The following is a 72,089-nucleotide window of genomic DNA, read 5'->3' as shown; positions in this document are numbered from 1 at the left end:
GCAAACTTATCATGAGAGACTGCTTACTGATTTAAAGAAGAGTAGAATGCAGTAACCGTACTGCAGCAGGTCAGTGAGACTGTCCAGTAGCAACGACAAGATGATATTACTCAAGAGCGCTTATACAAGATGACACGAGTCTTTAAATTTAACTATGGTCTTGGTTTCGAATCCAGTCTTATGCATGCAACAATGTTAAGATTCCGGGGAGAGTTTGTCTCCCATTTGGATGTCACATGGCTTAAGGGATTAGTCTCCACATTGACTACATAAAAGGATATAACCTTAAACTGCAAGTGGAGAGGACACCCGATTTATACTAAAAAAAATTAAAGGAAAGATTAATATTAATATTTTAAAAATAATATTAATATTTATTTTAATATCACTATTATTGTCGGTATATAATTTTTAAAAAAATATACTTTATCTCTTAAGAATTATTTTAACCGCTTTTGCGCTTTTTTTGGGGTCAAATGCTGAATTTTCTCTTGAAAACTCAAGGCTAACGGCGTCCCATACTCATACAGGGGCGGTTCTAAGGCCCGGCGAGCCCGGGCACTCGCCCGGGCTCCGGCCTAAATTTTTTGCAATTTTTTATGTAAATCCCCTTGAATTTCTTATATAAACCCCTATAAATTAGGCAATTTCTTTAAATTTTTTATTATTTGCTTGCAATTTCTTATGTAAACCCCTATAAATGTATTGCAAATTTTTTTTTGCCCGGGCTTTATAAAAATCCTGGCTCCGCCACTGTACTCATATGTGTGCCTCCCAAAGCAATCAGCAGAAAAATTCCAAACACAATGAAGCCTACTCAAAACAAAACATTGACAATTTCTATATCCTCAACAGAAACAACAAAACACACGGAACACCACAGACCTCTAAACAGAAACTTCACAATTCACTTTTCTTTCTCTCACTACATCTGAAACCTCCACCCGCAAAATCTCCTTCTCCACCGCCATGGATCTTTGTCTCCAATAGTCAGAATTTGTGACAAGCTGTTCAAAAACTCGGAATACATCAGATACTGTCGAATCCAATTGACATTCATTGAAAATCTCATCGTCCTTCTGATGCGATTTTTATCAATGAACCACCATCGTCCACCTTTGGCTACATTGTGAAGAAGCTCTGCATGAATTGAAGTCCCATTTCAGGTTTGCTCTTGATTCTCGATCGCCGATCACCCTTCGTCGCCACGGTTTGTCTCACCGTTTTCCCATCTTCGTCCAAAATTTTTGCCAAAGGTAATCTCGTTGTTCAATGACTTGATTTCTTTCTTTCAATTTGGCTTTTCATGTTGAAAAATTGGTTTGAGTTGAAGTAATTTTGCATATTGTGTTGCTTTTTTGTTTTGTTTTGGGTTTGATTTTACTGATCATAAGTAATGTGATTCTCTTGCACTATCTTGCACTATGCCTGTGAAAGGTGTTTGGATTCCGAATAACGAATGGAATTTGTTCCTTTGGATTGCGATTAGGTGCGAATTCTAGATTCGATCTTAAGAAAATTGTTGGAAACTTTGGATTGAAGAAATGGATATTGATTCCTCGATTGTGCAGAAGCTGATCACGTTTCCATTAAGCAGAACCAAACTGTTGTTGCTCTAGTGCCGGTAGTGGTGGCTGTTGGAGAGGAAAGGGCTCTTGTGTACATTGCTCGGATGCTGGTTTTGTTTTGTGTTGCCTCTGCACTTGAAAGCATATACACTCTTGTGTGGTAAGGATGCAATTGTTGACCATTTATGTTTGCATGAATTATAATTTCAAGCTTGCATCATATAGTTATTACTCGAAACTGAACTATTTCGCAGCTTGTGCTTACCGTCATGTCTCATGTTCAATACATGCCAACTTTCACTGATTCCAATGTCTGATAAGTTATTACTTATGATGTATGTAAGGAGAGGAATAAAAAAAGAGCAAAATTTACAAGTAAGCTACAGACCACTGGAGCAAAATTTAACAAGGTAAGACTATTGTTTTGTGTTCTGCACTTTGTGTGTTGCAGTCTAGGTTTGGACTATTTTAAAAATTTGTGTTTGAGGCATTTACGAAACTTCACTCTAGCATACTGTCAAAGTGCCTTCATGGGAGGATAAAGCAGTAAAAAAGAATGGCAATATATTCCAAGTTCCATGAGAAGCTCTCAGTTTTCTTTTTTCAAGCCGATTCAAAACTTTAATATGTAACTTCAATGTTACCGTGTTTTATGGTGTTTTTTGAGGGAACTCAAATTTGATAAGGATTAAATTATGGTAGAACTTTAAATTAATTCAGAGAAGTGAAACTCTTGCTTGGTAGTTCAATAGGGAAAACAAAAGGTAATTTACTTTCTGATCTATGTGCATGATTACGGAATTGAATATATATTATGGAATTGAATATACAATGCAATATTGATTTGAATAGTCTGAGGTTATTGATATCAGACTAGGTAGTCTCTGGGATGTCTTTTCGTTTGTTCTTATAATGGTTGAAGAATTCTTAAATTTTGGAGTGTTCTGTTGCTCAGTTTTGAGTATTGTTTTGATTTTTTGGTTCAATAATATTTTGTTTTGCTATTGTATGTTGGTCTGAGGTTATTGATATCAGTGCAAGTTTGTCCATGTTGCTGTTTGTTTATTGATAGTTAGTACTTAGTAGCAGGGTCTGATCTAGGCTCATCAAAAGTATCATTTTCTGGTTATAGGCTTAGGAGGATTTCTGGTTGTTATCTTGTCTCTTTTACTAGTTTTATTGGGTTTTGGCTTAATAAGCTGAAATCTATGGTTTTGTCTATAGCTTCTACATGATATATCCATGGAGCTGAATTCTATAGTTTTTCAAACTTGGCTTGAGGATATTGCTATTGCAAACATTAGTGGGGCTATAGATGTGCACTACTCAGTGCGAAAATGAAAACATAATAAGAATGAACAAAATTAGTGGGGATATAGATGCGCACTACTTAGTATGTAATTGAAGTAGTGTTGCATAGTTTGTTTCCATTATGAAATCAAATTTCAAACGTTTATAACATATTTGGAATTGAATATTTCAACGAAGTATGATCTAAAATTGGTTGAATCAAATATGAATGAAGTGTAAGGAAAGACAAATTTGGTAGATTCACAATTTTTTAGTGTAGACAATTTGGCGACACTTTTTTACAACTTCTCAAAAATGATAATTGTAACATTTTTTTATCGTTACTAGTGATACTAAGATTTTGCGATACTTTTTGAATATTGCAGATAATACTCTTAAATGTAACTAAAGCTCTTTAGTAACAAGGGCTTTCCCTAACAATTGTCCAAATGTTACTAAATTTAATTAGTAACATTTTTCTTGATTTAGTAATAATTTTCAAGTGGTACTAAATCTCAATTATGTTGTAGTGACAACTCACCGTCGTAAGCTATTGATGCAGCTTTCATCAGCTGGTGGAAGTAAAGAAAATTGAAGGGAAAAGTGAAAGGGAGGTAGGCAAAAAGATAGTAAGTTGAATGGAGCAGATTTTTGACTTTAAATTAATAGACTATGACAGGTTAGTAACAACTTCTTCGTTTTTCAAATTTTTTTATGCTACATTTGTTAGGGGAAGTTGGAATTTGAGATGAGTTCAAAGTATTTTTTAAAAGAGTATCAATGTTATTGAATTTTATTTGAAAACATAACAAATATTGGGATGTATGAAATGTTGGATTGATACTTGAAATCGATTGTTTTTATTATTATTATATACTAATATTCGGTTGGTTTCATGGTTTGTGATGCTGACCTAATTGCTTAAACAAGTGTGTATAACCTGATTGTTGAAATGGAATGAATGTTATAGGTAAACCCCTTTTTATTTATGGGTAGTGTTAACTTGTGCCCTTAGGGCACATGTTAAGAAATCCAAAAAAAGAAATATTTCCTTAAACTTTGTGCATTCAATTTATTAAAACATTAAAGATTAAAATTAATGCACGCATTCCAATACATTATTTCTACATTTGGTTTCTAAACTTGTGCCTTAAGGGCACAAGTTAACATTTCCCTTTATTTATTTATTTAGTTATTTTGGGTACAAAATAAACCTTTTTAAACACATACATATTGTTGATTGTGGATTAGTCAAATATAAAAACCTTTTTAAACACATACATATTGTTGATTGTGGATTAGTCAAATATAAAGAGCCTTGCTGACGCTAATTCAATTGCTCGTGCTAGAATATAATAGTCTTAGTTAGATGTAATCTAATTTTCTACTTAGTAATTGACATTCTATCATTAAAAGGAAACCACTTCGGTTACAAACAAATCCTAGTGCGTCCCCCCCCCCCCCTACACACACACACAAAAAAAAAAAAAAAAGAATCCAACCCTTTGCTTGTGGTGGTGCAAGGAGCGGCACTGGCCCTCCGCACCACCTTCATTGGTGGTGGGTTTGTGTTGTGGATCTAGGTTTGCTCTGTGGTCCTCAACAATGATTATGTTTGTTTCCTTTTTGGTGGCGGTGGTTCTGTTATGTGGATTCCTCGTTTAGATCTTCTTTTTCAGTTTTGGATCCAGAGTTTTCTGGATGGTTGATGGGGTTTTGTCGCGCGATATGTTGCGTCTGCATTTCGTGATATGGTTCTGTTATGTTTATTTTCCTTGACATTTCATTGCTAATGAAACTTGTTATATTACTACTATATTATAAAGGCAAACAAAATGTTCTTAGCCATCTGGATTGTTCTTCAACATATGGCCCTCTAATACAAACTGATGTGTAAGGTGGTGATACAATTTACCAAGTCCAAGGTAATAAGAGGGTAAATTAATGCATTGGGTGATTAGTAAAAGAGAAGAGTTTCTAGTTACAAGACCAACACCACTTCCCATATTAATCATAGTTAGCTCCACATAATTAGGAAAAGGGGTGTTGAGTATCCAGGGGCGGATCCAGACTTTAGATACATGTGGAGCTAAAATTTAAAAAAAAAACAATAATGCAAAATTTATTCACGTCGAGTTATACTAAAACCGTACCACTCGCGGATAAAACAAAAAGGAACAAAAATCCGGTGCCGTATATAGGCGGAACACCGTAAATAATCAAAAGGCTAAATTAATTCAATGGTCCCTCAACTAATTTCCAGTTTTCATTTTAGTCCCATAAGTCTTAAAATCATCAATTTGGTCCCCCAACTTTTGCTCCGTTATTCAATTTGGTCCCGGAAGAGCAAAATTCCAAACCAAAACAACCCACCTCTCCCAACTAGACCTGAAGCTAAATTATATTTGGTGGTTAAAATACAGCAGCAACCAAAAAAGCTTTGGCAGTACACTAAAACCCAACCAATTATGATGCAAGGATATAAAAAGGCAGTCTGTTAGATTAAAACAAAAGCTTAACAGCTGATCCCTTAGAAACTAAAACCATGCATACCCCTGCCTCACAAAAATGCACCAACGCAATTCCTAAAAACACCAACAGAGCTGCCACACACACAACATATCAGCTCTGCTAAAAAACCAGGAACTCCACCAAAGTAGCAACAGCCTTGTAACAGTACCGAACCATCATTATGGGGAAAAGCATGTGGAGCTATAGTCCCACATAGCTCCCACATACATCCGACCCTGTGAGTATCACTCCTAAATAGAAACTACTCGTTTTCTCTCTCTAATATTCCATTCCCCAGTTTACTTATTACTTATTACTTATATATAGTATACATTCAGGAGAAAAATATAGAGAAAAACCTAGAGAAAGGAAAGGAAGAACAAAATAGGAGAAGGAAACTCAAGAAGAATTTAGGAGCAATCATAGGTATTCATCATCACAAGTAAGAATACAACCCCTTATCTTAGGAATTCGACCTCTCTCTTTCTCTCGTCCTCTCTCTCGTGCTAGTTTCTCTGAACACCCCTATCTCCGCCCTTCTCTTTTTTTTAACACACCAATGGCTCCAACAAAAATCATACCTTCTTTTTCTATCGGTCATGTCTTTCGAACCTACATGTTGTCCCTCCATTCTACCAAATGACTGTGTCACCCTTGAATTCAGCCTTTGACCCAAAAAAGTTGAAAAACAGTGATAAATTAGCATCCCCCATATATATATATATATGTGTGTGTGTGTGTGTGTGTGTGTGTGTGTGTGTGTGTGTGTGACAAACTATATTAGAAACTAAAGGCATCTCTTTCAAGTGCTATTATAATGAATGGAAATATTGTGCAACTCCACAAGTTCCAGCATGTGCATCTGTGTATTCATTCTAAGGAAGCTAATTACAAGTACAATATCAAGAGAAAATATTCTAAAGGCTTATATAATTCATGTAAATGTGAGAGAAAATGGGTCGTAATTAACTAATTTTCATCTATAATAATCATCATTTCATTCTCACACGTGTTACACATACAAATTACCAAAGAAATGAAGTATTTTCAAAATGCAAAAGAGAATATTTTAATATGAATTAAAGAGGCTCTATGAGATTGGTTGTTAGCAGAATTCATGGAATGCTGAATTAGTCTTCTATTTTTAGGCAATTAGTATTCATCCTCTCTCTCTTTCTCTCATCCTTGTTTCTCTGAACACCCGCCCCTATATCCGCCCTTCTCTTTTGTTAACACACAAATGTGGCTCGAACAAAAATCATATACCTTCTTTTTCTATCGGTCCTGTCTTTCGAACCTGTATGTTGTCCCTCCGTTCTACTAAATGACTGTGCCACCCTTGAAAAAATAAATAAAAAAGTCTTCGCAATATGCGAGGATTTACAAAATATAAACAACACTTTTCAGCATGATTATAATGCTAAAAACTCCACATTGAAGAGAAGGGTCAATGTGGAGTTTTTAGCATTATAATCATATCGAAAAGTGTTGTTTATATTTTGTAATTCCACGCATATTGCATTTACTTTTTTATTATTTTTTTCAAGGATGGCACAATCAATTGAAAGAATGGAGGGACAACATGCAGGTTTGAAAGACAGGACCGATAGATAAAGAAGGTATATGATTTTTGTTCGAGCCATTGGTGTGTTAACAAAAGAAAAGGGCGGGAGATAGGGGCGGGTGTTCAAAGAAACAAGGACGAGAGAAAGAGAAAGAGAGAGGACGAATACTAATTGCCTAAAAATAGAAGACTAATTCAGCATTCGATGAATTCTGCTAATAACCAATCTCATAGATCCTCTTTAATTATTATTCAAATATTATCTTTTGCATTTTGAAAATACTTCATTTCTTTGGCAATTTGTATGTCTAACACGTGTGAGAATTAAAAGATGATTTTTATAGATGAAAATTTGTTAATTACGACCCATTTTCTCTCACATTTACATGGCAATTTGTTAATTAAATGATGACTTTCTCTCACAAAAACTCTTTTGTCATCTTCCTGTATACAAATTTTTTTTGCCAGTCAAGTTCTCCAAAAACTCTTGTCCACCCTCATTCTGGATGAATTTTTGGAATGACCGATATTGTTGATAAATCAAGTATGCCACATTTTAAGATAAATAGCCTTTATGGTTACGATGTCAAAATGTGGCATCCCTTGAATTATCAACAAGTTCGGCTAATCCACCAAAAATCCATCCAAAGTGAGCTTGGACAAGAGTTGTATACAAGTGGGACCCACTTATATACTAAAATATTGAATTCACCATGCATGTGGTTGAATTTGTTTGATTGATATGTACCACCCTGCGGACATATTTAATATTTTGCTTTACATTTTTTGGTGCATTTTTCATACAAGTAATTTTGATTACCCTCACTTGTATATTTTGAGATTGTCGTTTTGTTTATTACGGTTATTATCTTCGTGGTGTTATGTTTGGGATGACTTATCATTTACGTTAGTTCATGAGAAATGGGAAGATAGCGGAAATATTAAAATCTTACATACCATTGCTTCATTGACAATTTGCCATTGTATCTTTAAATTTGATGTAAGCGTTCTTCCTGAAACTTTGCCGTTGTATCTTTATATATTATACAATCAAGAATCTACTATCACCTCAATGTGATTTGAAATTTGTGTATGACTATGTTCATTTATATGCATTTACAGGAAGAAGTTGTTATAAAAATGGAATTTGTTTGAGAAAACGAAACTAGAATCTGAGAAGTGCCAGAGTTAGAGAATAGCCAATCAGAGGTTGGAATTTGAAATATATTCAAAGGTAACTTTCTTACTTTTCATTACTTTTACTATACTAATGTTACAAATCTTGCATTTTTTTTCTTCTACATTCGCGTTTCCGACTGAATCTTCTATGTGTTATTCTTTTGTAGTTTCCGGGGAGTCCTAAATTCAAAGAAAGCAAAACTGAGAGAGCTTCGAGATCAGCTGTCAAAACAAGATATTGCTGACAAATCATCTCAAAATAAAGACAGAAAAAAATGAGAGTTTTGATGAAAAAAGTGATTATATGATGATACTCAAAAGCATGTTACAAAATCCTCATGGATTTATCTGTACTAGGCTGATAATTCCTCAAAAATTTGACATAAAATTACTTAACCAAGATGACCACAAGCTCCTTGTGATATCTATGCCTCATAATCCATATAGAACATGGTAAATATTTCTGCTTGTTACAAGAACAATGGATTCAATTTTGAACTTCTGTAAAAAAGGTGATAGAATTACAGCAATGTCGATACAAGCATCTATAATACATGTGGACACCTTTTGAAAAAATAAATATGTAAATTGGTAAACTATCTTTCCTATATTATTATTAATTTATCTGTCACAAAGTTATTATACACTTATGAATCGTATTTATTTATTAGGGAAATGCTAGCTAATAGCAAGTATTTATTTATTTTTTGGTTACTATAGCAAGTATTTATTGAGAAAAATTAATTTTCAACTTTTGAGGGTACATGTCATGACCCTTTATTTATTTTATAATAACTGAAGCAATCCTATATGTTGTAACTGGAGGAATCATGTGCATTGTCTCAACTGGAAAATGTCATCCAAATACTAACTATTTGTACCTTCTGAAAACAACAATAACAGCTTCGATTTCTAACGCCATATATGAGTCTGTGTTCCGCTCTAAGCCCCTTGTATACCTAGGTACCTTCCAAATATATACCTACCTTAGATCACAAGAGACATGCTTCATGGAACTTTAGAGATAATGATCAATCCCTACAAAAGCTTATGATAAAATTTACATATAGTCTATCATCGAAATTTACTACTCTGCGTTCGCCTCGCTAAATATATATTTTTAGGGTACAAACCTCTATTTTAATATACACACATGGTGTAAACAATTAACAACTCTGTTTTAACCATTATCTACTATGTTCACAAATGACAATACAAAACATATTGACAAGATCAAGTAAATGGTTAGTATCTTCTTTAATCTTCATTTGTGTTCGTTATATTAACGTTCAAAAATAGAAAGAGATATTCCTAATGGTGGATTTCTATTATGAACAAAAAGAGATATCCCCTTAGGATGGGCAGAGAGAAAGAATAGTAGATGGAAAAAAAGAGTAATTTAGATTTGTAAAGATGGACCTAGTTTCTTGCAAAATATGTGAAAAATATATAAATAAAATAGATGAACATGCTTTATTAAAAAAAAAAAAATAGATGAACATGCTAAAATACATAAGAATCAATATAAAGTTGAGAGTGGGAAATTTTTGGAGATAGATTTTACAATAGCATGTAGATATAAAACTAATTTTCTGGACAATTTTCATGAAAAAAAACTCCGAGAAACTAAACAAAATATCTCCTCATTCTAATATCAATGCTAGGGAGGTTTGGAAGCTTAAAGTAGCCGAACTAAATAAATGTTTTATTTGGAAAACTTATCATGAGAGACTGCTTACTGATTTAAAGAAGAGTAGAATGCAGTAACCATTCTGCAGCAGGTGCAGCGAGATTGTCCAGTAGTAATGATAATTTGTCTCTATATTGTACCTAACAATCTTAAAAATCTATCTTTGATGAAAATCTGCATAATTGGATTTTTAATAACCTGGTTTATCGAGCAGATATCAGTTCTGATGTGACTTGGAATGCTCTGTGGGCGACGGCGTGTCATTGGCTATGGAGGTGGAGAAATAACATTTACATTCGGATGATTTCAACGACCCTTTTAATCGGTGGCAGTATATTATTGCAGCTGAAAAGTGGTATGACCAGGCAATGAATAATTTGAATAACCTACATGCTAGTCCTAAAATGCAGGTTTTTGTTCAATGGCATCCCCCTCAATTGGGATGGATTAAATTGAAGACGTATGGAACTAACAGACATTGAATGCATTCCAGTTGTGATGCTTAACTTTAGGATAATCACGGAATTGGATCGGTTGCGTTTCAAAATGTTTAACTTAGGTTGTTGATTGGGGTTTGTGGCAGAATTGTGGGGAGTTTTAGAAGGGCTGCGGCTTGCAAAGAGTAGGGGTTTTACAGCAGTGGAGTTACGCATGGAATCTGAGAGAGACTGTTGTTAATTGTGTTAAGCAGAGTATTGTAGGAACGTTGTTGGATGGAGACTTATCCAGCGTATTGGAAGACTCGTAGAAATAGATTGAGAGGTGAAGATTTGCCACTCGTATCATGAAGCAAGGCATATAATGATGCTTTGGCAGACATCAGTTGTGAGGCTAGTGATGCTTTGACTGTTTTAGTCGTGTCCGACTCAGTTGGTCCAGTTTCTCAATTCTGATATTCGACAAGTTCCTACTCCTCTATTAGTTTCAATGTAATTTTTCTTTTTGTTTGGACTTATACCCTCTTTGTATTGCAAAAATCGTGCATTGTACAAACATTTTAGCACGATCGTTTGTCATGCACTTCACAAGGATTAAACCAAACATAATTCTAATGAATCACAACTATAATAAGCTGCACATCTAACTAGCTAAAAAATTTCAGGTCATGCCAAGAAATCATAATGCTGCTAGAGAAAGCAATATTTGGAACCTAAGGTAGCATTATTTCTTCCAATATAAGCACTAACTATGATCATCCTTCAGATAATCAAATTCACAAAATATAGGACGACAAGACAAGGTGTAGTCTTATTGCTGCAAGGAATAAAGCAATTGAATGGATTAAAAAGACAAGTCTTATTTGGAAGATGAACATTACTCTTAATAGAGGAAAAATGTTCAAGTGCTCCTTCTAGAAAAGCGAACTGAATGAACAAAACGAAGGAATAGAGAAGATAGCTTGACTGTCCAAACAGAAAATACTAAGACATGAAATAACTGAAAGATAGCAAAAATGGAAGGAAATTATGTAGATGATCCATTCAGAATTATTAAGCAACAAAGTGTTAGTTCAAGTAGATGTTTATTTGGCGGTTGGGATGGTGCATTGTTCAGGTGGATTAAGCCACGAGGTTCGTGGTTTCGTGTTATTGACTTGTTTCATCTGCCAGTTATAATTATAATAATATACTACTAACAGACAAACAAACTCATGGCATTGAAACATTATCGAACACTTATAAGAATAACCAATAGATAATCCTTTAACAGTATAATAACATAAGTCAACATCAGAAAATACTATTATGTAATGACAAGGATTTCAAAACAAAATGCAGTAAAAAAAAGGGCAACCCGGTGCACTAGAGCTCCCGCATATGCAGGGTCCGGGAAGGGGTCCCACCATTTGGTGTATTGTACGCAACCTTACCCTTATGCAAGGTCCGGGAAGGGGTCCCACCATTTGGTGTATTGTACGCAGCCTTACCCTGTTTTACACAAGAGGCTGTTTCCAGGACTTGAACCCGTGACCTTTCAGTCACATGACAACAACTTTACCAGTTGCGCCAAGGTTACCTTGTTTTACTCATGACAACAACTTTCAGTCACAAGGATTTCAAAACAAAATGCAGTAATTCAAATAAATTCAAACAAGTAAATCATAAGAAAGGAACAACTTTCAGCCAATTGGAACCAAACTTTCAACATAATTTTTGGAAAGAAACCATTGGATGTGATTGGTAATTCTAGTTAGCTCCACTCTATTGTCTTGTATATTGCAGATAATTTCTTGGTCTTCATGACTATTGGCCAATATCAGTGTATATATCACCATTCTCAGAAAGACACAATGGGAACAATAATGATGGGTGATAAATCATTTTATCATTAAACCTAATGTCTATTTGAAGATCCTGATAGCTGATTTTGAGGAATAGACTCCGGGATTTTTCAACTCCAAATTGTGTCATCTTCCATATAACATAATGGGTTCTGAAGTGATGAGCAAAACAAAGGCAGTCCCTCAACACTGCAATAATTGGCTCAATGACAAATGGGACTTGATCACAATCCGGAGGGGGCATCATCTTTTTATAAGTCTCCATACCAAGATCAAGCGAGATAATCACAAATCGCATAATAGAAATATCGTCACAATATTTATCACATTGTAAGCTATTTTGAATAGCCAACCAGTTAATTGTGCCACTTAAATACTCACCTTTATTGACATTGTTCCAGCAAACTATGCCCGCATTGTCCGGAACACATGGAAGATTTCTCCAGACATTATCAGCCAAACTGAAAACTTTCACCTCTCTAGTACCGAACCTCACCACCTTATAAGCGCCCGTTGAAATGTCAAAACCAAATGTGTATCTGAGCATGCTAGATCCACACTTGCGAGATTTGTTTAAAGATCCTAATTTTTCAGATATCATCCCTGTGGCTGGGTTCCAAACACGAAACCAGATGGTTCCATGCTTAGTTATCGACTGTCCAAGCAAACATATCAATTAATCCATTGCAAGAACCAACTACTTGGCTACAATCAGTGTAATTGAATCTATGGCAGGCAAGAGTGATTGATGTGTTACTCAGTAAAGGACATATGGATAAGGGTAGGAAACAACGATTCTCATCATATGAGAGTACATATGTTAGTAGTAGTTGCCTTTTTCGTTGTGATCTCTGAAGGTGTAATTTGACGAAGGTAGGACTGGAGATGAGGGTGTTCCAAGACTTGCAAACACACTTTAATTGCATAAGAGATTTAATAGGAAGCAATAATAAGACCTGGGTGAAAACTTAATAACTTTCAAATTAAATTTCTTCAAAAACAAAAGTTTAAAATTAACATGAAAAGTTACAATAATACCCATTTACCAATAATAATGCATGCATTACTTGTGAAATTGTGTTTTTTTATTCTTTGTTTCCGGCAGAATAATTGTGTTTGGTTTTTTTTTTTTTTATCAATTGTATTTTTTCTATGGTGTCTGGGGTTCAAACCCCTCACCTTACATTTATTTTGTATTGTCTTGCTGACTCAGTTAAGTTCGAACTTTTATCAATTGTATTTGGTTTAACAAAGTAATGTAAATTAGAAAAGTGGGTTTAAATAATATAATAAAATTTACAAAACTAGCCTCTAACTTACTACTTTTAATCTACTAAAAAAAAAATTATTACTACCTTTAAAAAATAATATAGATGAATGGTTTTTTGTTCTAATACTAAAAGTGCACACTTCCTAATTTAAATGTTTATATATAGAAATTAAACTTAATACATATATTTTTATTAACGTAAATCAATATTACAGAAAATATTATTCAAGAGCGCTGATCGTACCTGATCAGAAGGTGACTGTCGGTGTTGTCGGTGCTCTTTAATGCAGTGGTTGCTGATGGTGGAAATGCGTTAGTAAATACTGAAACGGCTGGGGGTGTGTACCTGCAAACACTCCGACACTCAAGTCAGTAGAGGTCAGAAATAGGGGGTTAAGAGATGAGAGAGATTCTACCCTGAGGACTGCGAGGAGTCCCCTTTATATAGAGGTGGGTGAATGCAGAGCCGTTGTAATGACACACGTGTGTTCGGCGATTACGAAATCGGGGGAAGTGTAACCGCCGGAGAGAGATTCACGGGAACGTGGAGAGAGACGTTACAGTTCGTTTAAATTGGTCTCAGTTTCGCTGTGCACCCCCCTCGTGGGGAAGGGGTGTGTTGCGAGTAAATTGCCAAATGTGGTATTTGGGCTGGATATGTTATTGGGCCTAAGCAATTGGGCCTTAGGTCTTTGACTGGTCCAGAACAAACGCTTATACATGATGACACGAGTCTTCTAATTTAATTATGGTCTTGGTTTCGAATCCAGTCTTATGCATGTGTTATACCCTAATTTTGGACCTAAAAATACTTGCTCAAAATGTTTTTCCATCTTTGATATGTGTCTATTACTCTTGAAAGATTGCCAATTTGCTATTATTTTACACTGATATTTTACCCTGCTTTATCTCCCAATTCAGCTCTAGAAATCTTTTCAATTGTGTATTTGTCTATGTTTTCTTGCATTTCAAGTCATCCAAAAATATTTTTCTTGCATTTCAAGTCATTTGAGTTTGTCTCTGATCAATTGCATATTTCTCTGCATTTTATTTCAATATTATTTGCAAAATTCATGAAAGAGGGTATTTTAGTCATTTCCTGCATTCAAACTCATTTTAGTCCTTGAAAACTGTCTCTGAGACCTTTTCAATTGGTTTGAATAAATTCTTGTTTAATTCCATGTCAAAATCCATTCCAAAAATTGCATCTGAGTCATTTTGAGTCAGTTTAGCCCCTAGGGGCATTTTAGTCATTTCCAGTGTTAAAACCTCTTTAATCCCTGAAAATTGTCTCTGAGTGTTTTTCAATTGGTTGTAAGAGTCTTTGCTTCAATCCCATGTGAAAATCCATTTCAAAAAATTATATTTGAGTCATTTTGAGTCAGTTTAGTCCCCAGGGGTATTTTGGTCATTTCACATGAAATTTTGGCAGAGAGAGGTTACTTTAAAGTACCTCATTTGTGTAGTTGGTTCATTTTAGTCCTTTTTGTGTTTTTTTTAATTGTTTCACTTTACGTTTTTTCCATTTTACTAATTTTATTCAAATTTTATTACTATTTTAATTTTAGTCCTTCAAAGTTTTAAAAATTGCATTTAAGTCCCTTTGGTTAAAAAATTGTTTGTTAGTCCTTTTTTTTAATTGCAGTCCAGCCCCTTATTGTTTCAAAGTGTGTTTTTTAGTCCTTTTACTAAAATTGCAGATTGGTCCCAAAGTTCCAAAATTTGCAGGGAGGTCCTTAATTCCCAAATTTAGTCCAAGTTCGAATCAAACAAGTCCAGTACAGGTGTCACAAGCTCATCGATTCAGATATCACACTTGGCCTATAAATATAGGCCAACTCATCAATGCACAGTAACAACACCATTCATTCAGTGCCAAATCATCACAAACAGAATCACACTTTCTCTCTCCATTCAGTTACGATCAAAACCCAAAAATTCCAAGAACACAAAGAACATTCATCAAACCCTAATTTTTTCCAGAATCACAAATTGAACCAAATTGAAGTGGATTGCGTACTAGTTCTCAGTGATTTTCTGCAAAAATCATCATCATCGAACTGTATTTCTTCCTCTTCTTGCAATTCAAGCTCAAGGCGATCACAAGAAGAAGATTGAAGAAGAGAAGAAGAAGAATCGAAGCAAGTTTTGAACCAGTGAAGAAGAAGAAGAGAAGAACACCGATTTATTTTCGGTTCAAACTTACCAGAAGAATCTGAAGCTTTCTTGAGATTCTTTTCGTCGAATCTCCAATTAAAACCAGGTAATCACCAAAAACTTCTTCGTTTTCATCACAATAGCTCATCGAAGATTCATAAGAACAGATAAACGGTGAATCAAGGTAGATAAATAGGTTTCAAGACTTGTTCCTTCGAAAACTTTACAAGAAAATGAAAACCGAACCCTAAAAATGTAAATCTACGAAGATTCACCGTTTATTTTGTAAATCCAAACTCATGTTCATGATCAGTGTAGAAAATAGTTTAGATTAGGGTTTCGTTTCAAGAAGTTCTGAAAAGATTTGAAAACGTTGAAGCCGTAAGATTCAAGTGTAGATCTGCTCATATCTAGGCTTTATTTCGAAAAACTAGTTCCAGAATCATAAAGAGGAGACTCAGACGAACACAACGATGTGAAAATTTCCAGAAAAAGTATTCAGGTACGGCGGCGCCACCGGCGAGCCACCGTACCTCCGCCGTTGTGTTCGTCGGAGAAGATGATCGGAGAAGAAGAGAGTTGCAGAGATTCTCTCACTAGAAGAGAGCTTAGAGAGAGAAAGAGAAGTGAGAAGTGAGCTGAACCGGTCCCTTAGCCATTATATAGACCTCTGAACCAGACCGGTTCAACCTTGGTTCACCTCTGCTTCGTTTTCAACCACTAGATCTAGGGTTTGATGGAGCTGGATCAATCCAACGCTCCTGATGCGTTTGGATAGTCCAGATCCATCCAGGATCTTGGGCCTGGGCCTGTTTCTTGCAGATTTTCGTTCTTCACTTGTTTTCTTGCTATTTTGTATACTGCTTTTGCTAATTACACCTCTTTTGACTTTAAAATCTTTTATAAAAATTCCTAAAAAATTCTTATGTGTTTTTAATGTGTTTCTTGATATTTTTGTGAACGTTTTACATGTTAAAAAATTGATAAAAAGTATATGATATCTCTTGTGATTTGTTTGTTTTTTTGTTAAATTCTTGTGAATTCTTGCTATGTTTTGCTATGATGTTTTGTCAAATTGATATTGATACTTGATGTGCAATTTTGTGATATGTTTGTCTCTGATTTGTGTCCTTTTTTTTTACTGTTTGTGAATGCAATTTGTTAATTTCTTGTGTTGCAAGTTATGTGGATATTGTTTGTGAAAGTAAAGTGCCAAATATGTCTAAAGTATATCATGATTCTTGACTTGAATGTGTTCTTATAATTCTCATATTATTGATTGTGATAAAACCTTTGAAAATGGTCATGATATGGGAATTATAGGTCATATACTTGTCTTGATATTATGATAAATTTTAGGTATATTCTGCTAAGAGTTTTGTCACCTTTTGTGTTAAGTTTTTGCTACTTTGTTTAATGTTCCTGTTGTTTATAATTTCTATTCTATTATGCCATATTATGTTACTAACCCTCTCCACCATAGTTCATTCATAGAATTCTCATCCCATCTCTCTAGATTTAACTTTCTTGCAATTTACATTTCTTGCAAAGAATTAAGATGTAAAGACCTAGGAATTTTGTAATTTTCTTTATGTTTTTAATTTCTTGCAAGACCATAGCATGTAAACTAGGGCATATGTAAAGGACAATGGACTCTAATGATGTACACCGACACAAGCACCGACACATGCACACGCATCACATGGATACTTTAGATGAATGTTTAGGGAATGTATGCTTTAGATGTATGCTTAGGAATCACGATACTTAGAAAAATTCTCCTTTCAAAAAACATGAACAACTTCACTCAAATATTTTTCCCAAAGAAACCTTGGGATCAAAATCCCATTGAATTTTCCCTTTATTTTCTTAAATGAAAACCTTAATGAACTTTAATCATACTTAGACTTTTTTTTGCAAAATAACTAATTCCACCTCACATTTTCCAAATCTTATGCCCTTGAGGCCTCTCTCTCTTATTCTTCAAAATTCCATTTTCAAAATTAAAATCAACCAACAAAAACAAAAAACATTTTTTGGAAGAGAACTACATGGAGTTTGATCCCTTAAAAGGGTATGTAGGCAAGAAGTCAAAACTTCTCCAAGTCCAATAAAACAAAAATTCAAACACCTTCTTCTCCCTCCAATTCTTGACTTAGTAAACTCTTAGATGTAAATATCATTTTTTAAAATAGCATTTTAAAAATAAAGCGCGCGCGTAGAAAGTAAAGACGGTTCCTATAGGATACTATAGTCGTTATGGGTGCCTAACACCTTCCCGTAACGAAAACAACTCCCGGACCTCGATTCTCAAGGGTTTTTCTTATTTTTCCCTTCCCAAGAAAAAATGAGATATCAAAGGTTAAAAAGGTTCAAACTTAATCAATGTTTGACACCCGAAAAACCAAGATAAAACAGCATGCAACAACGTTAAGATTTTTGGGAGAGTTTGTCTTCCATTTGAATCTCATATGGCTTAAGGGATTAGTCTACACATTGACTACATAAAAAAATATTACCTTTTTTGGTGGTGGCCGAGGTTTAAACCTCAAACCTTACATATATTATGCATTGTCCTTGCCAACTGAGCTAAGCTCACGAGGACATAAAAATATATTACCTTAAACTGCACGCAGGGAGGACACCCAATTTACACTAAAATAATTCAAGGAAATATTAATATTTTAAAAATTATTAATATTTTGTTTAAAAAAATATTAATATTTGTTTTAATTTCACTATTATATTCGTTTCCTTAAAAAAATTATCATTATAGTCGGTATATAATTTTTAAAAAAATATACTTTATCTCTTAAGAATTATTTTAACCGCTTTCACACTTTTTTTGGGGTCAAATGCTGAATTTTCTCTTGACAACTCAATGCTAACGTCCCGTTTTTCTCATCTTGAAACAGTCATACTCATATGTGTGCCTCCCAAAGCAATCAGCAGAAAAATTCCAAACACAATGAAGCCTACTCAAAACAAAACATTGACAATTTCTATATCCTCAACAGAAACAACAAAACACACGGAACACCACAGACCTCTAAACAGAAACTTCACAATTCACTTTTCTTTCTCTCACTACATCTAAAACCTCCACCGGCAAAAATCTCCTTCGCCACTGCCATGGATCTTTGTCTCCAATCGTCAGAATTTGTGACAAGCTGCTCAAAAACTCGGAATACATCAGATACTGTCGAATCCAATCGATATTCATTGAAAATCTCATCGTCCTTCTGATGCGATTTTAATCAATGAACCACCATCGTCCACCTTTGGCTACATTGTGAAGAAGCTCTGCATGAATTGAAGTCCAATTTCAGGTTTGCTCTTGATTCTCGATCACCCTGTCTCACTGCTTTCGCATCTTCGTCCAACATTTTTATTAGAGTATAGTGAATAAACCATAGTTAGGTTATATGTAAACTATGGTTAGTTAGTTAATTAGGAAGTTAGGAGTTAGTTAGACTAACTCACCTCTATGACTTCCTTTCTTTCTTTCTTTCAATTTGGCTTTTCATGTTGAAAAATTGGTTTGAGTTGAAGTGATTTTGCATAGTGTGTTGCTTTTTTGTTTTGTTTTGGTTTTGATTTTACTGATCATAAATGAAATGAAGTAAGATTGATATTGCGTTTTCATAAGAAATGTGATTCTCTTGCACTGTCTTGCACTATGCATGTGAAAGGTGTTTTGATTCTGAATAACGAATGGAATTTGTTCCTTTGGATTGCGATTAGGTGCGAATTCTAGATTCGATCTTAAGAAAATTGTTGGAAAATTTGGATTGAAGAAATGGATATTGATTCCTCCATTGTGCAGAAGCTGATCACGTTTCCATCACGCAGAACCAAACTGTTGTTGCTCTAGTGCCGGAAGTGGTGGATGCTGATTTTGTTTTGTGTTGCCTCTGCACTTGAACGCATATACATTCTTGTGTGGTAAGCTTGCAATTGTTGACTATTTATGTTTGCATGAATTATAATTTCAAGCTTGCATCATATAGTTATTACTCGAAACTGAACTATTTCGCAGGTTGTTCTTACCATCATGTCTCTTGTTCAATACATGCCAACTTTTGGTTATTGGCTCACAAGGTATTGTTTTCACATGCATTTTTTCACATTTATGTCTTTTGTTCTTTAAGGTGAACATTTGTTAAATTTAGGGGGCTAAATCTACTGCCACTACTACATATATGATATTTAGTAACAATGACATGTAACAAAGAAAAAAAGCGTTATTATTTAACAATTTTTGAAGCATTTTTTAAAAAGTGTTACCAGAGCTATAGCAGAATCTCTGGATTGTGTCTGTCACGCTGAAAACAGTTAATACACACTTTTATATAGCAGAATCTGGATTGTGTCCTTTTCTTAATCAATAAAACATGGTTAAGAGAAAGAATTAGGTGTTCTTCAATTGCAGCCTTCTCAACTATTTCAAATTTAGAAAATTCAATTGAGTGTTTGGAAATTTTGTTTATACACCGTGTGGCAATGCTATGGAAATTCAATTGACTTGTACATTAATTTATTTAGATTTGTCAACATAGATTGATGCACAAGATGTCGAAGATGGAGATAATTACACTGATTCCAATGTCTGATAAGTTATTACTTCTGTGGTATGTGATGAGAGGAATAAAAAAGAGCAAAATTTGCAGAACGAATTCCATTTGAAAAGATTTCGCGTTCATGTGTGTTTTTGGTGCTAATTCCATCTTTGAACTCAAATAGCTTTCATATCATTAAACAAACATTCACATATCTGCTTTGTAGGTAAAATTTGTGTTTGAGGTATTTACGAAACTTCACCCTAGCATACTGTCAAGGTGCCTAAATGGGAGGATGAAGCAGTAAAAAAGAATGGCAATATATTCCAAGTTCCATGAGAAGCTCTCAGCTCTCAGTTTTCTTTTTCAAGCCGATATCCAAATCTTTAATATGTAACTTCAATGTTATGGTGTTTTATGCAGGAACTCAAATTTGACAAGGATTCAATTATGGTAGAAATTTAAAATAATTCAGAGAAGTGAAACTCTTGCTTGGTGGTTCAATAGGGAAAACAAAAGGTAATTTACTTTCTGATCTATGTGCATGATTATGGAATTGAATATATATTATGGAATTGAATATACAATGCAATATGGATTTGAATAGTCTGAGGTTATTGATATCAGACTAGGTAGTCTCTGGGATGTCTTTTCGTTTGTTCTTATAATGGTTGAAGAATTCTTAAGTTTTGGAGTGTTCTGTTCTGTTGCTCAATTTTGAGTATTGTTTTGATTTTTTGGTTCAATAATATTTTGTTTTGCTATTGTATGTTGGTCTGAGGTTATTGATATCCGTTCAAGTTTGCCTATGTTGCTGCCTGTTTATTGATAGTAAGTAGCAGGGTCTGATCTGGGCTCATATCAAAAGCATCATTTTCTGGTTATAGGCTTAGGAGGATTTCTGGTTGATATCTTGTCTCTTTTACTAGTTTTATTGGGTTTTGGCTTAATAAGCTGAAATCTAGGTTTTGTCTATAGTTATATCCATGGAGCTGAATTCTATAGTTTTTCAAATTTGGCTTGAGGATATTGCTTTTGCAAACATTAGTGGGGCTATATATAGATGTGCTACTTAGTATGTGATTGAAGTTGTGTTGCATAGTTTGTTTCCATTATGAAATCAAATTTTAAACGTTTGTAACATATTTGGAGTTGCGAATTTGAACGAAGTATGATCTTCTAAAATTGGTTTAATGAAATATGAATGAAGTCTAAGGAAAGACAAATTTGGTAGATTCACAATTTTTTAGTGTAGACAATTTTGCGACACTTTTTACAACTTCTCAAAAATGATAATTGTAACACATTTTTATCGTTACCGGTGATGCAAAAAGTGTTTATAATAATGTAACATTTTGTGACACTTTTTGAATGTTACAGATAATACTCTAAAATGTAACTAAAGCTCTTTAGTAACAAGGGCTTTACGTAACAATTGTCGTAATGTTACTAAATTTGATTAGTAATATTTTTCTTGATTTAGTAATAGTTTTCATGTGTTACTAAATCTCAATTATGTTGTAGGGACAACTCACCGTCGTAAGCTATTGATGCTGCTTTTATCCGCTGGTAGAAGTAGAGAAAATTGAAGGGAAAAGAGAAAGGGAGCTAGGCAAAAAGATAGTAAGTTGAATGGAGCAGACTTTTGAATTTAAATAAACTATGGCAGGTTAGTAACAACTTCTTTGTTTTTCAGATTTTCTTATGCTCCATTTGTTAGGGGAAGTTGGAATTTGAGATGAGTTTAAAGTGTTTTTTAAAAGAGTATCGATGTTATCAAAATTTATTCGAAAACATAACAAATATTGTGGATTATGAAATGTTGGATTGAATCTTGAAATTGATTGTTTTTATTATTATTATATACTAATATTCGGTTGGTTTCATGGTTTGTGATGCTGACCTAATTGGTTAAACAAGTGTGTATAACCTGATTGTTGAAATGGAATGAATGTTATACGTAAACCTTTTTATTTATTTATTTTGGGTACAAAATAGACCATTTTAAACACATACCTATTGTTGATTGTGGATTATTCAAATAGGGTCTTGTTAATGAGTGCCCTCGGGGCACTCTTTAAGCATGCTAAATTAAGAAATTATTCTATAAAAATGTTAAAGTTTTCAATTTTCAATGCACTGATTACACAAACTTTCATAAAATGTTACCTTTTAAAGACCTTAACAAGTGCCCCGGGGGCACTAGTTAACATTTCCCATTCAAATATAAAGAGCATTGTTGACGCTAATTCAATTGCTCGTTCTAGAATATAATAGTCTTAGTTAGATATAATCCAATTTTCTACTTAGTAATTGACATTCTATCATTAAAAGGAAACCCCTTCGGTTACAAAAAACCCTACTGCCGCCTCCTCCTCCTCCACGCCCCCCCCCCCCCCCCCCCCAAAAAAAATAAAAAAACCTAACCATTTCTCTATTATGTTGACTCAACTTGTGGTGGTGCAAGGAGCGGCACTCCCCTCCGCACCACCTTCATTTATGGTGGGTTTGCGTTGTAGATCTAGGTTTTCTTTGTGGTCCTCAACAACGATTATGTTTGTTTCCTTTTTGGTGGTGGTGGTTCTGTTATGTGGAATCCTCGTTTAGATCTTGTATTTCAGTTTTGGATCCAGAGTTTTCTAGATGATTGATGGGGTTTTGTCGTGCGATATGTTGGGTCTGCATTTCGTGAGATGGTTATGTTATGTTTATTTTTCCTTGACATTTCATTGCTAATGAAACTTGTAATATTACTACTATATCATAAAGGCAAACAAAATGTTCTTAGCCATCTAGATTGCCCTCTAATACAAACAAACTGATGTGTAAGGTGGTGATACAAAAACTGATGTGTAAGGTGGTGATACTGCGTTGTAGATCTAGGTTTTCTTTGTGGTCCTCAACAACGATTATTTTTGTTTCCTTTTTGGTGGTGGTGGTTCTGTTATGTGGAATCCTCGTTTAGATCTTGTATTTCAGTTTTGGATCCATAGTTTTCTAGATGATTGATGGGGTTTTGTCGTGCGATATGTTGGGTCTGCATTTCGTGAGATGGTTATGTTATGTTTATTTTTCCTTGACATTTCATTGCTAATGAAACTTGTAATATTACTACTATATCATAAAGGCAAACAAAATGTTCTTAGCCATCTAGATTGCCCTCTAATACAAACAAACTGATGTGTAAGGTGGTGATACAAAAACTGATGTGTAAGGTGGTGATACAACATACCAAGTCCAAGGGAATAAGAGGGTACATTAATGCATTTTGTGATTAATAAAAGAGATGAGTTTCTATTTACAAGACCAACACTGTAACGAATATCGAGACCTAACTTATCCCTACAAAACCGGCTTGTATGGTGAGGAGTGTCTCCTCTTTATAAACTCTTCTCAAGATTCCTATCTATCCGATGTGGGACTAAATCCCACTCGAGAGTTGGCCTCTAACAAACACCACTTCCCATAATAATCCTAGTTAGCTCCACATAATTAGAAAAAGAGGTGATGAGTAACACTCCTAAATCGAAACTACTCGGTTTTCTCTCTCTAATATTTCATTCCTCCACTTTTATTATTACTTATATATAGTATGCATTCAGGAGAAAAATATAGAGAAAAACCTAAAGGAAGGAAAGGAAGAACAAAATAGGAGAAGGAAACTCAAGAAGAATTTAGGAGCAATGTATTAATTCATCATCACAAGTAAGAATACAACCCCTTATCTTAGGTGTTCGACCTCTCTCTCTTTCTCTCGTCCTCTCTCTAGTCCTCGTTTCTCTGTGCACCCCTATCTCTGCCCTTCTCTTTTGTTAACACACCAATGGCTCCAACAAAAATCATATACCTTCTTTTTCTATCGGTCCTGTCTTTTGAACTTGCATGTTGCCACCCTTGAAAAAAATAATAAAATAGTCTACGCAAATATGCGTGGATTTACAAAATATAAACAACACTTTTCAGTATGATTATAATGCTAAAAACTCTACGTTGACACTGCTCTTCATAGCCACTCCAAAATCCAAAAGGGAGGATTTCGTGGGGGATAAACCCCAATAGCATGGGGCAGCAAGGAGCAGGTGATTGCGGCCTATAAGCAATACAAAGTTATGGTTACAAGAAGTTATCACCTCAAATCTTATACCTTTTTTGTTCCTGATAAAATATAGGTAGAGATGTTGGGCGTGAGGGTTGAGGAGGAGATTGGTTTAAACTATACGCTTCTATCAAACTACCGGTTAACGTGGAAGTTGTTAACATGGTTTGGCAGAGGGGACCCTCTGTAACAGAGGATGTCATGTTGGTAGATGCGTCAAGCAAAGAAAATTTGGAGGTCAAAGGCGCTGCTTATTGAAAGATTTAGTGATTCTGTTAATCAGTGGCGAAAGGTGAGTTTCTTAGGCTAATTTCCTTTCCATTAAATTTCTCTTGTTTTATTTTATTTTTGAAATCATTATTTTTTTTGTTTTTCTAATGCTAACTGAGAAATATATTAAACTACTACTAAGTTAATTGATGAAATTATTATTCGCATTTGTAATGTATTGTCTCGTCTACGATTCTTGTGTCATTAGCAAATTTTACATAGCTACATATTAACTATTGATAGAAATGATTAGTAAATTCACCACCATAGTTATGAATTGTCTGTGGATTTCATAATTGTGGTCGTGAATTTACTAATCATTTCGACAAATAGTTAATATGTAGCTATGTACAATTTGCTAATGACACAAGAGTCATAGACAGGACAATACATTATAAATGCGAAGAATAATTTCATCAATTAACCTAGTTGCAGTTTAATCTATTTCTCAGTTAACATTAGAAAAACAAAAAAATAATGATTTCAAAAATAAAATAAAACAACAGAAATTTAGTGGAAAGAAAATTAGCTTACGAAACCCACCTTTCGCCACTGACTAAAAGTATCGCTAAATATTTCAACAAGCCTAAGAGCGTATTCGGCCTCCAAATATTATTTGCTCGAGGCATCTTGAACCAACATGTCATCGTCTGTTACATAGGGTCCTCTCTGCCAAACCATGTTAAGAACTTCCACGTTAACCGACAGTTTGATAGAAACGTATAGTTTCATTCAACCAAACTCTTCCTCAGCCATCACGCCCAACACCTCTATCGATATCTTATCAGGAACATAAAAGATATAAGGTTTGAGGTCAAAATTTCTTGTAACCATAACATTGTTTTGCTTGTAGGCCACAATCACCTGCGCTCCTTGCAGCCCCATGCTATTGGGATATATCCCCCACGAAATCCTCCCTTTAGGATTTGGGGGGTGACTATGAAGATCAGTGTCAACATGGAGTTTTTAACATTATAATCATACTAAAAAGTGTTGTTTATATTTTGTAAATCCACGCATATTGCGTTGACTTTTTTATTATTTTTTTCAAGGGTGGCACAGTCATTTGGTAGAATGGAGGGACAACATGCAGGTTAGAAAGACAAGACTGATAGAAAAAGAAGGTATATGATTTTTGTTGGAGCCATTGGTGTGTTAACAAGAGAGAAGGGCGGAGATAGGGGTGTTTAGAGAAACGAGGACGAGAGAGAGGACGAATATTAATTGCCTAAAAATAGAAGACTAACTCAACACTCCATGAATTCAGCTAACAACCCATCTCATAGATCCTCTTTAATTCATATTCAAATATTCTCTTTTGCATTTTGAAAATACATTGATTTCTTTGGCAATATGTATGTGTAACATGTGTGAGAATTAAATGATGATTATTATAGATGAAAATTTGTTTATTACGACCCATTTTCTCTCACATTTACATGAATTATATAAGCCTTTAGAATATTTTCCCTTGTTATTGTACTTGTAATTAGCTTCCTTAGAATGAATGCACAGATGCACATGTTGGATCTTGTGGAGTAGCACAATATTTCCATTCAATATAATAGCACTTGAAAGAGATGCCTTTATATTCTAAGTATAGTTTGTCACCTATTCCATTAATATATATATATGTTGGATCTTGTGGAGTAGCACAATATTTCCATTCAATATAATAGCACTTGAAAGGGATGCCTTTAGTTTCTACAACCTAGATCTACAACCTTCCACCTCCATTTTCGGCCACCTGCATCGCCGCTAAATCGCCTGACTTTCTTGGTTGAGATCTTGCATTTGATTTCAATTCCAATTTCGTTCATCTTTTTTTATGGCTACTCGCTGATTCTGAGTTTATTGTTACTGCTAGTGGAATGTAACAAGGAACAAATTCTTCTGGTCTATCATCGCACAAGTCCATCATTATGTATTTCTTTTATTATTTTTTGTTATATCTCAGTTTCTGATTTCTTCAATGATTCAAAGTCGCTTAAAGAATTCTAAAAATTAGCATAATAATAAGTCTAAAATTAGCAATTTAGAAAGGTAAGTGATATTATTAAGATGGATATTGAATCTGGGAAGGCGAGGAGGAAGTCCAATGGTTTACACGAAGAAAGGGGCAACATGGAACGGTGTGTGTGTGTGACTCATTCATTTAATGGTAGTTTTTAATCTGAACCACTTATTTTTAATCAAAGTGCTGAAAATCATTCCTTTCATTCTCACATAAATATATCATTCTCACATGATATGCACCCTATATATATATATATATATATATATATATATATATATATATATATATATATATATATATATATATATATATATGGGGCTGCTAATTTTTCACTGTTTTTCAACTTTTTTGGGTCAAAGGCTGAATTTTCTCATTAAAATTACTCATCTCTAATGTACGTCCCTCATTTTTCTCTTCTTGAAAGAATCATATATGTGTGGCTCTTTTTTATTTTAGTAGCTTTTCACTATTTTCATTACATAAAAATGACACTTAAAAGAAGTTCCATACACCATACTCTCTCACAAATACTTTTTTGTCATCTTCCTGTATACAAATTATTCTTGCCAGTCAAGTTCTTCAAAAACTCTTGTCCAACCTCATTCTGGATGGATTTTTGGAATGACCGAGTTTGTTGATAAATCAAGGATGCCACATTTTAAGATAAATAGCCCTTATGGAATTACGATGTTAAAATGTGGCATCCCTTGAATTATCAACAAGTTCGGCTAATCCACCAAAAATCCATCCGGAGTTAGCTTGGACAAGAAGTGTATACAAATGGGACCCACTTATATACTAAAATATTGAATTCACCATGCATGTGGTTGCATTTGTTTGATCGATAAGTACCACCCTGCGGACATATTTAAAACTTTGCCCATTCTTTTTGTTTTCGTTCAATGTGAGACTTTCCTCTGGATAGATAAACCATGGTAAAGAAATCTACTCAATTACTATATGATAGTTTTATTTATTATGATTCAAAAAAGATAGTTTTATTTATTATATTATGTGTCACACAACTATAAGTATGCAGTCACAGAGGTGCTCCTGTCAGGCAGTAACTAATCACTATTAGTGTTAGTGTGAGTTTTACCGTTGTTGTGGACGTTTAGGAATGATGCTGCATTGGAGATGGAAGTGCAGAAATATTGGACTTTCTCTTGGATACAAACATAAGGCTTAGTGTAAGTTAATATTTTGCTTGACATTTTTTTGTGCATTTTTTTTACAAGTAATTTTGATTACCCTCACTTGTATGTTTCGAGTTTGTCGGTTTGTTCATTACGGTTATTATCTTCGAGGTGTCATGTTTGGGATGACTTATCATTTTTGTTCACACTTAATTCATGAGAAATGGGGATATTGGGGAAATATTAAGATCTTACATACCATTGCTTCATTGACAATTTGCCATTGTATATTTAAATTTGATGCAAGTCGTTCTTCCTGAAAATTGAAATTCGCCGTTGTATCTTTATATATTATACAATCAATTAAGGATCTACTATCACCTCAATATGATTTGAAATTTGCTGTTGTATCTTTCCGAAATTTGAAATTTGTGTGTGGCTATGTTCATTTATATGCATTTAGAGGAAGAAGTTGTTGTAAAAACAGAATTGTTTGAGAAAACGAAACTAAATTTCTTAATTTCATTTCTTAGTTGTTTTTTGTCATCTCTCTGTCCATTGAAATTGTTGACCTGCATTATTTACTGGCATAGCATGGCTTAGCTATGTGTCCCTTAAGAATTCCACTGCTCCTACTCATGCATTCTTTTCATTACTTATAACATGCTAATATTACAAATCTTGCATTTTTTTCTCTGCTTTCATGTTTCCGACTGAATCTTCTGTGTTATTCTGTTGTAGTTTCTGGGGGTTTTAAATTCAAAGAAAGCAAAACTGAGAGATCTTCAAGATCTGTTGTCAAAACAAGATAATGCAGACGAATCACCCCAAGAGTTTTGATGAAAAAAAGTGATTTATGACAAAAGTGATGTTACAAGTTCCTCATGGATTTATATGTACTAGTTTAATAATTCCTCATGGATTTCACATAAAATTAAAGCTCCTTGTGATATCTATACCTCATAACCCATATATAACAAGGTAAATCTTTTTTCTTTGTTACAAGAACAATGGATTCAATTCAGAAATTATGTAAAAAAGCTTCTTCAAAAAAAAAAAGAAATTATGTAAAAAAGATTTTGGGAACCGTGAAAAAAAATGTGGGAAAGAAGAAAAATGGGGGGAAATGAAATTTTGTCAAAATAAATAAAGAAAAAAGAAATTGAAAAAAATGTGTAAATTTTTTTACATCAATATTTGTGGATTCTATTTTTAAAATTAAAAATTACAAAAATTTAGTCATAAAAAATCATGGACGCTAATTCAATAATAAAATTTTAAAAATATTAGCGTCTAGAATACATATTGTAGAGTCCATAATACTGAAGCTAAATTTCATAATAAAAAACCATTGAAAAAATTGCATTTGCATCAGTATTTTTGGACGCTAAACACACAATATTAGCATCAGCAATGACCCGAAACTAAAATTTCTGAAGCTAAATGGCTATTTTTCTTGTGGTGTCAATAAGTACTTATCAAGCCAGTCCAATTCATTAATTAAAAATCATACATTGCATAGTCATAGCTATTGAACAATTTAGAACTGTCAATTAGTTCGAATTGTACCTGTCTTAATATATTTCAGAATAATTATGTTACCATGTCTTAAATAAAATAGTTTCCTTGTTCAATGCGCACTATGGTCCACGGCACAACACTTCATCAATTCTTATTTAAACTTTCTATCCGTACACTAGTTCTTACAACTATCATTGTCTTAATATTTTATCAAATAATGTCAACCAAAGTAACAACAAATAACTATATACTTGGACATCTCTCTCATGGTCGTTCCTACATTTTATGCGTGTTAAGTCAAGTTTGAGAAAAAGACCCCTTAAGTAATACTTTCTAATTTTTTTGATTCTGATAAACGAAGAATATGACATGTGTTAATTATGACGGTTGGCTTCTTAACTATTTTTATTTTTTTGACAAAGGCTTCATAACTATGTTGGCACCCCTAGTTACAATGATTAAATTTTTTGAAATCCAGCTATGGTGACATCCCAAAATATCGTGTGTCAAATGCACATCATCTTATGTATTATTAATAAAAAAGATTAACAAAACAAACAAGTTGCTTTTTCTTTTGGTGGCGGAAGGGCTAGGTGACTTAATGAAGAAAGCGGTGACAATGGGTTTTTCCAAAAAGTTCAAGGTGGGAAGACAATTATTGGAAGTATCACGGGTGCAGATCCTCTCCATTTCCACTAGAAATGGAGATCTCAATTTCTTTCTATTTCCATTGGACACGTGGCTTTAAAATGTTTGAAGGGTGGAGATTCAATTGTTATTAATTTTTATTAAAAAAAATGAAAATGGTTCAGATTCTGTAACATTCCATCCCTGTTGTCTCGCGACGTCAGTCTTCGATCGCCGGCTTGCTCATCCATCAGCGAATCTGTTTTGTAGAAGACGGCGCTGGTCCATCGCGTCGTTAACGTTTGTCTCCCTATCTGTTTCCTCATCATACCACTGCCTAGTCACGGTCGTTCTTTGTTAAAGGCCAGTCTCAGAATGGCGATTCTCAATAACATCAAGGGAAGGAAGAACATACTGGTGGTCATCACCCCATTCGCCCTCCGTTATCATTGAACTCATTAGATTTTTCTTCAATTGTTTTCCTTGCTGCAACCGTTGACAGGATGAGACGGTGCTGTGACGGAAGGACGATGTGTGTTGGAGACAAAAGGCACGAGGACGCAGTCGGCGACGGCGTTTGGTAATTGAAAATGGCGGTGTTTTGTAATTGAAAGACGGCGGCGTTCCATGGGAATGTTGCAGAATCTGAACTGTTTTCAGTTTTCTCATCAAAAAAATAATAAAATTAGTAACAATTGAATCTCCACCCTTCAAACAATTTAAAGCCACGTGTCCAATGGAAATAGAAAGAAATTGAGATCTCCATTTCTAGTGGAAATGGAGAGGATCTGCACCCAAGTATCACATCTACAATATGCAGATAATATACTCTTCTAATTGGAAAACTGGTTGTGGAAATTTTTTGGACAATGAAAGTAATTCTTAGGTGGTTTGAATTGACTTTGGGGTTGAATGTCAAATTTTTTAAGAGTTGATTGTTTGGTGTAAATGTCAATGATAACTTGTATCCATAGCGGAGTCTTTCCTTAATTGTAAGACGAAAGTTCTCCTTTCGTGTATCTCGGCTTACCCGTGGGTGCAATTCCTAGAAAGGCTTCTACTTGGCTAGCAGTATTAGACGTGGTTGAATGAAAACTTCACTCTCTATGGAATAGATATGATAGTTTGGGTGGTCGTGTTGTACTAATCAACTCGGTTTTGGGTTCAATTCCATTGTTCTACCACTCTTTTATTGGTACAGCTATTCTACCACTCTTTTAAAAATATCAAATTGTATTTCGTAATCCATTGTTAGTCCCTATATTATAATGACTTTATTACGAACTAGCTTGTCCTCTGTATAAAAATATTAGGAACTAATTTGGGTATTCTTTTTGCAAGAAAATTTACAAATCAAAGTAAATTGTACACATAATATTTATGAATTTGTCTAATGCACAAACAAAAAGAATACAGGTGCCACAAATTAGATCACAAACAGAAATGTAACAAAAAAACATCTCTTGATTAATTTAGATTTTGTTCTTTCAAACAGCAAAAGTTTAGTAACACATGTTTTCCATAAGGCCGGTCAAAGAAAGAATACAAAAGCGCTATATATAGACGGAACACAAAACAAAAAACCTCAAAAACAGCTTGGCTACCTCCAAAGAAATGTACAGTCGGAACCAGCTGGTGGGATCAAAACCGAAAACAATGTTAAACTAAAACTTGTCCAATTTGGGAAGGAGCAATGCCGGATCATCCAAAAAATGTATTGAAGATCCAAATCAGAAAAAACAGAAAAGCATTACCAAAATATCTTTGTAACCGTGTTCGCATACGAACATGAAATATAAAATGGCTCATTCTTTCACTTTGTTATTCTCATTTAAACCCTAAAAAACCAACACTTTGTGACACAAACAATGGGACAAAGTGTTTCTTCTTCCATTTGCCCACCTTGTTCCAATTCTGTTTCTCCAATTTATGGGGATTATGAACAATTGAAATCAGAAGCAGATAGTTACCCATGGAAATCCCCATGGAAATCACAAGAAGAAGATACTTCTTGCTATATTAGGACACGTCATCAAGACTTTAGGGTTCCATGTAATCTTTACTCTTAGCTTTGAAAAAAAAAAAAAGATTACTTTTTTTATACAAATTTCGTTTTTTTTCTTCTAATTTCTTATTCTTTGATTTTTGTGAAACAGTTGAATTGGGAAGGAACATTTCATGCACTTTCAGTTCAGATGATTTTCTTGGTATCACGGTACTCATTATTTCATTCTTCAATCATGTTTTCACTTTCTTTCAGTTTGTAAATTTCTGTGTTTTTTTTTGTTGTTTATATATTTGTTGTTGTTGCAGATTAGTTCCCAGAAGTTTTGTGGTATTCGAGGTTTGTACTCTCTCTCTCTCTCTCTCTCTCTCTCTCTCTCTCTCTCTCTCTCTCTCTCTCTCTCTCTGTATATATATCTCATAGGTTCATTTTCACATTGCAGTTTCATGTCCAGCCAAAGACACTCATCTCATTCAACGCATATTTCCAAGGCGTATAAACACCATGAAAGATTTGATTCGATCGAGAACTGGTAACCACAAATAACAAATTGTTTCTTGATATAGTTTAGAGAATCACATTACTGTATTCGTGAAATGACGTATTGAGTGTATTCTACCCACCTTGCATAATTTAGTCGTTTTCTTTTCTCGTTGCATTTAGTTTGAAGACGACGATGGCTGTGAAGTTCAAGAGTGCAGAGTGACAATTGTTAATGTTGATCCTCCTAAACCACCATCCCAAATTCAAGAGGTAGCTGATGAAGATTTGTCTCCTCAAGAATCTGCCTTTCCTGGTAAGTTATTTTTTAACTTAATTTTTTTAAAGCAGATCAGATATAATTTATATGCAACATTTGACACATAAAATATCCCGATGAATAAAACAAAAATGATTCTCCTTGGAAACATTTCATCTATACTTATTTCGGTTCTTCTCCAGTCATGGGCGCTTTAGAATCTACTTTCTCAAACGTACAGGTAAATTTCTTTCGATTCCTCATTTTTCTTTCACTCTCGATTCCATAACTCACCCAATTCTCTGTGGCTGTAGACGAAGGATGATAAAATCGCCACCGACGTAAAAGAACTATTGGAAACTTTAGATCCAATTTTAGAGCACCTTAAATCCCTCAAAATTGTATGTTTTCTTTTTCTACTTTCATTCTTATTTATGATAAGAAAATGAATGTTGTTGTTGATTATTAGTTTTGTGATGATTTTGTTGATTGTTGTAACTGTAGACGCTGCCGGAATTTACTAATCTTCCCACAGAGGGTAGTTTGACTGATATTTTAGTGAGGAGGCCATCGTCGTCGCAGACTTCAGGTGATTATTGATTATGGCTTAATGATTTGGATTCATAGTAGATTGGAATGTAGGGTTTAAAGCAGTTCAATTGTAATGACCTAGACCTATAAAATATCTTGATGAATTTAGTTTAAAGAAGTCGTAATCACATTTCAAAGGTATTTGAAAAACTAAATACCCAAACTTTCAAGTTTTATGAGCTTATGTACCTATTTATATTGCTAAACAGGTATTTGATAATGATAATGATAATGATAATGATCTTTATACATTGATTTTCTTCTCAATTTAAGCACGTTCTATGAAAATGTCCCCCCATATAATCGTTTTGAAGTTGATTGCTTTATGTCATTTATTTACCCTGATATCGAAAAACAAATATGCTAATATACTTCAATGTTCAGTAGACTGTATTTATGTTTGGATTGCTCTTAGTAAGATTAGAATTCGGAAAATTTGGTGCTCATTTTGAATTTCTTATTATGGCAGGTAACATTTTCAAAGTTACCGATTGAGAACTAATTCCATTATTGAGCAAAATAAATGACTTCAGCAAGAATTGTCATTGCATTTTATTCTCCCGGACATGTTGCTGAATTTTATATCATGGTCGTTAGGCGTAACACATTGAAACTGCCAACTAGCTACAAATCAGATTTTCAAGATTGATGAAATCTATATCATGGGATCTGTTACCTGACCCCTCATTTGTTGTTGTTGTCTCAATGTCTAGTTATTGATACCATGAAAATGGCTTTATATCAATGGATAATCTATACGCTATGCAATTTATTTGTAGTAACATTAAGTACTTTCATGAGAATGATAAAGATGGATCTTACATTTAAGAAATAAAATGAGTTAAATACTTTCATGAGAATTGGAACTTTAACATAAGAATTTAAAAATAGTTTGGAAAATTTGGATTACTTTTTATCATTTTAATAGTTGTCTTGAAATGGAAAAGAAGTTTCTTTATTTTTACCAATATTAACACTCACTTTGTAAATATAAATTATCTAGTCCCGAAGGTTTTCTTCAGTCAAGACTCAAGAAACAGATGACATAAAATGTTTATGATGAGTTCTAAAATTATAGGACGAGGTTTGGATTTCTTCTAAAAATAAAACTGATCATTTTTTCACCGATGCGTCGACCACACTTTGATTTTAAAACTTGAATCCGTTTTAATTCTATGAACTCCTTCAATTAGTTTTACTTAAAAAATAAAGAAGTGGTGATCAAGAACAAGAAATAGGGAGTAGATAACTTAATAGTCTACATTTCAATTTTATTTTTCATCTACAATAATGTCCTGCCTCCAATATCTCATTCTAAATCCCCTGTATTTTATCGTGTACTCCACCCAGTGAATTATAATAGAAAACTGCCAAATCCAATGTGGCACATGTTTGTATAATAGGAGACATATTGATATGCATGACCTTTTCAACTCTATATAGAAGGTCAAACACCAATGATATAAAAGAATGTTGGTTGTTCGACCACGTTGTCTCATGTTTCATCATTTTGCTTGATACAACTTTGATGAATATATGTCCCACGGTAAAAGCTCGACCCCCAATTCCACAAGTGGGTAAACCCCATTATAATCCACACATGCATGTTTTCCTCCTACCACCCATACACCATAACACCTGTTGGCCTAAGTGTTGATCTTCCATCTAATGGATCAGACAAGAAGCTTATAGGAGCATCCTTCTTTAGAGATATCGATGCCCCCCTGTATATAACAAAAATGACATCTCTAACAAAGTCGAGCATGTATTTGAAGTCGGAAACTTTTTACAATAAACTGCATGTTCTTCAAAGGTATCTAGACACACCTTATGACAAACGCACACCTTGTCGATAAGATCATGCGTCGATATACTAGGAAAATGATTACATCCCTCTGCGTAGGGATGTAATCATGTCATGTAAATTGTTGAACTGTCATGTTAAGCTCTATATAACTCTGACGTTCATTTTGAAAAGGAACCTTTATTTTATTTTGTTAATAAAATTATATAAACTTGTGATTAAAAAGGTTTAACTACTTTATTCTTTCGTTAAAAAAAACAGACACAATTTTTGGTGCTTGAAAAACGGGGCGTTACAAAAATGCAGTATACGATTGGTGACATATGCTAACATAACCCATCAATAAGGATAGCTAGCATAAAATCCTTAACATATATTGCTTGTAAACACACAAACTGTTTTTGTCTAGTGATCATGTCAAACGTCACCCAAAATTTCGCTAAAACATGGCGTGCTTTAGGATAAACAATATTCTTGCTAGTAAAACATCTACAAGGAAAATCTAAAACAGTACCACGAAGATCATCCAAAACAATGTCTAAATCAGAGTCTTTACCACTTATCCCACTTCATCTCAACCAAATCCTTAAATATACATAAAAAATATCATTTTTAAAAATGCTTCAATTCTGAACAATAATTCTTAATTTTTACATCACTCAATTAAACTATAGTTTTGGACAAAAACATCATCACATCATGAAGGTTTTTGAAACAACCACTAAGAAAAAAGACATGGCATCCTCGGTTTTGCACCAACACTACGACTCTATGTTCCCCTCCAAACCCTTTGCATACCTACCAAAGATATTTCTGCCTATATGCAACTCTGTAGATCAATCTCAATTTATGATAGCATTTACATATTAGAGTCTTTCCCAAAAAAACTTGGATTTTAAACAAAACTCGTAGCAAATACAAACCAAATATGTTGTATTTTTTATCTTTGAATTTATTTTAAAGTTAATTATAATTATTTATTTATGTAAAAGTTAATTACTATATTTAATTAAATTTTTGACTTGGTCATATTAACAAACTAATAGCTTAATATTACTCCTATCTTTTAGTTTTGAACGTTTCTTTAGTGACTTAGTTGGTCCATCCTAAGTTCTAGGAATTATAGCTCTGCAAGGTCACAATTTTGTCTTATAAAAAGTAGTAACAGAACGTATAGGGGAGAGACTGACACAAGTTCCTCTCCTTCCTCTGGTAGATCCTCTTCCTAGAACAATTCTTAGCCAAGGAGTTATACTTAAATTCAGCTATAGAAAACACCCTCACACACCAAACATAATCGAACCATTTGTTTTTCACAACATCAACCTTCACCTCAAAAAATAACCTCAGGTATTTAGATTCTGAACTATTGCAAATGTTCCAGTCTCCTGTTAAAATCGAAGTTATGCTGAAATTAGAACATACTTCGATTTTAACAGGTGATTGAAACATTTGCTTTTGTGTTCATGTTTTATATTCACATCTTCTCATTCATACCTACGATACCTATGCCCAGCTACGAGCAACCGACAGCATGCACATTTGTTTGTAAGTGCACCACTATCTCCTAATAAATGACTTTTGTGTGAAAGCGCCTATGTATAAGTTGTTGCTTTTACCTTATGTATAAGCCCACACAAGTTATTTTTTATAGCAAAAGATAAAATAGTGTTACATTGTTTTTCTATATGCTTTAAGTAGTTTTCATAAGCTATATTGCAAAACTTGTTAGAATAAGTTGTTTTCATATGACAGTGACCATATTCACGCTTGTAACTATGTTTTTTGAAATCTTGGAAATCTTGATTGTAAAAAGTCTTTTAAAATCCCACAAAATCAATACAATCCAACAAAGTCTCTTAAAATCTTTAATACTTTTATTTTTTTCCAATGTAGTTTTTAAAAATCTCAATCCAATACACCCTACTAATTTTCATCTAAATAAGTTTTTTTTTTCTGACACTAGAATGAATTTATTGAATTTATTAATTAAAAAATCATTTGTATGAAATTTAAATAAAAAATTTGAAATATCAAAATCCTAAGTAACATAGGCAAATATATTCTCTTAAGGTTTATAGGTCGAGTCGAAGTGAAAAAAAAGGTTGATAATAAGAATGAGTATTCGTCTCCGTTGATAATAAGGCGTATCGATTCTAAAGCATTTGGTACTGCTAGCTATACGCTGCAACTCCACCCTAATCACTAAAAGAACAACAGACCAATTCTAAAACATTTCTTTGTTGCTATCTCTTATCAAAGCTACGTCAAGTCCGGCTGACATTCACGGCTCCACCATTTGTCCATTTACGTTGGTTGTTCACTAATTTGTTGTAGAGTCGGCTTCGTTGATGGTGATGGTCACTGCTTATCCATCCATTGTACTGCTAGTTGTTCATCCATCTGTCGTAGAGTCGGCTCAGGTGATGGCGATGATTACTGAGGCTCAATATGTAGAGTCTTCTCTTTATGCTTTTATTTCATAGCTTAACGTTTGTGGATCCGATTTTATTATATTTTTTCTGCATTTAGGTTGCCCACGTCAATAATAAAGGCTAAATGGATGGAGAAGTTATCCATCCATTTAGCTTTTATTATTAACTTGGACGATCTAAATGCAAGGAAAATGTAATATTATTAGATCGAAAACCGTTAAACTGAGAAACAAGAATGGAGGGAAAAAAACAAAAATGCATAAACAAACCCTTCAGGTGCGACATATGGAGCCTTGGTAGCCGTCATTGGAGTTAACTTTACGACAAATGCATAGACAACTAGCACTATGATGGATGGTGGAGTGGTGACCTTTTCGTCAACGGTGTCAACTCTAAACATTTAGACAGATGGTGGAAGCATATCGACATCAATTTTCCTCCAAGAGATAGTGCTTCGGCTATATATCTCCCAGAACAAAACTGATGGGACATCAAGGTCATGTGGTGTACATATTGCGAACTGAACCGCCTTATAGTCACATTTAACTTGGTCATAACCAAATAGGATATGATCGTAGGCCAAAGAAATAACCAAATAGGTCCAGGTTCAACAGAGCAAGGAATGACCATGAATTCTTTTGCAGTTGGCAAACATTTACAAAAAATATTTGCCATAACTTGCAAATAATAAAGAAACATGTTTTACTACCTGAGTGATCCTCGTATTAAACTCATTTTGAACATCCTTAGACTTCTGCATCGTTGCTTTAGGAATTGAAGCATTTTGACATGTTTTCCAGCCATAAAGATTGTTAACCTGCAATGCTTTTAGGTGTTATATTTGTAACTCTTTAAACACTTGGACAAAATACTTGATAAATTTCCATCATTGTACAAATTCTCCAACAAAAAAAAAAAATCCAAACAATGCAGTTTACGTATAGATTTCAAATTCCCTTACAAAATTACATTACCTCAAAATATTCAATCATCCAAACACGCTTTTATAATTAACCTCCAGGGCTAATTTTTAAACTAGCATTCACCAACAATGGTTCTCTAAAGTACAATAATCATACAGAAAGGACACGACAATAACAAAATATTCCACAAGTTTATAGAACACACTACAAGCACCTATCAATGCAACCAGAAAATTAACTTAACTCAATGTTACTATTGTGAGTTATTTCCCCGAATCAAGTGCTATTATTTCCAGTTCCACTACCCCCATATATATTGCACAACCTAAAGACACAGTCTCTATGGACTAAGTACCTGGTGAGTCTCATGGGATGGAGCCATTATTTATGAAGTGAATAAAAGAGTATATTTCCATTAATCGAATAAGAGAATACATATATTTAGATATTATTGATATTGCACTACCATCTACCATAAAAAGGATCCTTCCAACTCCATATGAGGTTATAAAGGCGTTGTCCATGTTGGTATCTAGAATTTGTCAAGAGTTAATAAGTTGAAGATGACGGTCCGTTTATTTGGGATTTTTTTGAAAGAAAAAAAAAACAAATATTTTTTAATCAAAAATCCATTTTTTGCCTGTCTCTTGAGAAGTCATTTGATTGAGAGTTTCTTTCATCAACCTTGAGAAACTTGGTTCATGACCGACACCGAGAGAAGAGAAGAAGAGGGAAAGAAGAATTGTCAAATCAATAAATCCAAATGTATGAAGTTACTTGTAACTTAAGTTTCTTAGCTTTTATAGAAGGAACAAAAATGATATTTGAAGTTTCTTCAAATCAATAAATCCAAATGTTTGAAGTTACTTGTAAATTAAGTTTCTTAGCTTTTATAGAAGGAACAAAAATGATATTTGAAGTTTCTTAAGAAAGGAATATTTTATAACCAAAAAACTCACCAAATAAAACATATGGAAAAATATTTAAAAGTTCCTTCTCAATTAAGGTTTTGTTTTGTTACTTCTCAGTTAAGTTATGAACAATTAAGTGAGTTATAATAAAGTCTTGAAGTACCTTCACCAAATGTTATTTTCTTATAAATTCAAGCAGCAACAATACTTAAACATCACCGAAACAATACTTTTACATCAATCTCATATCCAGTCGCTTGGTTGCTGCTTCAAATTCAGATTCCAATTTGTATTTGAAATGGAGAGATGTGTTATTGCGTTCTCGAAAAATGATGAGAAGGTCAAGGTAAGAAAACAATCACATATTCCTAATGACCTTTTCTTCTTTATTCTCTCTAAATTACCTATCAAATCTTTGAAACGATTCGGTTGTGTACGTAAATCATGGTCCCTCATATTTGATAACCCTTATTTTATGACTTTGTATCGCAACAATTTCTTAACAAATGATCATTCTCATTTTGATGATGATACATCTGTCCTCCTACATCTAAGATTTTCACCTTGGGGCGGTTACCCTGGTGATGATACATTTGAGTTGTATTCTGTTTCTGGTGAGACCTTTGAGAATAAGGTCAAATTAGATTGGCCGAGTATCAAGTTAGATTCGGTATATCAGCACAAACCATATGATTCTGGTTTTAATACTGTAGGTTCTGGTAGTGTCAATGGAATTCTTTGTCTCCTTTGTACATTTAAAAGGAATATTATATTATGGAATCCAACCACTAAGGAGTTTAAGCTCATTCCTCCTAGCCCTTTTGATTTTGGACCTAATTGGGGTGTTTGGCGTGACCACTGGGAATTTGGTTATGATTCTGTCAACAACGACTATAAAGTAATGTGCCATGGAATATTTGTTGACGGAACTAATTACGGCCCCTATATGTGGGAGATATATAGTCTAAGAAGTAACTCTTGGAAAAAACTTGATGTCGATATGGATAACAAGCCTGTGCGTCATGAACAATTATACATCGATGGACTCTCTCATTGGATGTGTAATGGTGAAACACTTGGCGAATCATATTTGTTGTCATTTGACTGGAGAAATGAGGTTTTCCTTACAACACCCATACCTTCATACTTAGATGATAATTTTAAACATTTTTCGACGTGGAGACACTTGGTTCTATTAAATGGATCTATTGCTTTTATCTTAAATCTCATAGATACAGGTACATTTCACATTTCAATTTTGGGTGAGCTAGGTGTAATGAAATCATGGATTAAGATCTTCATAGTTGGGCCCTTACATTGCCTTGAGTTTCCTATCGGAGCTGTAAAGAAGGGTGTTATGCTGTTCAGAAAAAAAGATGGTGGACTAGTTTGGTTAGATTTAAGTACCCTTATGATTGAGGAACTTGGCATTACTATAGAGAGATATTGTTGTAAGATACTAATTCATAAAGAAAGCCTTCTTCCAATTGAAGGAGATATATAATTGTGGTTATTACGATTTCACATTGTACCAGAAGTGGCTTGTCAATTGTATCAATAATGTTCTTGCTTGATTTGAATGTTAACTCTAGTTTTCTGTACCCTTAATTCTGTGGTAGAATATTTGTTATGTATTCCAATTAATTTTTTTTGTCTTGTTTGAATTGAACCTTTACTTTCTGTATGGTTGCTTTCAAAACCATTTTGAGATATCAAAACACTAGCAAGTGTTGTTATATTAGTTACAAACCTGTAGCTAAGACCATAGTATACCGATCCATATATATTTCAATACAAGGATTAGCCTAGGTGTAGTAGCAATTAAGGACATTGATATTTCACAGGAATTTTGAAATTCTTCAGCTTTAATGCATTTGAAAAACTTGGAAACTTATGAAAAACTTTCTGTTTATAAATTATGCCAATCCTATTATCAAGAACAAGTACAAATGAGTAAGAACTAGGAGTTGTGGTTCCTCTGCATCAAATCTCTCAATTTCCATTGAACAACTTCTTCACATTATTACATTTTCAATAGTAATGTCAATGCCTGCAGTAAAAATATTGTCCACAGATCACTAGTGGTGTTGGCAAACAGCTTAGAATGTTTTGATCCCACGGAATTACTAGGAATGTTCATCTCTGGAACTATAGGGCATACATTTTTATTTTATGTAGCATAAGAAGTACTTGCTATGTTATCTGGTTTACGTTGTTGAACCTCGTCGAAACTGGTGATGCTCTTACCATTTGCTATCTCGGCAATATTTGTTGAGTCTCTAACAACATTAGGTGATTCTTCAGCCTGCTTCCCTCTCTCTCCTGCTCTTACCATTAATGTCTGAAATTTGAACTCTTTGTATGTTTTCCTCAGGAGAAGATTGAAAAGGAACAAAAACATCTTTTGTATGTTTTCCCCAACATTGTCCCTATCATTCTACCAGGTGCCTTTCCAGTCAAGTCGTTCAAATTGGACTCATCGTTATTATGATTCGTTAACAATAATGTAAATGTCAACAGTAACACTTTTGATCATCAATAATGTCAATGCAAATAGGTGTGATGATGTTTCATCATCATCAATGGCTTCCTCTGATCAATTTTCACTAATGTAATCTATTGATCAACGGCTATGATGGAACTAATTGGCAGGACTTAGAAAGTTTACAATATCCTATATATGATTGTGAGATTATGTTAAGTGCTTCTTTCATGGCAATGATATGTATGAAGAAAGTGACATTTGCTGATGAAACTCAACTTTGGTAGTTTCCTTGTGGCTTACAAGATGTTTCATGAATGAACAGTAAAATAGTTGACCAAGTCCTTTATTTAATCGTTGATTCCACATAGCTTATTTTTGTGTCACTGAATTAAACTATTTTGTAATATTAAACTTTAGTTACAAGGGCCTAGATTGGCTGCAGTCGTGAATTCACACATATTTGAATCTCGGCAGTTCATTTCATATTGGACAGTCCAGATCTGTTATTCCCAAATCCTTTAACTAAGGTAAGGGTAATAGCTGACAAGATTGTTGATTATAAGCTTCCTCCGTGTTTTTATAAAATTAGTTATATTACTACTATATCACAGTCCTCATACAAGAGAAGTAGAGAACTATGACAAATTAAATATGCCAGAGCCTGCTATATCAGTTATTTGGCTTCTCAGTTTTTAGAATTCACAATCTACCAAAGCCTCCTACCTCACAAAGAAATGTTATCAGTAAGTCAGTTAGTTACATGAATCTTGCATGACAACATCATTATCGTTGCGACCCTTCATTGTTACCATTTCAGAGTCACGCCGATGTTACCGTTGGTACAGCCGATGCTAAATCGGGGCTGACGCCAAAATCCAATTTTCTAATAGTGTTCCAAGCAATCATCTTGACCTGCTAATGCAATGGAAAATTAGATACAACTTTTCAACAAACTTCATTACTGTGCAAACCTAATTAAAAGGGTGATCATAATTCTCAACATGAGCCTCTTAATGTGTACAAGTGGACAATGAATGGGACATTTTACCCTATACCCCAACATCTATACCTTCACCCCTACATTCCACTTGAAGTGCCTATTTTACCCTTCTAAATAAAATTAAAACAATTTTTTTCTAAATTTTCTCCTAAATTTGCCTGTTCACCCTATCCCAACTACAACGCTGCCGGAAAACACGTTCAAAATTTTCCAGAAAACACTCTGTCTCCAGTTCTTGTTCAGATCATCCATAACCCGTGAGTATTCGTGTGCAGAATCATCACGGTAACCGATCGCCGTAACCAATTAATACTCTGATTTAGATCTGGTTAATTTTTCTCTTGCCTTTTGATTTGTATCCATTTCTACAATTTTGATTTATAACCATGTTTCCGGATTTCGGTTTCGAAACATGCATTCTTAGAGAAACGGTTTACTGGTGTGACAATGTTTTACAGAAATGATAAACCATATGTTCCAGTTTATGAAGTCCACCGCCAATGTTCTTTCAATTTGATGTTATATTTTAAATTTTTTATTTATAGTGCTACGATGCATTATTGTTGGTGAAGGATTGTAAAATCAACTATAGTTTGATGGCATTAAGAGTCAAAGATTGGGTTCAATGATATGAAGGATTTAAAATAATGAATTAACAAATTTTCAGAATCGTTCTTCATTTAATATAATAATTTTACAAATTTCTGGAAAACAAAGTTAGATACCGAAAATGATTGAAAAAGGTTTTTGGTAAATACATATTAGATTGTCATGTAGGGGTGAACTCATCTAGTTTGGAAAATAGTGAAAGTGATGGTGAAAAAAAAAATGTAAATGTTAAATGACAAAAGGGTTATAATGGAATTTTTTATAATTTGTAGGGGTGAAGGTATAATTGTCAGGGTATAGGGTAAAACTTCCCAATGAATGGCAAGCGCAGTGGCCCAAATATCACGCCAATTAAACAAATAACTAGATATAAGTCCGTGCGTAGCGCGGATATCTTGAATATTTAGTTTGTAGAGTGATGTTCTTGATAATATATGAAATCGAAGATAAGTAAGAATAAGAAATAGGGATAATTACACTAACCTCCCCTGAGGTTTAACTAAATGTATTCCACCTTCCCTCTTTTTTCCATTAAGCAATAACATCCCCTACTGTTAAACAATAAACACCATCCATCATCCGTTAATTTATTTATTTTTATAAACGGTTTTTTTTTTTTTGTGGGCTGCGTCTACAATTCGCAAGATGTTATTGTGAACTGTCTGCACCATTCATCTTTACCCTCTCACATAGGCAAACAGACACCCATTTACAAAACCAAATTCAACGAAAATTGACTGTGTCAGATGTGACGATCGGGCTGACGAAATTTGGCTCTCTCACCTTATTAAAAGAACTCACATGCTATCTTACACGTAAACTATTGGATGAAGTACTTTGCATAGTTGCGTTGAATGTCATCGTTTTTTTATTTTCAGGAAGTGAAAAGAAGCATGTGTATATACTAATTGTTTGTTTCGACACTTTTCTTTCTTGTGTTCAATTTCTCTTGTAAAAATAACTTAATTGTGTATACCAGGTTAGAGCAGGTTTGTGCAAATGTGAATTTCCTCAGTATTGCAACTCTCAAAGATGACATTTTACCGAAATAGCATGAAGGTTCAAAATGTAGTGCATTTAAATATCTGATTCTGAGAGTTGCAATGAGAACAATTTGAGGTATGTTCAGCATTCTTTTGTTATAATGTGAAATATATTCTTGCGAAATATTATGAGTGTCATCATATGATCATATGAGTTTCTGCAGACCTTCAATGTTTAAAAAAATGAGAATTATAGGAGTAAGATACTAGTTGACTGTATCATAAAAAAAAGTTATAGGACAATTTAACGGTGTTAGCCAAGAAGGGAGGTGTTTGTCTATTTGTTGAAAACTTAAGGGAGGTTAATATTGATTTTAAAATTGGAGGGGATGTTAGAGCTATTTTAAGAAACCCTTAGGGGTTTGTCAAAAAAAAAAACCCTTAGGGGAAGTGAGTGCAATTTCCTCTGAGAAATATATGTTGACAATAGTTAATAAACATGCAAGTAAATTGTTGCGGTTGAGTGTAATCAATTGGTTGTGTCTACTTTCTAACCTTATAACCGAAAAAAAGACAATTTTAGGTTGTTTAAAACTAGGATTGATTGTGAACATGTTTTGTGTTAGCTAATTTCTTGAAAAAAGGGAAACAAAATTCAAATTCTGAATAAAGGTATATAGCTGATTGAGCTTAGAGTGTTTTAATTTGTAACTCTTGATCTCTAAACAAAATTGAACAAAATAGTAAATAAGAGTTCAATTTTGTGGGGTGTTCAATTTATTACTCTTGATCTCTAAACAACTACTTAGTGTCAGAAATAAAGACTACTTGCAAGGATCGATTGATAACATGTACTAAATAGTAATTTTGTTTTTAAAGAATGTACTAAATATTTTATAGTAATTTATATTTTAGGCTTAATTGTTCTTTTCTCCTCTACTTTATATCTCCCTCTATAAAATTTAAATTTTTCTGTACCAAAACTCTACTTTATACCTCCCTCTATATAATTGATTTTTAGAAACCAAATATGTTGTATCATTATATTTTGTAATGTGTAAAAACCAAAGATTTTTGAAGTTAGTGTATCTCATGCTCGGCACAGGTCTTCTTATGTCCCTGTAAAAAATTCCTAAGATTTATTAATTTTTTTTTTTGAGGGAAAGATTTATTTTTTTTGAAATTGTTGTAAAACTTTTTTACATGTCTAGACATTTGTATATATATTTTACGGATTAATTTTAGACAGTGTAATTTGATTGAAGCAATGTGTAAAAAAACGAATTAGCAATGTGAATACAAATAAATCCTAAAAATAAAAAGTAGTAATTAATATAAAATCCGATTGTTCAGTAGAAAAATATCGGAGTTTGAAGTTACTTCAAAATTAAGCTTACGAGCTTTATATAAAATCAGAAAAAAGGATATTTTATAATTTTATTTACTTATATAGAAAAATATTTTTTAACACCTTCTCAATTAAGTTGTTTCGGTTATATTACTTCTCAATTAAGTTATGACCGAACGACATTTACTCACGAGTCATGGAAAAATATCTTAAAATATCTTCATTAAATGTTATTTTCTTTGTATATAAATTATTCAATAGCTACAAGTTTTTTAGTATCACTCTATCATCAATCCAAAACTTAATCAAAGATACATTTCATTTGCTGCTTGAGATTCAGATTGCCAGTTGCAGTTGAAATGGAGAGATGCAGTGCTTTGGTTTCGAAGGTAAGAAGCAAATCACATATTCATAATGATCTTTTCTTCTCTATTCTCTCCAAATTACCTATCAAATCTTTGAAGCGGTTTGCTTGTGTACATAAATCATGGTCCCACTTATTTGATGATAATTATTTCATGACTATGTATCGTTATAATTTCTTAACAAAGGATCATTCTTATTATGATGATACGTCTCTCCTCCTACATAAAAAATTGAATCCGTGTGACAGATATTATGAATCTGAAAGGTTTGAGTTGTATTCTATTTGTGGTGATAGATTTGAGAATATGGTAAAAATAGATTGGCCAAATGTCTTATTAGATTGGCCAGAGTATGATTCTGGTTTTGATATTTTAGGTTCAGGAAGTGTCCATGGAATTCTTTGTCTGCTTTGTGCATCCCGTAAGAATATTATATTGTGGAATCCAACTACTATGGAATTTAAGCTTGTTCCTCCTAGCCCTTTTGATTTAGGACCTAATTGGGGAGTTTGGTTTGACCATCGTGAATTTGGTTATGATTCTGTCAACAAGGACTATAAAGTGATGTGCCACGGAATAGTTATTGACGAAACTAATTTCGGCCCCTATATGTGGGAGATATATAGTCTAAGAAGTAACTCTTGGAAAAAACTTGATGTCGATATGCATAACAGGCCTATGATTGATCAACAATTATTTATCGATGGACTCTCTCATTGGATGTGTTATGGTGAAACATATTTGCTGTCATTTGACTGGAGCAATGAGGTTTTCATTACAACATCCTTACCTTCAGCCACAGACACATATTCAGTGTGGAAACAATTGGTGCTTTTAAATGGATCTATTGCTTTGATCTTAAATCACACAGACACGGCTACGTTTCATATTTCAATTTTAGGTGCGCTTGGTGTAATGGAATCATGGACTAAAGTCTTCATAGTAGGACCTTTGCCTTGCCTTGATTATCGAATCGGAGTGGGAAAGAAGGGTGATATTTTGTTTAGAAAAAAAGACGGTGGACTAGTTAGGTTAAATTTAAGTACCCAGAAGATCGAGAAACTTGGCATTATAATAGAGAGATATTGTAAGATACTAATTCATAAAGAAAGCCTTCTTCAATTTGAGGGCGCAAATATTTAACTGTTTTCTTCTTATTTTCACCCAAGAGGTATATGATTGTGGTTATTAAGATTTTACCTTGTACCAGAAGTGGCTTGTCAATTGTATCAGTAAAGTTCTTGCTTGTTTTGAATGTTAACTCTAGTTTTATCCATATTTTATACGATTTTTCTTAAATTCTATTGAATGGAGTTTAGTTTCACTCGTCTGCCCTCGTTTTAAACACTTTGAAACGTGGTTTCTACCCAAAATATTAGATTAAGTAACTGTCCGTGTACAAAATTTAGAAATAAAGAGAAAACAATATGTCAACATTGTGTGTTATCTCTGATAGCAAGAACGATTACAAGTAGTAAGTATGAGGAGTTGTGGTTCCTCTGCATCAAATCTCTCAATTTCCATTAATCAACTTCATCACATTATTACATTCCTCCAGCATTTTCAACTTAATTAACTTAAGACGTTTCAACTTAATTAGAAGCAACAAGACCATTGAAAAATATTTTGTGCATTATTTTCAGTATTATCCATTCCTGCTGCAATGTTGTAAATCTTTTATTCATTCAAAGCTTTTGAAATATGAATCTTCACAGGGTTATGCTTTGTGAATGGAGTTATAATATTTAAGTAATGATAGTTTTCAGAAATAACTTAAACTAACTTAAACTGCTTAATTGGGTATTTACATTTTTTGTCTTTAATCATTTTATTTCAACTTAAACTTTCTTAAAATAACTACAGTAGTTGAAGGCTTAATGTTGCCAATAGTGAGCCTTTTGGAAGATCATTTGATAAAACAGCATGATGGTTGAGGATTCTTAAAAGTTGGATAGAGGTACAACTAATTTAAAGTGGTAATCAATTTTCTTTAAGCTTTTATTGAAGTTCTTTGAGGATTCAACTCTTGGTCGTATTTTCTATACCTATGTTGTTGCGATTGCGACAATGCATAAGTTTTCCTTAAATTGCTAACAGAGTTTTGTTTACATTAAAAGGGTCAAAACGTATGAAAGAAGAGTTGATTACCATAATAAGCCCAAGAAAGAATCTTGTTGTTCTTGCGATAACTGTTTCCATGATGGTCTCTCCTCCAAATGAGTACGTATGATGCAATCAATTGCCACAAGTGGTGATCAAACTTGAAAAAGGACATTCAAAGAAATAAATTAGAGACCTGGGAAAGTGTTTTTGCCAAGAGCTATCCTAACCTAAGTAGGCCTAACTTAATAGAGTTTCTATGGACCTGCTTAGAATGTAGAAAAAAAATCACAATAAATTCTATAAAATTATAAATAAACCTTTCATTTTTTCAAGGGTCTGCATATTACTCATTCAGATAATATACTCACATGACTTTAGTCTTCAATATTTCTGCATCAGATAACTCAAAGTCAAATTATGTGAGAACCAATTTTTAGCGCTACCTTTTGTTGTAACTCCTTCCTTGGCCAGAGCATCATCAGTTGAGTGATTGGTTTCCTTATTCACATGGATAAACAAAATGTTTCTCAACACCAATAATACGTTCCTTAGTTTGCTATCATTTCCAATAATCTAAACAATCAAGTAAAAATTGATTAGTGTTGTTTTCAAAAGAAGACCTTCAAAGTGATATGAATACTTGTTCAAAAAGTGATTAGTCTTCAAAAGCCAAAACTGATTGAATCCCTTGAACTTACTGCTATCCTAGACATCAACAACCACTAATTAAAACCACAAGATCATGTTGCAAAATTATGCAGTAGTAGAAAAGCAAAGTTGTGAAATAGAAATCATAGGTACCTTCAGAGCAAAGTTGTTACCCACTTTGAACCATTCATGTGAATTTGTATCTATTCGCAGAAACAGATGCAAACACAATCAAAGCAATAAAGAAGACATAGTAGATAAAGACGCATGAAAATATCTTACAACAGAAAAGATAAACTAAATATCCATACAAAAATCCCACAAAATGATAAGATCAAGGAACCAATGTAACATAATTAAACAAGAACCTTGAGTGTGTAACGAGACCAAATACATTTTTCCTTTCGAGAGACAAATGCAAGTAAGGAGCTTCTTCATACTTTTTCACTCTTAGAAATTCATCACTCACGAAAATCACATATCTTTCACGGAAAAACTTTTTCTAATCATGACAAATATAACAACAAATATAAAAAACAATTCAAAATCTGCAAACTATAATTTAGATGAAAGCAGTGATTAAAGATGAAGATGCCTCAACCTATCACTACTTACCACACCTCTCTATCAGCAGAAAAGCTTCCTGTTTTGGATCCTGTCAACACACCAATGCATATGTTTGTTCTTCTGAAACTCAAAGAAGTGTGGACATTTTACAAAAGTTTTGGGGGGATTATATCAATGAGGAGCATGAGTCTAGCCTTCTATCTCCATCAGCAGCTAGAAACAAAAAGCATAAGAAGCAGACAAATAGACAAGCTTCACCAAAAAGCACAAGTACCGAGCACATACAAACTCGTTCCAAAAAGGTTATAATAAAGCAATCCTAAATATTTGTGATTAGAGGATTAGGAAGGTTTGATACTCAAATATTATGTGTAACTGTTGCTATGTCTGATTAGAATTTCTTAGGGGTATGTTTTTCTTTCTTTTGTGTAAACAGGTTCAGGCCTTAATCCTGGTTTGCAATTTATTTTCATTGCTTCGATAAAAAAATTGATTAAAGATGAAACTAAAATTAGAGAAACTTATTTCAAACATGGTTGAAAGATGCTGATCTTACATTCCTCTAACTTTCCCCAAAGATTTCTTATACATCCAAAAAATAGATTTTCCTATGGATTTTGCTTCCATTGTTATAATTATTACCTTTTACTTAATAGTATTCCCCCCCTCTCATAAAACTGGAATCAAAGTTACAAGATTCAAGGATTTTTCAGTCTCTCGCTTCTTGGTCAATTAGTTAATCTTCAATCACCTCAAAAAACACCTCCCTTTACAAATTGAGGAAAGTAACTTCTTTTGGTTCCTCATGGTTGGTGACATATTCCTTTGGATTAGACTTCTTCTCCACTCTCTAACACAATTTAGAGGAAGCCTAAACCAAGGGAATATGACACCTGTCATGAGGAACTAGGGCAGTTTCTCCCCTTGAATTATAAAGAGAGGCATTTTTTGAGGCGACGAAAGATGAAATAACTGTACAAGAAGAGAAAGGTTGAAGCATCTTTAAAAATTGTAATTTTGTCTCTTGCTTTAAGAGAAATGGAGAAGACTAGTAAAAAAAAAGTTCTAGTAGGATCATTGTCAGTATTTTTGTTTTCCATTTCCACACAGGGTCATTGAACAGAAGCATAATTCTTATTTGAATTCTGATCATTTTTCCTTATCAATCTCCACTCACCAATCATAACAATAAATAACCTAGTGTACCGAGGATATTATTTTCAGTGAGACGGAAGTTTAAACTAAAAAATTACCATGCTTGTTGAAATTTGCGGCCTAACTCATCATCATAAACCGGCTTGAAAGGTGAGGATTGCCTCCTCGAAAAACCCAAGTCCTTAGTTTATATTTTTTTCGATAATTTACATGGATAAACAAAATGTTTCTCAACACCAATAATATGTTCCTTAGTTTATTAAATCCCATGATCATGCTACTATCCGAGACATCAACAACCATTAATCAAAACCACAAGATCATGTTGCAAAATAATGCAGTTGTAGAAAAACAAAGTTGTGAAATAGAAATCATTGGTACCTTCAAAGCAAAGTTGTTTCCCACTTTGAACCATTCATGTGAATTTGTATCTATAAAGAAGTCATTGAAGATTAAGACGCATGAAAATATCTTACAACAGAAAACATAAACTAAATATCCATGCAAAAATCCAACAAAATGATAAGATAAGGAACCAATGTAACATAATTAAACAATCACCTTGAGTGTGTATTCAATAGATGCAAGTATGCAACTAACGAGACCAAATAAATTTTTCCTTTAGAGAGACAAATGCAAGTATGGAGCTTCTTCATACTTTTTCACTCAACTTCAACACTAACAATTAGAAAACAAATGCAACCCAGTCACATATCTTTCAAGAAAATGCTCTTTCTAATCATCACTTATATAAAAACAAATATTAAAAACAATTCAAAATCTGCAAACTTTAGATGCAAGCAATAATTCAAATATGGTTGAAAGATGCTGATGTTACATTCCTCAAAGATTTTTCTTTGCATTTTTCTTCCTTTGTTATAATTATTACATATACACCATAACCAAGTAGAAATTGAAATGTTTAACTTTTATTTCTTGGTTTTTTTTTTTTTGGGTATGAATATCCATTTCAACATGATCATAATGGACCCACAAAACATGAAGAATTGGATGGAGGCATCGACTATGATACCTTCGATTAAGATGTTACAATGGTTGGCGGTTAACCAGTTTAACCAACTTCACACAATCTACAACTTGCTCCTAGAGGTGCTCGTGCTTCATAGATTTGATCTCTTGTGAGTAGAAAAAATTCCAACGTAGCATAAATTTATATTTTCTAAGATTCTAACATTAAATAGGTTTATGTATTCCTTATGTTGGTCAGTTACGAAAAAAGCAAGTAACAATTAGACTTTTAACATTCTGCTTCAAGTATGTTGTTTTCAACAATTACACTAATTTCAAGCATAATCTTGTTAGAGAATAGTAAAAGTACCAATATAATGCAAATCTCACCAGCATTTTTAGAAGGTATGCCATTCTTAAGATGTTAAGTATCCTGGCATGAATCAAGCAATGCAGATTCATAATAAAGAAAATAATAATATTGCTAATGATGAGATTGAGAATCCTTTTGATTACCATTATTTTTCATGGTTTCTCTTCCACCGCCGCGATAAGAATCGCCAAGGAAAAAGGGCCAAAGAAGACAGCTATATATCGAATCAAAAGGCGAGAACTTCCCTTTAGTGAAAGGAAAATGTGGGAGGCAATGAAATTAAGTACTTAGGGAAAACAATACCATGCCTTCTTTGGAGAGGGATATAGTAAAATTTGAATGAGAAAGAAAATGGGTTTCATTGTTTGGTTGTTGAGGCCTGAGGGAGAGAAACAGTTTTATAAGAGAAAATATGGAATGAATCAAGTGGAATGGGTAAAAAATAGAGAAAATGAGGAGAGAAAATATGGAACGAGTCAAGTGGAATGGGTAAAATGTTTTTGATTTATCTTTTTTTATTTAAAATTGATCTTTTATAAAAAGCCTTAAACGAAGGAAGAAAGGAAGTGGGGAAAATGGACCAAAAGAAAACGTTTTGGAAAAACAAAGATACGAATTAGGATGAAAGAAATTAAAGACAATATGTCTTCACAAGAAAACTAGTATGAAATGAAATGAGATGAAAGTTTTATAGAGGGAAAAACAAGAAAAAACAAGTTTTAAATAAAGAGGATATCATGTAGGATAATTTGTTCTTGTAACTTATTAATTTGGTTGATTCATATCCTTATTAGAAGCTTATGTTTGAAGTTTGGTTAAAAAGTTCCAAGTATTGGAGCTATGTTTGGGTTTATGATTCTTTACATATTTTTTAAATAAAGGAAATCAAAATCAAAGGAAGAGAGGTTTCAAGGAAACCAAAGTTCATGAGTTTCAACTAGATTACTCTTTCAAATCAAAAGTATCAAAGATCGGCTTTAAAAATTCCAAGACACAATGATTAATAAATAAATAGTAGATACATTTTTAAGTTCCAAACCACAAAGCTTTTAACTAGTGTAATAGTATGGCCTAGTTCATATAGCTAGTAGCATTTATTATTTTATTTTTTTATAATAAATACAGTGGATAGGTTCATATACATTGAAGTTAAGTCCAAAATTTGGTTGAGAAATTACAAGTAGTTTAGGGGTTAGGCTAGGTTTTATCGCAACGATACTTTTGCGTTTGGTGGCTTGCTGCAATAGCTACACGTTTATACACAGAAATGACATCATGAAATTATAGAAGGAAATAAGCTTCCACAAAGAAAATAAGCTACTAAGAAGGGGGAAATTAACACTGACAGGAAATTTTAAGTACCTTAGGAGAATCAGAAAAACAATGCTCTTGTAATAATTGAAATTTTCTTCTTACATTTTTTGTGGTACAATAATTAATAATTCATTCATAAAACACAGGAATTACCATAAACTTGGAACAAACCATAAACGAAAAAGAACATCACTGTGCTTGATCGTCTCCTCAGGAAAGTACTTGATGCTGCTATCATTTAAACAAAACATCCCAAATCCTAAACTTGCCGGAGGAAATTTTCTAGGACAATGAAAAGTAATAGCAAAGTAGATACTACTACCTCTAATTAGCTCTTTATTATAACTAAATTCATCTCTTCTCATTACCATGCTTTTCCAGTTACTAACAAAAGCTACTCTGTCTTCCAGCTTCACATTCTGCCACCCAATAGGACTCTTGTTCGTGTCCAGTTTGAACACTTCAAAGCTTGTAACCTTAGGTGGCTTAGCAAATCCTGTGGTAACAATGAAACGTTCAGAGAAAACACGTTGACTTTCAATCTCAGCATTCTGCTTGAACATACAAATGTAGTATAACTCTCTTAATGATTTATCTTTGGCTAGAAAAGATCTAAATGTACTTGATCCAGATGGCCATATTCTTGGAAGTTTAACCAACACTTCAGCCTTTGGAGGTCTAATAGTGGAGTCTTCAAGATCATAAACCAATATAGAATCTGAGGATGGGTCATTTACGTACAATTTTGTACCAATAATTTCTATGTCCTCAAAATAAGTCCCCGAATCCTTATCAGGCTCAACTATAGTCCATGACTTTTCAAAGAGTTTGTAAATTGCAATATGACAATAATCACTCAATTGAATGACTAAATAACAATCAGAGCCATCACAATTTGGTGTCGAAGAGGCCACCATTTTTCTCACAAATAATATTCTATCATCGACGATGGAAGTGGTGGGAGGCATGTACAACTTTGATGGTATCGTGATTCTAACATTAGTCACTGGATTCAAAAAGAAAATATTTGCAATACCTTCTTCAGAATTGTCACTCACAATCAACCAGCCATCAACTGAGCCAAGACATTCATCAGTGCGCCTCAACAGTGATTTATTATTGCGCCTAAACCAGCCCTTAACTGAGGTAACTCTTTTTGTACTCAAAATAGGGAGTTCAGGTAAATGGCAGCAACACTTGTTTTCAATGGCATGGGAAACTCTTTTCCTAAAAGTACGGCAAACTGCTCTCAATCCAACGTAATCTTTAAGAGGCAAATGCTTCGTAATCCGTTCAAACACATCGACCGGTAGATTTGTGAATATGTTATCTTCCTTCTCGTATTTGTCGATGACAGCAACTGCATAATCATTGCCACTTGTAAGTATTAGTGGTAGTATAAAAGAAGTATAAGTTTCTTTTCAAATAAAATACTAATTTAGGTGTCAAGACACATTACTGTAACAAACGGATTCCAACTACATTGACACTTCGAAACACAACAATCATATGCAGAAGTTTGATTAATATTATACTAGTAATAAAGAGAACAAATACAATTCAGAACGCTAAGAAAAAGAAAGTCTAAAAAATAAGATCCTCACCACTAATGAAACTTACATAAATTAAAACAAAAAAGTGTAAGTAACCATAACCAGAACGCTCACACTAAGCCAGTGCATTCTCTTATTTAATAGCAATGTTGTGACATCACAATGACTGCAATCCGTAACACAATCATGACTATCAAAATCCATATTGAAATAAGAAATATAACTAATATCTGTCGAGACTACGTCAACACTTCAAAGCCAACTATCATACGCAAAAATATAAATAATATCGTAGTAATTAAGAGAACAATTATAACTCAAAAGACTATGAAGAAGAAAATGTGAAAAATAACATCCACGTCACTATTGAGAGAACCAAACCGAAATATGATTAATTATCACGTCATATTTGAGACTAGAATAGAAGTATGATTAATTATCACGTCATATTTGTGAGAACTATGACAAAAAAAACATAAAAATCATAGATTAGACTTACAAGATTTACAGCGATCGGTCACGCTGAGTAGCTCCACTACTACCAAACCGAAAATTAAGAACGGAATAACAACAGATAACAATCTGAGTAGCTCCACTATGAATCCAAAAGTTATGATTGGAAGAACCATTATTAACAAATTAAGTTCCTGTATTAATCTGTGATTCTATTAAATCTGCGACAAATAGTGTGGTAAAGGAGTTTGTTGGAATGGACATCATAGTGAAAGTAGGATATTTTTAGAATGTAATGAAATTCAAAATAAAAGATTGATGATGTGGAACAATATGGTTGTGGGAGTGTAAGAGAGTGGTTGACCATATCATTCATCTTAGAAATTTATATCATGTTAAAGGTATTTGTTCATTTTTGTGGTGTAATCAATTTTTTTTTATGTCACTAGAAATTTTCTTAATTGAATAGTAAACAATAATTTTTTGAATATGAGTTGTATATTTACACTCTAGCAATGTTTTAAAAACCGGAACCCACAGTTGAATTGATTCAGAATCTATTCGGTTCGGTCGAGCCATATACATCAAAAGTCTTATAAATTATGATTTGTAATAATCATCTATGATTTTTCTACCAAATTCATTTTTATTTTTGTTTATGTTTTACTTATCTGATTCATATGTGGTTCAACTGATTAAACCATGACTTAGTGGACTCGCCCGTTTAATCTCCGATTCAGCTTTTAAAACATTGCTCTATAGTTATTTATTTGTAGAAGACAGTATGAAAACGGTGATATACCAAGAGTCTGTTTTACAAGAACAATAAACTAACTTATAACCTATTAGTTTGTATGACTAAAAATACATGTTTGGTAAATGTCTTTTTATCACAAGATTATAGCTTTTTTCACTAGCCTATCACTTAGTTTTTAAATGCTATTTCAAATAAAGCATGAGTTTATATCTCAACATTTTTTCTTTCGTGTTTACCCTTATTATTTTATTTAAAATGAATTTTTATTATATATAAAATATTCTACTTTAAAATAAAATAAATATGTTTTACGTACAAAGATATGAAAGATCACATATGTTACTTAAAAAAAGGAAAAAGAATATAAAGTATAGATACTAAAATGAAAATAAATGTATAATAAAATTTAATATCAAGGGATGACGCCTGAATCTAAGGCACAATTCAGCTTAAAGAGCATTTAAAAAAGTATTTACATTTATTTAACTCTAAAGATAGAAGTATGTGTCACATTTTAAATATGTAAAAATGGGTAAGTTTCTTGACACAAAAAATTGCAATAAATAAATAAATTAAATAAAGGTTTCGATTTGGTACTCGAGGTAAGTTAAATTATGTACTTGTAACTTAAGAGTCGGTTTGGCAAGAGTTAGTCTGACAAGATTAATAAGATAACATTTTAACGGAGAGTTTTTTAATTAACAAAGAGCTTAATCTATTAAGAACCTCCATGAAGAAAAAATGAGTATCTATTAGTGGGAGCGGTTATGGTGCATAAGGAAATCCTTATGCACCGTGCATAAGTCCCCGCACATTAACCATTTTGCAGTGGAAATAGTTTCTGTGAGTTGGACTACAAAACCATTTTGCAGTGAAAATGGTTTCTATGAGTTGGACTCCAAAACCATTTTGTTGTGAAAATGGTTTCTAAGAGTTGTACTCCAAAACCATTAGATGTACTTAATGGTTTCCTTGATTTTTCCAAAACCATTAGATGTACTCTATTAGTTACCAGTAATTATATAAGGACATTCTCTCTTTAGCAACCAACTGTACACAATAAAAAATGACAAAAAGTAGATAAGAGTTGCTTCCAGAATCTCAAACTCATATTCTTTCTTTTTTTCACTTTCTTTTTATTTATTTCTAAATGCACATAATAAAGTACATACTAGTGGCCCTATTTAAGGACTTTTGTTTTACTACTATTGTCGTTATTGAATCCTTAATAAGTACTTTTATAAAAAAATTATAAATAAATTATTTGTACACGCAAGACCCATTTAAAGATTCGTTTTAGTTTACTTTTATTGTGGATGCTTTATAGCTTTTAAATGTATTTCATATTAAAAGTATTTTTGTCATTTCGTGGTAAAATCAATTTTTTGTGTGTGATTAGAAATTTTCTTAATTCATTAAATAAAAAACAATTGTATTACTCCTAAAAAAAACAATTGTATTATATATGAATTGTATCTTTTATTGATAGTTTTAACTATGTTTTAAGAATCAGACCGGACCAACATATTGAATTGATCGAACCGGTAATTGGAGTCTATCTGGTTCGGTCATGCCATATAATTTAGAGGTCTTTTAAAATTAAAATTTGTATTAATCATCTATGATTTTTATACTATATTTATTATTATTCTAAGTCAAAAATTCAAAATTCGGCTTTTTTTTTTAATAAAATTGTATCTTTTATCAATTATTTTTCCCTATGTTTTAAGAATCATAACAGACCGATAGATTGAATTGATTGAACCAGTAACCGGAGTCTATCCGGTTCGGCCAGGCCATATACATTTGGTTATAAGTTTGTATGACTAAAAAGATATGTTTAGTAACTGTTTTACATGCATAGATCCTAACGGGTGTCACTTTTTAAAATAAGTAAAATTGGGTGAGTATTTTTGACACAAAATTGCAAAACGAAAAAAGAAAACAGGTGTCAATATGATTTATAGATGATTGAGATTCTGAGTTATTGCATGCATGCATTTGATTTACATTTATTAGACCATATACCCAATGGGGGAAGTTTAACTACCTAGTAGGAAGAGTAACATTAATATGCACGCTTTCTGCGCGGGTCCTACTCCTTTTAACCATCATTTTTTGAAGAAAAGTACTCCTGGCCTTTTAACTATTGACTGTAATGATATTGAGTTATTGATAGATCGATGATATCAAGTAATTCGTGAGATCCATTTAGTGAGTTTTTTTAGTGCTGAGTTGGAGGGATATATTGCAAAGAGCCTTTGGAGGTGGTGGATGAGATCAAAGAGTGTTCAGGAAGTGGAGTTTGAGTAGGTTGGATCCGTCTTGTTATGTACTTTTTGCTGCTGATCGCCTAGCCTCTGCTGTTTGAATTTTGAGCTGAATGGATGGACCTGTTTTGGTCACCGGTGTCTGTGGTTTGTTTTTGTTCTATTTCGAGTTGTTGTTCTGTTTGCGCTTGTTTGGATCCTATTTGTGTTATTTTAGCACGCAGTAGCGATTTTTTTTTTCTATTTCCCTTTGTTGGGGTTTGTTTGCTTTCGAGTTTGTGGCTGAACTGGATCCTGGCTTTCTTGTAATTCTCTTCGGTTTTCTTCTTCACTTCTTGTTTAGGGGAATGGCTTTATGAGTGAGTTTTGAAGTTTTCGTGGACGTTTGAGAAGGGAGGAATGACGCTGCATTGGAGATGGAAGTGCATGCTGACTCCTGATTGGAAAAAAACTACGGCAGACACAAGGCTTAGTGTAAGATAACACCTTGCTTATCATTTTTAAGTCCTTTTTTGATACAAGTAATTTCAATCACCCTCACTTGTATATGTTTCGAGTTTACCGGTTTTGTTCATTACGGTTGTTATATTATGCTCTGTGAGAAATCATTGTTTAGAGAATGATTAATAAGCATTCTTGTTACCTGTCCTCAATTCTAATCTGGAGAGAAGGTTCGAACGTAGCTAAAACTAAATTTTGAAAATATTTAATTCTTCTTTAATCCCGTTGTTTTCAATCTCCACCCTTTAGTTGTCACCTGTGGTTGATATTTGATATTTTAATTTTCCATTTGCTAAATGAGCTTTACAATGATGATAATAAGTTGAGTAACCAACTAATTCTTCAATCTTGAGAGTTTCAACTCTAACGCATAAGTGCTGGCTCACAAGGGACAAATCTTGCACAATTATATTCGACGATTTTTTTTCGTATTAATATTTGCAGTAAAAAATGTACATTGTTCGATACATTTTCTGCGAGTGAGTGTAACTTTATTAGCACTATGGAAAATTTCAATTACAGTTGGACTAAACATAACCTAATGCCAAGGTGGTTGAAAAAATATTGTTGTGTACTTGTGCAATCAACACATCTTACTTTGTTACATAAACTTTGAATATGACTTTAGTGTACTTCTGCAATCAACACATCTTACTTTCGTACATACACTAAGTGGCTTATAAGAGGATATGCTCATTTATTTTCCCCTTTGTAAATCATGTCTTGTCTGGTCATATATTTTTGTCTCCTATAACTGGGACATAAATAAGTGTCTATTGTAGAGTTGACAGTTGAGTTATATCAGCAGATCATTACCAAAGATGAAAAATAAAATTTCTTTCATCACAGAAAGTAAGAAAATGTATTTTTAATCTCACCATTAAGTTAAGTCTTAAACACAAGGAAATTAGGCTCTTTTCATTTGGAACAAAATCAAGGCAAAAATCTCTCACTTTTTAAAATCTTGCATGATTTGGAATATAGTCAGTAGTTATATACCTCCTTCATTTTCTTTAGTTTTGAACATCATAGTTGAGCATGTTTATTTATATCCATTTATAGTAAGAAATTGAGAAGACAAAGGTAGAAGCTTGAGATGACACCGCAACATAATTGAGATTTAGTAACAATTAAAAAATGTAACGAAATCAAGAAAAATGTTACTAATTAAATTTAGTAACATTTGAACAATTGTTAGGTAAAGCCCGTGTTACTAAAGAGTTCTAGTAATCTCTTTTTCCACAAAAATTATTAAAAAAAAAAAAAAAACTAGCCATGAGAGGATCTAAGCAAGCTAATGTAACAAAAATCAGCTTGGCTTGCAACACCATCTTTCATAGCTTCACTTGAAGCAACAAAAATCTTCTAGCTGCAAGTATTTAGAAGGTATGTGAGAACAAAAACAAAATAAAAGTAAATTTGAGGTATAAATGATAGAACCAAATCCAATAATCTCTAAAACATTGAGATATAAAGATGGAGCAGAATTTACCTTTACTAAAGATGAAGCAAGCAACAAAATCCTATTGATTTAACCAGCCAACATATATTTTCTATCTTCCATCCATTATTACTTTTTAACTCATGATTGTTATCACCATTTGAGGTACGTATAGATTTACTATGAACTTTTTAGAGGTATTTTATGGTATCTATCTACTTTTTACAAGAGACATCACTTAATATAGTACGTATATCTTGTAGACTACATGATGGACTCAAACGAGCATGGTATGTTTTTTGTGTGTGGTACTGAATCATTAAGGATTTAGTGTTTTTTCTACATATTAGATATGTACCCAATTGTATGAAGAACAAAAATGCACCAAAAATTAATTCTAGAATTTGTAATCTACTATAACTGTTTCTTGCTTATGAGGGTCACTGTTCTCCAGCTGTTGCTCTAGCATTAACATTACCCAACTTGTAATAAGAATAATATAAATGAATGGCATAATTGGAAGATAAATAGTCAACCCAAAATCATGTAACCCTTCAATATATAGGTATCGGTTACAACTTTAAGACATTTATTTGTTTTATTATAATGTATCATACATTGTGAAATTGGTAACTCAAACGAAAATAAAGAATTTTTGTGAAATTAAAACATTCATGAATCAAAATAATCAACCACAATCCATTTCTCGATTCCTTTGCTTCATTCCAATCGTCGGCGTACCCAGCCTTAGAATTTGCATTTATGGATATGATTTGGATTTATTCATTTCTACTAGGTCCATGACTGTTGTGTTCATGAGGATTGGTTTTGTTATCCAAAAAGGTCTAGCGGCGCAGCTTGTTGCCCGCTTGCCTTCTATTCAAGTGTAAATAATGGTTTATATATATATATATATATATATATATATATATATATATATATATATATATATTGAAGTTGTGTTTTGAATTAAAAAAAATTAGTATACAATTAAGACTTTTATAAATGGCCATATATTCTTAATGTTCAATGGTTATGGAAATGGATTTTTAATTGAGGCATACATTTGTGTATGAATGTTCTTATGTATAAGAGGTTACTTCTACCCTAATGAAGAATATAAAGATAACATAAAAATATAAGTCATTTTATTTTTGTCAAAAAAAAAGTTGTTTCATTAATCAATATCTCATCACATGTTGATTTTAATTTTTCCAGGTGTAAGTCGTTTCAAAGTGCTAAGGTCATATCACAGTCAAAGTTTAGTTTAGGGTTTATTCCCAATATTGTATTTTTCAAAAGTATTTTTATATAACTTTGTAAATGCTACTTGTAATGCTAGATGTCTTAAATTGTTGTTAATGGGATTTTCAAGTTAAAATTCTAAAATATAATATAATATAAATTACATAATACCCATGCACACACATAACTTTATAATTTAGCTGCTAGATATCGAGAAGACTTTTAAAAGAAAAATATTCCCTCAAAAAAAAAAAAAAATTTGTCGATCAAACTGTAGTGGAATTAAAAATGAAGCGTAAAATTTATTAACAAAAGTGAACCACCTGTTGTTGAATAATTTTTCACATTTACAATAGATCCCTATGTATCCTTAAAATTAAGTTATTAGCTATCAAAATAAACAAAAAATCAATCTTTTCCTAAAACTTTTATTCCGCGGAGGTAATGTACTTCTTCCAATTATTTTCCCTAATCACAACATTATGGTTGCCTAAAACATGAACATTAAATCTTACACTAAGGTTTTGGTTAACGTCAACACCATTAACCACACGTGGCAAATTGGTTCTGCTCTAATGAATGATTAGATGCTGGTTAGACACACATCAAATCAAGAAGATTTACACTCTAAACGAATGTTGAGCTTGAATGGAGCTAAGAATTATAGTGATTCTGCTGTTTGGTGGAATAACATTTCTCCACCAGGCAGCAAAATCAAAACAACTCTTAGCCCTGATGCTCAACTTCCCTTTAAAGTGCAAATTTTGTTGATTTAAGGCATGCCCAACAAGCAACTGTTCCTTCATTATAGCAGAACAGACTTGGCATGTGTGGTTAACAGTAACAATGTTAACTGAACCTTAACAAGAGTATTAGAGGTCTGAGTTCAGTGTTGGTAAGTCTACGCAGTTTGCGTCGACTTTTTTGTTCATGTTTCCAGGGTAGAACATGTATGGGATTAAAAGGTAGAGCATGATGAGGATGGTTGAAGAAGAAGAAGAAAAAGAAAATTGTTTGTGAATCCATTGAGATGTTGAAAATATAATTAATAAGAAGAGAAAGTGTAATTAAGCCTTTTATTAAAATTAATAACTATATCTACAGAGAGACGATGAATCAATGTTTATAGAGAGATGAAGAATAAGTACTTGTGGAGAAAAGATGAATGATGATTTATGATTCAAGGAACTTGCTGAACTCAAACTTCTAACGCTAGTAGATTGCAACCTAGATATAGAATAAAGGGTAGTTATGGATGTTAGTTACTTGATTGGTTAGAGAGTATCATGTATGAATACAAGAATACATGGATAGAGGAGGATTATTATTGAATATTGTGAAGATTTGGCGAAAACTGCCCTTGCTTTATGTAAAACGGAAACCATGGCAAAGAAAAGAGAGAAGAGAGAATCCTAACAAGATGGCCAAAATAATAGCACTATATGGCCAAAGTAATAGAAAAACAAATACTTTTTTTTGAAATGAAAATGTAAGAAATAAATTCAATCAGATGTAATCACATGTCTCGTCTCAGTGTTGGATCGGTAACAAAAACTAAAAATGCCTTCAATCAAGTGTCCATGCATGTCAGACAGTGAAATTAAATCAGAGGTATATGTAGAGTACTCCTATAGATTTTTATGAATTGAATATAAAGCATATGTGATTAGAAGAGCTTTATGAATGTTCTTCCATACATAGAAGGAAAATAAAAAATACACTCACAGAAAATCAAGATTTGTCATAAAATAGAGAAATTTGATAAAAATAAAAACAAAAACCTTTCAAAAATAACACACGACAATGACCAACTCATTATAGCAGCAGCCAAGGTAGGTTCAAGCATTTTAAAGACGCAAACTAATCAATTTTTTCTCTATGTTTTCTTCATCTGCAAAAACATAGACAAAAAAATATGTCGACAGAAACCAATAATCGTGAAACTTTCAACCTTTTTAACCAAGGATGAAGATTTTTTTATTATTTATTTATTTTTTGAACAAGACCAAGGATGAAGGAAGCTTATGTTTATATCCCATATGAACTTGAAAAAAAATTAACTTCTATGTTGTAATATATTGCATATATATAAGCAATAATTAAATGTTAATGACAATAAACAAGAGATATATCAAGTAAACAAAATGTACTTGTCATCTGGTATGTCACTCAATTTTGAAGATGATCAGAAAACATGATTTCAGATAGCAATAGAATATGAAATTACTCACTTCCCTGTTGCTTTTGTATGCTTCTTATCTCCTAGTGGAATTTCACAGTAGATATATGGTGAATGTCACTGTTATTTAAATGGACAAATAATAATAAATATCAAGAAAATATCAAATCAAGAAACAATTTGATGATATGAATCTTTTGCATTTATTGAATCATCTCTAATAATCACATGAACTTTATCAATCATAATTGATATATGAAAAACATTTTGGCAATACCTCTTTTGGCCTATAGTAAACTTGGGATGAAGTCCTAACACAACTCTAATTTAGATCAATTTTACTTTTCAAGTTTCACCATTAATGTTGAAAAAATTAGACATAAAATTATCAGGTAAAAAAACAATCAATAAATATATTAAGTAAAAAGCCACTTACGTAGCACCGCATGAAAGGAACTTCAGTGTTATTCTCTTTCACTCTGTGGTGGCTCCAACCCACACACTTCCAATATATAGACACGTAACAGAAAATGCTATTCTAGTGGAAATAGAAATAGAAAATCCTGTTATATAGGATTGACCAAGTAATTACAAACGTTCTATTTGACCAAGCAACAAAACCACAATAATGTGCATAATAAATATTAATATTCTGACCAAAAAAAAAAATATTAATATTATTAATTAATAACAGTTTTTTTTGGGGGAATTAATAACAGTGATATTTGTTCTTAATATATATACATAAATTGTATTTATAACTATAAAATGAATTCCTCTAAAAAATATTAAAATAAAATAATATAAAATATTTTACAATCCCCCGCAATTTATTTTATACATAAATAGTGTTATTTAAAGCGTGAAACAACAATGTATAAGCACTGGTGTCTTTTGGAGTATGAACTAAACATTTAGCAAATAATATTTGACCCACTTGAATGTCGATGAAATCATAACCTCTATGAACCTCATTCCAATTGTGAATCAGGAATTTCTTCCGTCTCGTCCAAAGTTGTTCAAAGTCAAGTGGTGCATTTTAGCCTTCCACCTCCATCCGAATGTCATAAAAATCTCTGCGTCTGTCAAGCTTTCATATAGATTAATATAGATTAATATAGATTAACCTATCAAGTGTACACTACAGTAAATAAAGTACACCATTCGTTCTTGAGCTATAGATTAATTCATCAAACATAAATATTAGATGGGTGCACCTTCCTAAACATGTCTTGAACCACACTTTTAACCTCCCCTCTACACATTTTAGAAGATGTTATGAACATTTCCCAGATCGAGAAAATCCCAACATATCAATAATTCACCGTACAAATAGTATACGTGCCACGCTTTAGAGATTAAATTGAAAAGTAATGTAAATTTGAAAACTAATATAAAAGAACATGTTAATATTTTTGATATCTCAAATTGGTTGTGAAATGAACCAAAAAGACATAATTCGTAAACAGAAAGGTATAATTAAGGTTCAGATTCAATACGAATATCCAATAGTTGCACCATAAGCAAGAAAAGATTAATTATAGTCGTATTGATATTGCAAGTCGCTGATAAAATTTTCCAAATGTAAGCTATATTTTCGAAAGAGTAAGTTACTTCTAAATTAAGTTTTTTTTTTTTGCTTTTGACAAATCTAAATTAAGTTTCTTAGCTTTTTAAGTTTTTTTTTTTTTTTGACAAATCTAAATTAAGTTTCTTAGCTTTTTACATTGAAATTAAAAAAAAAAACGAATATTTTTAATCTTAATTTACTTTTTATATAGAAAAAATATTTTAAAATACCTTCTCAATTAAAGTTTATTTGTTTACTTTTCAATTAAGTTATGGCCAAATGATAATACCTTCATCAAATATTTTTTTTTTTTATCGATCTGCCTGATCCCTTTTACCACTTCTTTTTTTTTTTTTTTTGAAGGAAGATCCTTTTACCACGTATAATATTGATTTTCCTTTCATATATAGAAAAATATTTGAAAATACCTTCTCAATTAAGTTTGTCCCGTTACTTCTCAATTAAGTATACTCAGGGAAAACCATCTTTAAATACCTTAATCAAATATTGATTTTTTTTTTTATATATCCAAATCCCAACAAACAACTCCAAAAAAAAAAAATCGCAATTAACAATCCTTTTGCGTTTGAGATCGCTTAATTTCATTTGCATCCGCTTTCAGATTCCAATTTGCAAATGGGGAGAAACCAGTCCCATATACCTGACGATCTTTTCAACTCTGTTCTCTCAAGACTACCTATCAAATCTTTGAAGAGGTTTGGATGTGTACGCAAATCATGGTCGCTTTTATTTGATAACCCATATTTCATGACTATGTTTCGCAATAATCTCTTAACAAAGGATCATCCTTATTATCATGATGTGTCTTTTCTACTACATCAAACATTTATTCCCTTTGATGGTCATTACGTCGATGAAACATTTGATTTGTATTCTGTTGCTGGTGAGAGGTTTGAGAATAGGGTCAAATTAGACTGGCCAAATGTCAAATTAGATCCTGTATATCGGTATAAAACAGAGTATGATTCTGGTTTTAATATTTTAGGTTCCGGTAGTGTTCATGGAACTCTCTGTCTGTTTTGTGCATCCCGGGTGAATATTTTATTGTGGAATCCATCTACTAAGGAAATTAAACTCATTCCTCCCAGCCCTTTTGATTCTGAACCTAATTGCGATGTTTTTGTTATTCATCATGCATTTGGTTATGATTTTGTCAACAACGACTATAAAGTGATGCGCCAAGGATCAGTTGTTGACGAAACTAATTACGAAAATAATTACAACCCCTATATATGGGAGATATATAGTCTAACAAACAACTCTTGGACAAAACTTGATGTCGATATGCAAAATGAGCCTATGCGTGGTGAAGACCAATTGTATATAGATGGACTCTCACACTGGATGTGTAAAGGTGAAACAAATAATGAAACACATTTGTTGTCATTTGATTGGAGCAATGAGGTTTTCCTTACCACACCCATACCTTCAGACATGGATGATAGTTTTGATTGTTATTCGGTGTGGAGACATTTGGTGCTATTAAATGGGTCTATTGCTTTCATCTTAAATTACAAAGAGACGGGTACATTTCACATTTCAATTTTAGGTGAACTTGGTGTAAAGAAATCATGGACTAAGATCTTCATTTTAGGGCCCTTACCTTGCCTGAAGTATCCTATTGGAGCCGGAAAGAAGGGTAATATGTTGTTCAGCAAAAAAGACGACGATGGTGGACTAGTTTGGTTTGATTTAAATACCCAAATGATTGAGGAGCTTGATTTAAATACCAAAAAACACGATGACCGTTTCATGGATATATTTTCTTATTTTAAGATATTAATACATAAAGGAAGCATTCTTCCATTTGAAGGAGCAAACATTTAACTCTTTTCTTCTTACTTTCACCACAGAGGTATATGATTGTGGTTATTAAAATTCTTTGCCTCTTTTGAATTTATTCTCGTTCTATCCGCAAAGGATATGATTTCACTTTCAATTGTAAGAATGATCTATTGTTTTTATTGAATGGTCTTCAGCTTTTATATATTAGGAGCTTACATTTGATATATTAATCTAATGAGCTTGAATTTCCTTACTTTCTACTTGCAATATCTATACAATTACGCTGGAAGGATCGATTCTTGCTTATCGAGTCAATATTTTTCTGCTGCACTATCTCTGAAACTAGTCTTTTCTTTAGTTAGACTGAGTGAAATTAAAGTTTAAACTCACAAATTTAATCTGTTTTGTGAGATCTACCTGCTATTTGTTTGGCATGTTCAAATCTGAACTTTACTTTACTGTTTACGAATTATGACAGGCCTATATTTGGTTTCTTTCACAACCGTTTGATAATATATCTTACGCTAGCGAGTTCTGATATACTAAATTTCAATTTATATACTTCTTGAACGTCGTTCATTTCTGCAGTGTGTATATATAGTTAAGATACAATTAAGATTTTCTGTAGTCTATGTTTTCCTAATTTATTCTTTTTGCTCAAATTTGGAGCTACGGACCATAATCTCCTACTGTCAACGATGAAATTGTGATGTCTAGTTTGAAGTTTCTCAATTTTTGCAAATATTTTTCATTAAAAAAATGAGCCTATGTGTAGTTATTTTTCCTTCAACATACTCTTCTTCACATTATTACATTATTCCACACCAAAATCAATCCACAGAGTTGTTAAAAATAGTGGTTTTATTGACAATAATGTCAATGTCAACAGTAACACTTCCTTTGATAATGTTTCCCTTATGTCATATTTTGGTCTATGATGGAAACTAATTGGTATGACTTAGAAGGTTTGCAATCTCCTAAATATGTTGACCAGATGTTGTTAAGTGCTTCTTTCTTCTTTGATATTAATTCATCGCATAATTGATGATCTTTATGAAGAAAGTAACATTCGTTTGTGGAACATTTTCTGAAGAAAACTCAAATCTTTTTTTTTTTCAAATTAAATTAAATTTCTATTTTCTTCAGTGTATCAAGTATAGGAAGATAGTTGAATCAGTGGTGTCAATAAAGTGTGAATGGCTTATTTACAGCTTCGTTTCTGGTTATTATATAATCACAAATGGTATGCTACTAATAATTTTCCTGAACCTCCCATAATATTTTTTTTTTGAACCTTGTTGATGAATATGAACCTTTCCTTGGGATATTATGAATACCATATATAGTTCAGAAAAATATTAAATGACGAAAGAACGTTTTGAGTTAACATACAACTTAAAAAGTCATCTATCATTGAATTTGAAAGTTAGTCGGTGACTCGGATAATAGTTCCCAATAGTAATTGGAATTCTGTTTAATACCTCCCTATTTCAATATAAACACATGTTATATGAACAATTAAGAACTCTGTTTTGACCATTATCTACTATTTTCTAAATGACAAATACAATACATCATGAGAGTGGGAAAACAAAAGTAGACGAACTAAAGTAGACGTACTAAACTAAATATCTCCACACTCTATCACGCTTCAGCTCTTGGACATCCCTCGTCTGAGTAGGGATGCAGTTACTCATCGAATGATGTGTGCTCATTCTAATATCAATCATAGAGTGGTTTTCTGAAATATCAATTATAGTGTCAAAATTATATAGTGTCAAAATTATCAAGGTGGACTGCTCACTTATTTACAGAAGGTGCAGCGATCCTATGGAAGATTTTTTACATGTGTTGCGAGACTGTCCCATAGAAATAACCTTTGAATGTTGCATATATAATTGGATTTAAATAATTAATATTTTAAAAATACTATTACTATTTTTTTATATCATTGTTATAGATAATCAGTATAGAATTATTATTCTCTCTCTCAAGAATTATTTTAACCGCTTTTCCACTTTTTCGGGTCAAAGGGTGAATTTTCTCATCAAAACTCATGGCTCACTCATTTTTTTCATCTTGAAACAGTCATATACGTAGCTTTTTTAATTTTAGTAGCTTTAAACTATTTATGCTACAGAAAAATCCACACTTCCAAGAATTCCAATACACCCAAGGCCACAAAACTCACAAACCATAAGGAAAACTGAATGCAACATGCCACACTAGAAGAAAAACCGAAATCTACAGCAGACTCGCAACATTGCATCCACACATGTTTATTCTTGTAGATATGTCTGAGACGTGTCTAAGGTGTCTCGAAACAAAAAAAAATGTTGGGACACCTGTCTGAGTTGTCCGACACGTGTTGTGTGAGTATCATACAAGTGTTGGACAATGATCCAAGGAGTGTCGACGGAAAGACTAAGAAAAAAATTTGGGTCACCGGTCTGAGTTGGTCGAACACGTGTCGTACGAGTGTCGGACACTGCAACACGCCTAATCATAGAGGTGTTCATGCTTGATAGATCATGACATAGCAAAATATTGCAACAATGTTTGCTATGACATATTTTGTACTAATTGGTGTGGTCATAATAAAAAATTTAATTTTTGTCATTTACACTATTGAATCCGCTCTTTCAAGCTTGGCAAGGCCAATTTTGTCATGATCAATTATATCAATGGTTGTTTGATTCCGAATTGTCAGATTGATAGCGGAGCTACTCAAATTGATATCAATGGTTATTCCATTCCAAATTTTCAGATTGATAGCTTGAGTACAAAAAGAGTTAGCTCTGTTAAGGGCTGGTTTAGGCGCAATAATAAATCACTGTTGAGGCACACTAAACAATGTCTTGGCTCAGTTGATGGCTGGTTGATTGTGAGTGACAATTCTGAAGAAGGTTTTGCAAAAATTTTCTTTTCGAATCCAGTGACTGATGTTAGAATCACGATACCATCAAAGTTGTGCTTGCCTCCCACCTCTTCTTCCCTCATCGATACAAGAAAATTATCTTTGAGAAAAATGGTGGCCTCTTCGACATCAAATTGTGATGGTTCTGATTGTTATTTAGTCGTTCTTTTGAGTGATTATTGTCACATTGCAATTTACAAACTCTTTGAAAAGTCATGGACTATGGTTGAGCTAGATAAGGATTCAAGGACTTATTTTGAGGACATAGAATTTATTGGGATGTTTTGTTTGCACGATAGCAGTATCAAGTACTTTCCTAAGGAGACGATAAAGCATAGTGATGTTCTTTTTCCTTTATGGTCTGTACCAAGTTTATGGTAATTCCAGTGTTTAATGAATATTTTATTGATTATTGTACCACAAAAAATGTAAGAAGAAAAATTCAATTATTACAAGAGCTTTATTTTTCTGATTCTCCCAAGGTACCAGAATTTCATGTCAGAGGTAATTTCCCCCTTTTTAATAGCTTATTTTCCTTGTGGAAGCTTATTTCCTTCTATAATTTCATAATGTCATTATTGAAGTTTATATCTCCTTGAGCACTAGTTTATCAAACTGTGGTATGGAATGGTTTTCAAACTGTTCTGAATTGGATTTTGAACTGGTTTATATCGCTTCAAAAATGGTGTTTATTAACTAGACCATGCAGCATATAACTAACAGTTGACAAAAATTCACATCACATTTGAATATTAAAACCAGTTCATGTAAAATATATACGTAGTTAGAATTCAAACTCTAGTAAACAAGCATGACCTTACCATTAAATTCCGAAAATCCTGAGATCAATATAGCATGTAAACTCCATAGAAATTTTAAAATATATAGCAATATAAGATATACAAATCAACTTGCTAACTGGAGTTATGATATAAAAACTTAGATTTGTATGATCAATCGACTAATTCTCTTGTTCCTTGTTTGCACTCTAATGCTTGATGAGTTTCCCCACTCCACATGTAAGTTCAATGTAGTTTTTATTTTTGGTTTCCTTTTATCTCCATTTCTATTCAAAATTAAAATAAATTAAAGAGACACCCTATCTAATTTATAATTTCGTAACGTTCTTTGAATGTATAAGTGTATTAGAGAAAACGCAGATAAATTCTATTTTCAAATTCACTTAAGAGAGGAATAGAAACCGCAGGAAGCCAAATTGGCAGAAAGAAGAGTATTACAGGATACAGAGAATGATTCCAGAACTACTAAGAGCACTCAATTACTTGCTACTCAAGTTACTTAGCCTTAGTTTAGTTTGCTGCTATTCAGCCTATAGAGCTTACTGTGTTCTATCAGTTTGTATATAAATAGACTCTGTATCATATCATTAATCAATAATAACAATTCATTTTTCTTTTTTCACTCTTTCATAATAAAGAGCAAAATTGCTTAGATGAAGATATAAAGGAGGTAGAAAGAAACCATTCACATTGGACTGACTCGGCCTTTTCAATTCGAGTTTTCAAAAGATGCATATAGAGTTGTGGATTCTACCGACACATCTTTCGGTGGAACAGGGTCGTTCCTAACATTTTATGGGCCTTAGGCCAAGTTTGAAAAAATAATAGTACTATTTTTTTTATATCATTGTTAAAGATAGTCGGTACAGAATTATTAAGAAAATCTATTTTCTCCCTCAAGAATTATTTTAACTGTTGTTCCACTTTTTTGGGTCAAAGAACTTTCTCATCAAAGCTTATGGCTCCCTCATTTTTCTCATCTTGAAAGAGTCATATGTGTGCCTCTTTTAATCTTAGTAGCTTTACACTATTTATACTACAGGAAAATTCACAAGTCTGATGCACCACAAGCCAAGCCACCCCTGGAAAACTGAGTGTAATTTGATTGATGTGTAAAGAAAAAGTTACTTCTAAATTAAGTTTTTTAGCTTTTTATTATATAGAAATGAAAAAAGATGAATATTTTTAATTTTAATATGCTTTTTATATAGAAAAAATATTTTCAAATACCTTCTCAATTAAGGTTTTTTTTGTTTACTTTTTGATTAAGTTATGACCAAATGATAATACCTTCATCAAATATATTTTTTTATTGACCTGCCTGATCCCTCTACCGCTTATAACCTTCTCAATTAAGGTTTTTTTTGTTTACTTTTTGATTAAGTTATGACCAAATGATAATACCTTCATCAAATATACTCCCTCCGGTCCTTATTATAAGGAAATTTTCAAAAAAAAATTTGGTCATATTTATAAAAAAATATCACAACTTTTAAGGTGTAAATTGCTTACATAATACCGATGCACAAAAGTC

At 32.9% G+C, this 72,089-nt stretch overlaps 5 protein-coding genes and 3 long non-coding RNA genes across 9 annotated transcripts; 6 read left to right on the top strand and 2 right to left on the bottom strand.

The window, feature by feature from the left end:
- The first annotated feature begins 527 nt into the window (after positions 1-527).
- LOC146925413 (uncharacterized) lies at positions 528-8,708 on the top strand. 2 transcript variants are annotated; one of them, XR_015010486.1, is made up of 6 exons: positions 528-1,256; positions 1,490-1,728; positions 1,913-1,978; positions 3,421-3,537; positions 8,056-8,167; positions 8,280-8,708. It is a non-coding gene; the product is annotated as an uncharacterized LOC146925413 (long non-coding RNA). The 2 variants fall into 2 exon arrangements; XR_015010487.1 differs by having other exon boundaries at positions 1,823-1,978.
- An 18,137-nt stretch (positions 8,709-26,845) lies between these two features.
- On the top strand, positions 26,846-28,651 carry LOC146925412 (uncharacterized). The gene is made up of 2 exons (XR_015011038.1): positions 26,846-27,642; positions 28,330-28,651. It is a non-coding gene; the product is annotated as an uncharacterized LOC146925412 (long non-coding RNA).
- Positions 28,652-31,304: 2,653 nt separating this feature from the next.
- On the top strand, positions 31,305-33,881 carry LOC146925411 (uncharacterized). Its single transcript, XM_085711975.1, has 10 exons — positions 31,305-31,788; positions 31,893-31,951; positions 32,050-32,080; positions 32,184-32,273; positions 32,313-32,326; positions 32,405-32,537; positions 32,684-32,721; positions 32,795-32,881; positions 32,985-33,069; positions 33,541-33,881. The coding sequence occupies exons 1-10, from the start codon at positions 31,605-31,607 to the stop codon at positions 33,564-33,566; spliced, it is 747 nt and encodes a 248-aa protein (XP_085568101.1). The 5' UTR covers positions 31,305-31,604; the 3' UTR covers positions 33,567-33,881.
- A 5,450-nt stretch (positions 33,882-39,331) lies between these two features.
- Positions 39,332-40,745, top strand: LOC146925410 (F-box only protein 8-like). Its single transcript, XM_085710328.1, has one exon. The coding sequence runs from the start codon at positions 39,443-39,445 to the stop codon at positions 40,646-40,648; it is 1,206 nt and encodes a 401-aa protein (XP_085566454.1). The 5' UTR covers positions 39,332-39,442; the 3' UTR covers positions 40,649-40,745.
- Positions 40,746-45,914: 5,169 nt separating this feature from the next.
- LOC146925409 (putative F-box protein At3g25460) lies at positions 45,915-47,210 on the top strand. Its single transcript, XM_085711013.1, has one exon. The coding sequence runs from the start codon at positions 45,929-45,931 to the stop codon at positions 47,075-47,077; it is 1,149 nt and encodes a 382-aa protein (XP_085567139.1). The 5' UTR covers positions 45,915-45,928; the 3' UTR covers positions 47,078-47,210.
- A 5,911-nt stretch (positions 47,211-53,121) lies between these two features.
- LOC146925408 (uncharacterized) lies at positions 53,122-55,278 on the bottom strand. Its single transcript, XM_085710327.1, has 2 exons — positions 55,116-55,278; positions 53,122-54,423 (listed from the first exon to the last, which is right to left on the bottom strand). The coding sequence occupies exons 1-2, from the start codon at positions 55,243-55,245 to the stop codon at positions 53,213-53,215; spliced, it is 1,341 nt and encodes a 446-aa protein (XP_085566453.1). The 5' UTR covers positions 55,246-55,278; the 3' UTR covers positions 53,122-53,212.
- Positions 55,279-59,681: 4,403 nt separating this feature from the next.
- On the bottom strand, positions 59,682-63,937 carry LOC146925407 (uncharacterized). The gene is made up of 3 exons (XR_015011037.1): positions 63,899-63,937; positions 63,515-63,582; positions 59,682-59,966 (listed from the first exon to the last, which is right to left on the bottom strand). It is a non-coding gene; the product is annotated as an uncharacterized LOC146925407 (long non-coding RNA).
- Positions 63,938-65,563: 1,626 nt separating this feature from the next.
- On the top strand, positions 65,564-67,078 carry LOC146925406 (putative F-box protein At3g21120). Its single transcript, XM_085711012.1, has one exon. The coding sequence runs from the start codon at positions 65,669-65,671 to the stop codon at positions 66,878-66,880; it is 1,212 nt and encodes a 403-aa protein (XP_085567138.1). The 5' UTR covers positions 65,564-65,668; the 3' UTR covers positions 66,881-67,078.
- The last annotated feature ends 5,011 nt before the right edge of the window (positions 67,079-72,089 follow it).

Source organism: Medicago sativa, chromosome 5 (assembly GCF_051527215.1).
Source record: "Medicago sativa cultivar Bolivia chromosome 5, Bolivia_mono, whole genome shotgun sequence".
Taxonomy (NCBI): domain Eukaryota; kingdom Viridiplantae; phylum Streptophyta; class Magnoliopsida; order Fabales; family Fabaceae; genus Medicago; species Medicago sativa.
This window is presented reverse-complemented; position numbering and strand designations above follow the sequence as displayed.

What these genes read in the sequence shown, in the direction of transcription:
- LOC146925411 (XM_085711975.1), top strand. Translation starts at nt 31,605, where the DNA reads ATGGGACAAAGTGTTTCTTCTTCCATTTGCCCACCTTGTTCCAATTCT. An exon ending in CTACTTTCTCAAACGTACAG is followed by an intron (nt 32,722 to 32,794) that starts GTAAATTTCTTT and finishes CTGTGGCTGTAG; the next exon opens with ACGAAGGATGATAAAATCGC. An exon ending in ATCGTCGTCGCAGACTTCAG is followed by an intron (nt 33,070 to 33,540) that starts GTGATTATTGAT and finishes TTATTATGGCAG; the next exon opens with GTAACATTTTCAAAGTTACC.
- LOC146925410 (XM_085710328.1), top strand. Translation starts at nt 39,443, where the DNA reads ATGGAGAGATGTGTTATTGCGTTCTCGAAAAATGATGAGAAGGTCAAG.
- LOC146925409 (XM_085711013.1), top strand. Translation starts at nt 45,929, where the DNA reads ATGGAGAGATGCAGTGCTTTGGTTTCGAAGGTAAGAAGCAAATCACAT.
- LOC146925408 (XM_085710327.1), bottom strand. Translation starts at nt 55,245, where the DNA reads ATGGTTCTTCCAATCATAACTTTTGGATTCATAGTGGAGCTACTCAGA. An exon ending in GACCGATCGCTGTAAATCTT is followed by an intron (nt 54,424 to 55,115) that starts GTAAGTCTAATC and finishes ATGATTATGCAG; the next exon opens with TTGCTGTCATCGACAAATAC.
- LOC146925406 (XM_085711012.1), top strand. Translation starts at nt 65,669, where the DNA reads ATGGGGAGAAACCAGTCCCATATACCTGACGATCTTTTCAACTCTGTT.